Source organism: Spermophilus citellus (genome assembly GCF_964194105.1).
Source record: "Spermophilus citellus genome assembly, chromosome: 5".
Classification (NCBI taxonomy): Eukaryota; Metazoa; Chordata; class Mammalia; order Rodentia; family Sciuridae; genus Spermophilus; species Spermophilus citellus.
The window spans coordinates 124556522-124617469 of record NC_138186.1 but is presented as its reverse complement, the minus strand read 5'-3'; the positions used below and the strand labels follow the sequence as shown (position 1 = coordinate 124617469).

Sequence of the window (60948 nt, the reverse complement as noted above, 5' to 3'; positions counted from 1 at the left end):
TTTTTCAATTTATTTTTTATTTTATTTAATTTATTTTTTTTAAAGAGAGAGTGAGAGAGGAGAGAGAGTGAGAGAGAGAGAGAGAGAGAATTTTTAATATTTTTTAGTTCTCGGCGGACACAACATCTCTGCTGGTATGTGGTGCTGAGGATCGAACCTGGGCCGCACGCATGCCAGGCAAGCGCGCTACCGCTTGAGCCACATCCCCAGCCCCTCAATTTATTTTTAAACACTTTCAAATATCTGCCTATTTCTCGCCTGTGCTTTGACATCATTATATGAATTACATTAAAATACAACTTATGGAAGTGGCATTGATATGCAAAGAAGTTTACCTAAGTTATATATATTTTTTAATCTCCAATTCACTTAGAAAAGCACTTAAAAAAGTGTTTCTTTGTTTTCTTGGATAGCACACATATGGGTGCTTGTGTAGAAATGCAAGCTTTGTGATTCTAATCAAGGAAGTTAAAGTTACCTTAAACTTGATTCACCACATGCAAGAGGGCACAGAAAATACAGTACTACTCAAAACAAGTGGGCAGAGCAGCTTTCAGTTAGTCTGAATCCCAACACCATCACTTCTACTCTGCCTCCTACCTAGGCCCCAATCAATCTTAAGGCAGTGCTAGAATTTGCCACGCATTGAAATAGAACTTCAAAGGGGAAATGAGACTGGGATAGCAAGTCCTTTTCAACTAAAGGAATAGAACAGATAGAATTCCCTGTAGCTGGCTGATGAGTTCTCAGCCAGAGGGCAATGGGCAAGAGGATTACTTCGTGGTGGAGAGACGTCTCTCCCCTTTTCATCACCTCTTCCTTGGCTTAGGCCAAGTGCAAAAGGAAAGCTGTGGGTGAGGCAGACACCAGGGCCAAGTAATATGATTACAGGAATCTAATCTTTTTCTCAGACCCTCAACATCATGCTTTTCTAATGTCATACCTCATTTCCTCAAATGTCCTTTATTCAGCTACTAGAATCTTTAAATCTTCATGGTTTCACTAATATTAGCAAAGCAGGTATGGGAGTTCATAATTTATATGATTTGGTGGGTGGGCCTAGAGCATATCAGCTAGGACCACTGATCCCAAAGTTGTCTTCAATGTTTTTATTACACAGAATCAAATCTTAGATCTAGATCATCTTGCATTTCTACTTTAGGAAGGATAAAACAGCAAAATGCTGCACTTCAAGGGTCATCCCTGCCAAATCTCTGTAGCCTGGGCTGGCTCAGCAGTCTGAACGGTGTGTTCAAGGCTACCCCAAAGGCCAGTTCCAGTGAATGAGTCTCCTCACCCGCAATCTGATATTCAGGTCAGATGCAGCTTAGGAGAAGTTTCGGTAATCAGAACCTCGTGGCTGGGAAAATGCTCCCTGAGGATTGTGACTACAGACCTTGCGAATGCTAACACTGGTGGAAGCAGGTAAAGAGCCTCTTCCAGTGGGGAATACTAGGAAGAGATGCCTAGCAGAGTACACTGCTATGCTTTCTTCTTCTATGACATTTATTAGTAGGTTCTGAAAATCACACGGGGACTTAATCCATCTTATTTATGCCTTAATATGCCAGTGATCCATGCCAATGGAACATGGATTAAAAAAAATCCACAGAGAAGTCCAAAGTTAATTTTAGTAATTGCTTCAATGTCCAAATCTCAGGATAAATCTTACAGGGCTTGGTTAGGTTGGGTGTGAAGAACTTCAGAGCAGTGTAGGCTGTTAAATACTGAAATGAATTAATAAAAGCAGCAGCAATAATTCCCTCCTGGAGAAGAATAGAGAACTGCATCCGACTGACTGGTCTAATGGTAATGCCATCTTATGAAGGATTTTGAACAATGTCCAGTAATAGCTCCTTTGAGACCTGGGATCTTGTGAATGCCAGTATTTTCTTCCCTGCCTCTTTCCCCTTTCTTTATACATCTGTCGTGGAGAAGAAAAAAAGTTAAAAGTTGAACAGCAAAGTGAGAAATTATGACCGGACAATTACATTGCAGGGGTAACATGGAAGTGTCTGCACTTGGAGTCTGGGTTTGTATGTTGGTTCCACCACTTACAAGCTTTATGACTGGGTAAATTATTCTTCCTCTGAGTGCCTCAGTTTTCTCATAGTAAGGAGATCATAATAATAAATGCCACATAAAAATGTGAGGATTAAATATATTCATAAAGTCTTTAGATCATTGCCTGGCCCATGATAAATAATTAACATTAGTTATTATTATTATCAGATCTGGAAAGCATAATCATACAGGACTTTTCATCTAAGCAAAACCAACAATATTCTTTTAATGATCATATTTACTTCACAGTTTCCCCCCAAAATAAAAAAAGAAGATGGGTAACTCTGCCAAATTCATGCTTTCAGTAAGGTCCTTTAACTGCTTCCAACTCTTTGAGATTATGATCCAAGATAAATGATATTTGCCTCTCACATTACAATGAAGGTCAAGATTTGGACTAACATTTTTATGCTTCAACAATGTAAAAGGACAATTATGGTATAACATAATATCTCTCTCCTGGGCACTTTACTTGTTATTTTTATTAATTTATGGTGTGGTACTGAGGATTGAACCCAGGGGTACTCTACTACTGAGCTATATCCCCAGTCCTTTTTTATTTTTTACTTTAAGATGGGATCTCACTAAATTGCCCAGGCTGGCCTTGAACTTGCCATCCTCCCACTTTAGCTTCTCAAGTAGCTGGGTTTATAGGTGTGCACCACCATGCCTGGCTTCTCCTGGGCCCTTTAGTAAAAGAACACAAATAACTTTAGCATCAATAGGGGGGAAAAGACATGAATCAATCTATCTATCTATCTATCTATCTATCTATCTATCTATCTATCTGTCTGTCTGTCTGTCTGTCTTTTCCCCTAGCAAGAGCTTTGGTCACTTAGCTTACTTTGTTAAAATATAAAATAACCAATATTTGAAAAACACTTTCAACTGATGACACCACTGTCGTAGAGGCTAGAATTTAGACAGTAACAGCAATTCCCTTCTGGAAAATAAAATATCTATATCTGACTGAATGGTCTACTTATAGTGCTCTGTGTACAGCCTCTGCGTCTAACTTCCTGAATACTAACAGGATAAGTCCTGTGCTTCCACAGACCATGATTTCCTCACCTGTAAAACAGAGGTGGGAAAGATACCTAACTGCCAATTTCTAGATTTGCTGTGAAGTGGAAAGGGATTAACAGATTTCAGAATATAGCAAACACTTACAAAAATGTGGTGTGTGTGTGTGTATTGCTCATGATATTGCTGACATTAGATTATACTACTATAAATTATTTTATTCTAAAGAAAATTTATTTTTATGAAACAAGACAGTGAACTTGTAGTAAATAGACATCTTTAATGTTTGTTTCTTCTTCCTTATCTCCTTCACCTTTGCCCACACACAGACCCTTTCCCCTGTTCCAATACAAAAGTGACCAATCACAACCTTGGAGACTGAGAAAAATATTCGAGATGTTGTTTACTCCATAGATTTTTTTTTTCCCCTAGTGGTGGGTGATTTCTTGTTCCTTTCCATGGAGACAGTTGGAATCTTTTATTGCATCTTTCATCTGGAGGATAAAGGGAGGGACAGGATTTGTGGGAGAGAAGGCAGAGCAGGGTTCTTCTTTCATTGTAAAATGTTCCTTGTAAAAAAGATGATATATATATACGTATATATATATATAATATATCCAGTGCAATTGCAATTGTTCTGCCAAACACTGGGAAGTGCCACCTTGGTCGATGTATTTCTGGAGTTTTAAACAGTTGTCCTATAACAGCTGCATTTCAGTAAGACTTGGGCAGGTGGCTCCAGATCAGCCACTTGCCACTCACATTCAGACTGAGGCTTCCATGTTCACAGTCCAAAGGAAAAAGTGTCTTTCTGTCTGGAGTGGGTGTTGTGGGAAGGAGATGGGCAGGAAAGAAGCTGGAGACTGAGCCTTGAAGAAGGAAGAATTGGCTTCTTTTTACTTCTCTACCACAGTCTTTGTTGCAGATGTGACATTTTTAAACCTGAGGATGTTGACATCAGTAGTGTATTGATCACACTGCCTAATGAAATAATTCACAACAGCATAAAAAATATTTTTCCCATTCCATGAAAGCTTATGGTGTCATATCACCTGACTAAACAATCTCACCACAGATATTTCCAGTGATTTGGCCAAAATCATTGAAAATAATTCAGAGTCTCTGGATCTGCTCTTTTGGAAGAGATTAACTTTAGATGAGATTTCTGTAAATGTGCCTTTTAATTTTCTCAATACATGGAGAAGTTTGAAGTCTCTGCCTTCCCCCGTGTCCTCATCCACGAAGTGAGAGGCACAGATGCTGAACCTCCATGGCTGGTCAGAAAGGAAAGGGAGGGGAAACCCTGGGTCAGCAGATCAGCTCAGAAGGGATGCACCACAGAGGGAATAACGAGGAGCTGCAAACCAAGATCAGAAGCTGTTACAAATCCACTCCATTTCAGCTCTGAGTCACCAATTGCACTATGCAGAGACCTACAGGGAAGAAGTTGGGCTCTAAAACCAGTACAGATCCTTGCTTTTGTCCTGAGGCTGTAAACCTGAAAACAGAGAAGATAAAAGAGAGAAAGAGAAGGTGGGGAAGAGAGAGGGAGGAAAAGAAAGAAGGAAGGTGGGAATGGGGGGGGGAGGAAAGGAGAAGGAGGGAGAGAGAGAGAGAGGGAGGGAGGGAGAGAGAGAAAGAAAGGAAAAACAAAAAGAGAGGGAGAGAGAAGGAAGGGGGAGGGAAGGCACAAGATATTTAAGGAAAGAGAAAAACAAAACACCACTGTTTTATTGTGAAAGTCATAGACTTCATCTAAAGGGGGAAAGGGTGAATGGTGAATGAAAGTAAAATCAAAGCAAACAGAAAAGTAAATCTTCACCTGAGTGGACAAGACTACAAGCTAGTTGTTTCACTTTTAATATAACATTTTTTTTCATTTGTTCTAAAAATAAAAGAAAGAAAAAAAATCCTCATTTATACCTTTCAAATTAAGTCAGAGATTTAGCATCTCAGCATTATCGTTAAAATCACAGTCTGTAAGTTTTACATTTTAAGATTCCTATTTAATTTGGCAATTAAGCTGATCTAAGAATCACATGACTGTCACTAGGAGAGCCCCAAGCAAGTCATACAGTATTTTAAACTACACTCTCAGCAGGTACTCTAGATCAGCGCTGTCCAATAGGAATACAGTGGGAGCCACAGGCATAATCCTAAATTTTCTAGCAGCCACATTTTTAAAAAAAAAGTAAAAAAGAAACAAGTAAGAATTTTAATAGTATGTTTTATTTAACCCAATATATTTAATATGCAACGTTTTGAACATATTTGAACATGCAAAATCAATATAAAAATATTAACGAGGTGGATTTTACATTCTTATTTAGCACAATGTTTTTGAAACCCCAGTGTGTATTATGTACTGACAGCACATCTTAATTTGCCCTAGTCACACATACTAAGTGCTCAGTAGTCACATTGTGGCTAGTGGCTACAATTCTGAACAGCGCAGAGCTAGAACCTTTCCACCAGATTTTATTTAAAAAGAAAAGAAGGGAGGGAGTCTTCTGTAATATTTTATAGCCCGGTTGGGGCAGGATCCTATTTTCTAACCCGGCCCACATCGATGGCACAGGGTTCTGTATCAGCCCAAACACAATCCATGCAGATTCTGACCAGAGAGTCCCGGAGTCTCCCAAGACTAAAGGGGTCTAAGGCTTAGCCCAGGGTCGGGTACAGCGCTGGAGGGCCCCCGGAGAGGCTACACTCCCTCCTCCGCTTACCTGAGTCCACGCTGAGGCCCAGGCCCTGGGTCACGTCCCCCGCGGGGCTCACGAAGGGCCCCCCGGGCGCGGTCCACGCGCCTCCGGCTGGCTCGCCCTTTGCGGAGAGCTCGCAAGGTGGGCTGCCGGGTGCGGGTGCCGGAGCTGGTGCAAGACGGGCCGGGCGCCCAGAGGAGGCGGGCATCAGCAAAGGACCATAGCGAGGGTCGAAGTGTGGCGCGTAGACTTCATGCACAGCGGTGGGCCGCGGGTAGGCAGCGGCCTGGGCGCCAAGGGCGCCGCCCAGCGCGTACGGGTGGTGGGGATGTGCGTGGTGCGGGTGCGCGTGGTGCCATGCCTCGGCTGCGCCCTGGTGCAGGTGGCTGTGCAGCGCCGCAGGAGAGTAGGGGTCTGCGGTGGCGAAGGGCAGCTCAGAGTGAGCCGCGGCCAGAGGACTGCCCAGAGGTGCGGGTACTGGTGCCTGGTACGCGCTGTTCCAGAAGGAGGCGGGAAAGCTGCGCTGGTTCATCGGGAAGGAGCTGTCTGCTGGCGGGGGAGGTGGAAAGGAGGAAACACAGGACCAGGTCACTGCCGCTCTACAGGAACGCTGACCCACACTGCCTTTTGAACTGAACAGCCCGGCTCGGTAAGGGCGGGAAAGCTGCAGCTGGGTGTGTGTGAGAGGCGGACCGGTAGCATCTGTCTCCGAGCTGCACCTTTACAAGGACTACAAGGACGCAGCCGGTAAAAAGGAGGTCCCGGCACCCAGAAATCACCACAGCTGCTGGATTCCTCCGATTTTGCAGAAGCCTTAATGCAGAAACCGGACAGTGGAAGAGAGGAAGAACGGAGAGGTCCCTTCTGCTTGCACAAGTTTTGGGGAACAGGAAGCTTTACCCCACTTCCCGGCCCGAGCTGCCTGGGCAGCCTCAGGGCAGACGCGACTTTCCTTTCTCTGTCCTCAGGCTCTCCTCAAGCTAAGACCCGTCCTCCAGTTGGCCGCCTAGCGATCTCACTACCTCCTCTAGCCTTTCAGTCTTCCTTATTCCAGAAATTGTGCCCCTCCAAGGTCTCTGATAGACTCGCAGTTCATCAACATATTTCAAAGTCTTGCTATTATTAGTTTTCTTTTTAGAAACCTTATTTCAAATATTTTTTCACCAAGAACTCAAGCAAAAGGGTAAAATAGATATATTAAAGGAGCTGTTGTATTATTTGCAAAGAGGGACATTAAGGGACAGGTTTTTAAATCCTAAATCTCAATAAACAAATTGTCTGCATCAAAATGAGGACGTCAGGAATAATAATAACAACAACAATAATAGTAATAGTCATTTTATCTGTTAATCCCTAATGCATGGTAGCATTTTAAGGGAACAGAGATTAATTTTTTTTTTTTTTTTTGCTTTTAGTAGGAAAGGAAAGACATATATTTAATTCAAAGCCCCATCCTCTGGGGGAAGCCATCTGTACTAAATACAAGAGAATTTCAAATTACTTGAAATGTATGCTAAATGGCAAACAGTCTTCCCCTTAAAATATTCAGATAATTGGAGAATAATAATAATAATAATAATAATAAAGTCCTGTATTTAAACTATTTTTGGGGGGTCTTGTCTAAGGACAAGATTTATGCAAACTGCTAGACTCTTAGGGAAAAAAACGGTGGGTGGGTGGGGAAAGGGAGCATCCTCATCTCCTCCAAAATGACAATTATTTTTAAACAATAAAGTCCTCATTTCTCAACTTGGTACACATCAAAAACTAAGCTCAGTGAGCAAGTTTATTAAATGTTTTCTCCTACCTTTGTCTTATTGTGAATAAAGGGAAGCTGAGATTTCAGAATAGAAAAGAGATTTGGTTGACTTAAGTAATCATTGTCTCAGACTAAAGTGGTGCTTTATGGGGAGGGAAGAAAAATCTTTAAGAGGAGATGTGTTGGGAAAACCACTATATTTGCTATTGAAAAGACATTTTCTGCTTCAAGATTTCCTAAGTAATGGAAACATGGCAAAAGGCATAGGTTGGTTTTAGGGCATGTTCTCCAGCAGACGTTGCTTTCAGAAGGAGTCCAGGACTTCTGGGCATTTTTTTTTTTTGAAAAAAAAATTGAAACTGGAAAAATGCCCATTAAGTTGTTGGTAAAGTTCCTGTGCCACTGAGTTTGGGAGGGTGTTGGAAAACTCAAATTTACATACATTCTAATGTTCCAGTCTTAAAGCCTTCTCTGATGATGGTTAGGATGGCAAGTGTTATTCTAATTTTAGAGACTATTAAATAGTGACCTCAAAAAGGTTAAGAGACTTGCCCAAGGTCATAATGCTAGGAAGTGGTAGAGCCAACACATGAATCCAGACCTTTGAATTCCAAGCCTTGTGTTTATTTCCAGGTCATTGCTCTGCTCTGCCTCTTTAAGAAGAAATATTATACCCAAGCCCTTTCTCCCCATCATTGTTCTTACTACTCTCCTCAAATGCCCTCTTTGCCACTTCTTTGACATCTAGTGTTCTTTCAGCTGCAAACCTTGGGCCCCTGTAGGTGAACCTCAAGTTGAGAGAGCCTTCCATCTATTCTTCCCAGTAGGACCCCCAAACTCACCTCTCCAGGGACCAGAGCTCCTTGGTGTTTTGCTGCTGGTACAGCTCGGGGAGTAGCTGCTAGGCTGGCTCAGGGCCCTACTGAAATGTTCATCCACCACGGAGCTGATGTCCCCCTGGAAATAGGTGAAGAGGACGCAGCGGGAGTTGATGTACTCTGCCTCTGGTGGGCGCTCTTTCTCTGGGCTGCCTTCCTCCTCTTTTATGCTGGCTGGGGTTTGGCTAGAAAATGAGGAGCTGCCACTGCCACTGCTGCTGGGGCTGGCGTTGCACTCTTGGGCTTCCTGCATTTTGGAGTAATAGGCTAGCTTCTGGAGAGAGAGAGAGAGAGAGAGAGAGAGAGAGAGAGAGAGAGAATATGAATGGATGTCAGTTTCAAAACAGATGGTAAATTGGGTTCAGACTGAACTCCCTCATCCAAATCCCTAAGGTATCCATGGGAAAAGTGGCACCTGTGTGTGTGTTTGCCTTGTGCCCTTCACATAAAACCTGCAATAGGACAAGGTCAGCAGGACTTGCAACTTGCACCCTAGCAAGGTGGGCTTCTTTAGAGGAAGGCTGTCATCTTTGGTACCTCTGCCTCCTTGAGTTACTACTGGGTTGCAAGGAAATCTCTAATATGTGAGGATGATAGTTCCAGAAAGTGCTCAAAAAGTCAGGTTATGAGCTGAGTTTGACCTCAGAGCCCCAAACACACATTTTAAAAATCAGCCTCCAAGGATAAAGAGTACTTAAATCCAGGTAGGGCCTGACTGTTGCCTACTTGAGAATCCAAAATAGAAGCACAAGATACAAATTAAACTTAAACATCCTCATACTTTAAAAAAATTTTTTTTGAAAAAAAAAAAAGAACCCCAAATACAAAATACACTACCCACAACTGGGAATGTGAAAGAAGAACTGCCACAGGAAGTGAGAAAGAGTTTATGTTAGTAACAAATGGGGTAAATGTGAGATGAAATTGTGATTGGGGAAATATATGGATCATTTTAATAAATGCAAGTTGATATGTGTTTAGTTACCCATAAATTATCAATTTAAAAGTCTGTTTCCATTTTTAAACAGATCTTTTAAGTGAAGAAAAAGCAGTGCTCTATGAATATTTCCACCCTTAGTATCTCATGAAAAGGAGCAAGAATAAGAAGGTTAACATCATGATTGTGAGGTTGGGTAAATCATGAGGTCTGACAGTGAGTTTATAAAACCAAGTGCAGCTGCTGAGAACATTTTCTTAGAAATGAGCAATGGCCTGAATATAGTGTTAAAGCATTCTGCAGGCAGAGATGGCCTTGGGGCGCGGGTGTTAAGCCATAGAAAAATGAACAGAGATCTTAGTGCAATAGATTGGTTCAGGGTCCAGGAGGAGAAAGGGCCAGACAGAAAACCAACCTACCTCTCTCCACCTTACAACAGTTCTGTCCTGAGAAGGAGTGCATCTCAGAGGTTGAAGCAAAAAAACAAATTTCAGTTATTTAGCAATGTTGCTACTTCCTAAAGGCCATTTTTCCACCTGGCTTTCAGTGACGTTTGGAGGATTCCTAAAGTTAGCATTGCAACTACAAACTCCAGATTGGAAATTTTAAAGAGGGAAGGATGCAGGAAGAAAACTAGGAGCAAAACCTACCCAATCCATCATTCATTAGTCCATTTCAAAGTAGACATTCTGAACTCAAAACTGATGAAAACGGTGACTGGATCATTATAGTGTATTTCCCAAAGTGGAAGCCCAGGAACACATTTTCCAACCTGGTCTGGGCCCCAGGTGTGTGCTTTTGTTCTTTTCTCACAGTATCCTAGGTTTCTGCTAGATCAGCTGAGGAGATGAAGGAATCATTGACTAGATACAGCCCAAGGAAAAGAAAAATTGGTGGAATTAAATGAAACTTGAAGAGTTTGCAGGACCGGGGTTAAGTGGTCTTTTAAGTGAGTTTGTTGAAGCCTAGACTGCCTGATTCAGCTACCCAGACTTAAGAAATGGGAAGTATTATCTATGAAGCTCTATCAGTCAAGCGCACCCTAATGATATTCTCTAGAACCTAGCAAAGCAAAGATTAGGAAACCAACACCTTCTTTGCGGTTCTGGAATTAATTGGCCCAATTGCCTGAGAATTAAACTGGAAGAAATTATTCCTGAGATAAGTAAGCTTACATAGAAAATAATGCAAGGGGCCTTTGCATCTCAGACCTAAAGACAGAGACTGGCCTTTGCTTTTGATTTTGTTGCCATTCTCACCTTCAGGACCAAAGTTTGGTGTTCCCCGCTTAAGCTCTGCCTGAAGCCCCCCCGCACTGCACTAGGAGTTCTAAGTCCGACAGACTAAGAAAATCTAGCCCGGGATCTTCCTCTCATTATTCACAGCAAGACTCGGGTGCACATAAGCAAGGCTTAGCTGTCTTCCCAAGAGAGCGAACGGGCGAGCTAAAGGGGTTAGCTAAGTGAACAGCCAACTGGGTGGCAGCGCGGGCAATCCCCACATCCCGGCGGCGCCAGGGGCTAGCCTGAAACCCTGGACACCCGGAACACTTCGGACCTCGGGGAACCAGCAGTACTCGGAAGATCGGCGGAGGAGGGGAGTCATCAATTTTCCAAGTTTGAGTCCAGACCCTAAGGAGAAACGTACCTGGTGATAGGGGGTGTAGGCGGCTGCGAAGTAAGGCTGCGGAGGACCATAGACTTGGTACATAACATCCAGACAGCTCATGGCTCCCCGCCGCGGAGACGGTTAAATGATTTTTCATTAACTCTGGTTCGGCGGAGCTCAGGGATGCTGCATGGGCGGCGTTTGGGTCTGAGCTCCGGAGTCATCGGCGGCGGAGCGAGGGCCGGCTCGCTCAGCGACTCGGGATCCAGCTGGCTCGCTCCCCTCCCACTCCTGCAATTTTAGCCGGGGCTGCGCTCCGGGACAGAGCGCCTGGGCTCCCGCTAGTGGGCATTTAAACCCCACGTCCCGCGGACGTGCTGACGCCACACCCCGGTCTCGGAGGGGGAGGGATGGTGGGGGGCGGGGACCTGGGGCCCAATGGATAACAAGGGCAATCAGCCTAAGGGGCCACCGGCGTGTTTCTCAGAACTCCTTGCGGCAAGCGTGAGGCCAAGGGTGCCAGAGACTGTGAGATCCCGAACTTGGGGCCCGAAGCTTTGCACCGCTAGCAGGGCTTTCCTAGCCTAAAAGGAGTTGGGTGGGTGGGGAAAGGGGAGGAAAGGAGTGGGGTGAGAGGGAGACAGGGACTACCGGAGAGAGAAAGAAAGAGAAAGAATATGAATTGCGCTCCTACAGAGAAAGAGTAATTGAGACTCTTACATTCAAAGAGAACGAAAGTCCGGGAAAATTCTGGTGGGAGAGGCTGATCCTCACATTGGAGGACTAAATGTGTGGGTCGGGGAGTGGCAAGGTGCAGCAGATTCTCTGCTCTAGGCTCCGGGTGATGTGTGTTTCCCTGGAATTCCTAGGGGATCTGGGTCTTCGCAAACGGAATATTGAACAAGTCCAGGGACTCCTCCCGGACACAGAGGAGTTCCCACTTCGGGGAAGTGGTAGTGGCTGACTCCAGTTACCGCTTCATCTGCTCCACCTCCTTTGCGCCTCCTCCAACCCGCTCCTCCGAACTCCCCAGTTGCACTTTCTAGGGTTGCTCCCTTCTGTCCCTCTAAAGTTGAGTCCCCCACTTTCCCTTTGATGCCCATCACCCTAACTCGCTAGTTCTGCATAGATCACGCATGATCTCTGGCTGCACCTGGTTCGAGAAGCTTTCGAGGAGTCTCTTAGGGGGCCTTACTCAGCCTCCGAACACCTGGCTTTGCAGGCGGTGACCTCCTCAACCCGCGTCTTTTAACATCTACATAATTTTTTTTGGGGGGGGGGGACACGGACCCGTTGAATTTAAGGGGTATCCTAGAAACTGCAGACAGTCCAGAAAGGACTTCTGCTGCTTCTTCGACTGGTAATGACAAAAGCTGCGATGTTGTTTCATTTTAGAGAGGTGAAAGTATGCACTACCAATTGTTAAGCCTTCCCGGGGCGGTTGTGTCTTTGGCCAGGAGAACTCAGCAGACTCGGACCTCCTACCTGCAAATATCTCCACCTCCCCAACTATCCTCTTTGCAGCCCCCTGGGGAAGAGAATGTAAAAGTGGAATTTCTGTCTGAAGAGTTTAGGAATGAATTGAGACTTGGCTGTTTCCGTGGTAAGGTGGCGGGGAAAAGGTTACTGGAATGTGGCGCGCCAGATTTAGGGAGTGGCACAGAGTTGGGAATATTGAGAACCCAATCCCAATAGAGAAGCAGTAAGGATAGACCAAAGCGAACCGTATTATTTACTCCTCTGTCTAAATTCAACAAAAAGTCTCCCAGATTCTCAGCTGTAAACAAGCAAACAAATACATTCTTGAAGAAACTTGTGTTTAAAAAGTGAATATTTTATTTCCATTTTTAAAAATCAAATCATTTTATTGCGTGGCTTGGAGGAAAGGACTGAAAAAGCTCCGAGGAAGACAAAGAGATCTGACGTCCTCAGCAGAGTCTCGGGGTCGCTGAAAGTAGAAAGTGAATATTTTAAGTCAAATCTTTCCAGATTGAATTTTTGGTTTGCCTTATTTATAAGTGAACAATGACTCCTTGTCTATAACTGGTTTCATAGATGGTGAGCGTCCTGAGCGATTGGAGTTTAATTAACTACAATATAATTTATTTTTAATGAAAATTAAAACTTGAAGACAATGCCCTAGTGCAGTTTTACCCAAACCTCTTTTTAGTTGCTGGGTTGACCGGTGGTTGAGCTTCCCCACCCCTAGGGTTTCGGTCAGTCTAGGTGCGCAGGTGGCACAGAACTTCCCTTCCACCCCAACCCTTCACGCCAGTGCCTGGAGAAGCAAAACCATCTATCTGTGTCAAAAGCTAACCATTGACAGAAGGGCCACTGTACACCCCTCTGGATGAGAGAGGTAGGGAGTGCGAGCCCTAGTCTTGCTCCACACAGCTTTGCACTCTTGCTGCCCAGGCAGGGACCGCTCTGTCCAGTCCCGGCCCTGGTTTGGCCTCGGGTTGGGTGCCTTAAGATGGATCTAAGGACGCCTCAGAAGCCCAGGTGCCATGCAGTCACTGAGCCCACTAGCAACGACCAGTCTGGGAGACTCCCGCGAGTGCGAGTGTCGCATTGCGTTCGCTGAGTTCGGGCGGTCCATCCTTAAACACAGAAGTTCCAATTGGGAAGCGCGCTCTTTTCCGCTCTGCCTGGCCTCACCAGCGTGGACCGCGGACGCAACGTTGCGCTGGAAAAGTGAAGTGAGAAGCAATGGACCGCACATCTTAGCAATTGCTTGGAAACTGCCCCTGTCTACACTAACCTTCCCTGTATGGCTCATCATTATTCCCCCCTCCCTGACCCTTTGTCCATCCAGTCAAAGAAAACCACCACAACCTCTTAGATTTCGTCAAAGCCCTGTTAAACATTCATTATTTTCGAAAAGAGATTGAGCAAATTTTTGTACGAAGAAAATGAAGAGAATGTGATTCTCTTTGCCCAAGCCTCCTTTCTGTTCACATTTCCCAATCTTCTCTTATTTGCAACTATTTTTCAACATCTAGTTGAAGTGAAGGGATGTTATGATGTCATTCGAGTTGAAAGGGACACAGGGAATTGGGTCAGTGTGTGTGAATTTAGGCAGGAAAATATTCCTTACCCCCCAAATCCAAAGTGAAGGAAGAATAAACATCTCAGAGTTTTAAAAACAGGTCCCAAAGACTGGAGGAGCATATTCATTCTTTTTTTCCTATATGCAAAGCTGTCATTTACATGAGGGTTGTATGTCCCAACCTAAGAGCTCCTCATGTTTCTATGATGACACAGAAAGGTAACAACTAAATTTAAACACATTCCCAGACATTCAACCACCAAGTCATTAACACCGTCCAAGAAATCATATTTTGATTCAGAACCTAAGATTACAAGTGGAACATTGAGAAAAATTCTCTCTTCCCTCAATCTCTTCACTGCCTCTCTTCATTTCCATAAAAAAGCCTGCCAAGCAGTTAAAATGTCCCAGGATTTGGGTCCTAGGAACAAATGGATCAACACGGGAAGAGAAAGAAACTATTACCAATTGCATCAAATGGCCTTTTAATCTTCCTAATTGGGTAGAGGGAGCATTAAACTTATTTTAGAAACAAACTCCACTCTAAGATTCATGACAATTTGTTGAATTGTCAGGAGGGAGTCACGAAAATAAAATTAATTCCACTACTCTAGCTGTAGTCTGCAATTTTAGCAATATTTAAAATTGTGAAAATCAATAACCTTTATTAAAGTTAAGAAATAACATTAAATTAATCTTGAGTGAATATGTTTGAAGGTAGCATTATATATAGCCTTGTTTCCTCTTCAGAAAGATTTGCCTCTTGTTTTTTTTATAAACTAGCTGATTTCTTTACCTCTGAATTTTTTCTGTTACCTGTGTCATCATATTCTGAAAACTGCAAAGGAAGGACACATGAATAGAATTAATTTGGAGGACTGACTTCCAGCCAGCCCAGGCCCTCAATTGTCCATGGTTTATTTGGATCATGAAAGTTGGCATTTTGTGCTGTCTTATTCTGCCAACCAAAGGGGATGAACGCAATGGTAATCTCATAGATTTTCCTCCCTAAACCCATCCTTGCCTGTTTAACTGAGGAGAAATGTGTTTGGATTTAGGAGAGCAGCTGAAAAGATTTTTGTAGATTCAAGCTGTTAATAATATTAGTTGAAAACATTTGTGCAAAAGCTAGTGTTTTCAGGCATGGTATGTTACGTAGGAATAGTACTCTTGGCAATGGAGAATCTGAATAGGGGTTTTATTTTAAAGAAAAGAGTGGGGGTGGGGAAAACCCATGTACTCTCTGTAACCTCATTAAACAGTTTAGTTAAAAAAAAAAGGAAAAAGAGGGTTTGGTTGTTTTCATACAAAATTATCATCCAAGGTTAGTTCAAATGAATAGGTGAGACTACTTTATAATTTATTGACATTTGATTATTATTAAAAAAGTTAAATTTTGCCTTCTCCACAATTTTAACAGTTTTTATGTTATATGCAAGTCAACTTAAGCTTTGGTAAGACAGTCACAAGTTTCTGAATTGATTTTTCTTCTGAATTCATGTCAATGTCAAAGCCCATTTCTAAGACTGAGAAAAATGCTATATTTATCTTTCAGAAATGAGTCATTTTAAATGAGTTTTTAGGGGTTAGTTTATGCAAAGATATGATTACACAAATTTAACTCCTATAACTCAAAATTTTAAAAATGATAGCTTATAAGTAACATAAGGGGCAATTGAAATAGATATGTATCAAACATTTTGTCTTTTTTAAAAAAGGAAAAATTAGAAAGAAATTTACAATCTATAAAACTTAAGTCAGAGAGTATTGCAAGTATTTATTAATAGGAGATTCTTCATATCTGTTATGCATTGAAAAGTCACTCTAATTGCTTTTAATTTCTGACCCTATTACATTTTTTTTTTCTTTAAAGACACATGGTCTGGAAATAGCCTAGAAAATAACACATCTGTGAAACTCCTTTTATAAAATACAGGAATATAGAGCAATTTGTAGATTCAGAAAGTGGAAGCAGACTGAAGGATTTAAACTGTTGACTTAGATATTTGACAGTATTGGTGTTGATCCAGTCCCAAACTTCTGTTTATAAACTTCATTTCAGCAGAATGCTAAAGGGATTAAAAGGAGACCACAGCAATAACAGACAGAAGGTGAAGATATCCCTCTGAGTGTGATGACCTGTCACATGCTTCAAGAGGTCTTGAAACAGCTTCTTAGAAACTCTGGTAGGAAGCTTCTCTTGGCATGCATGAAAGAATTTTTAGCACCTACTGCTACATTGGCATTGTCTGTCTTTAATTCCTTTGGTTATTGTAACTGATTTTTAAATAAATGTTATGATGATATAAATAAATTAAGTTTAGTGATGGCTTCAATATGTCATGTAGTATGAGGTTTTGATGCATCAGTACACTTAACCTATTAGACAGCAAAGCAGACTATATTTTTAATTTTTGTTCCTGACCTCATACTATAAATATGATACATCATATTTTAAGGTAAAAGTCCAGTTGTTGACTAAAAAATTCAAACCTCACCAGTTGTTATTATTCTTTCATCTGTCTTTATTAGAGGCACGAATTGGCCAATTTTTAACTCAATTCAATCCATGACATTTTCTGAAATTTTAATAAAATTGGAATGTAAACATTTAAAAGTAATATATCATTTTATATGTTTCCTGCAGAGTATTGCCAAGTGAATCAAAATGAAAATTTGGCAGATGTTCTGATAATTTGGAATGAAAACAAGATAATCATGACCACATTAAAAAAAAATCAAAGTGAAAAATACAGTTTGCAAAGTAGGTTTTCACAAAAGAAAACTTTTTTTTCTTATTAGCAAACTAATGATTATTCTTCTAAGCATAGCTAATTATTTCTCTGAACATATATGCTCAGAATGAGGCCATGACCTTAGTAATGTCTTTTGGTATTTGTGAATATTTTAAGATAGTGATTCTGAAATGCTTCAAAATGACCACATATTTTTACCCACCCTTATCTTTCTTTTTCCCTGTTCATAACCAGTGGCAAATAGATTTGAAGCTCTAACCTGCATCAACCCCTGTATATAGCTTTCCTTCTGGGGGAGTGGCTATTGCAAGGCAGTGCCCTTTATTATGTTTGGTAAAACAGGCTTTCAATAATGTTATTTAATAACTCCAGTACTTAATAACTATGGATAGAAAAATAGACTATCTCTGTGCATTTTAAATGAAGCACTAAAAAGATGGAAAGATTGAAGAGATGTGAGTCGGTAAGATAGGAGAAATAAGTTCAATAGATTGATTGTACATCATGGTGGCTATAAATAATAATAAGCTGGATACTTGAAAATTGCCAATAGAATAGATTTAAAGTGTTCTTAGCACACACACAAACAAAAGTCACAAGTAGGTGAGCAATACGTATGTTAAATAGCTGGGTTGAGCCATTCCACTGTGTGTGTGTGTGTGTGTGTGTGTGTGTTTGTATATATATATACATGTTGTATATATAAATGTATGAAATTTTATTAGTAAATTAAAAAAAATAAAATGAAGACTAAATTGAAACAACTAAACTAACAAGTTAAAGAGAAATAAGGATCCTTTAACCTGAGCCTCAAACCTGAAAGCTATGGAGAGTTACCTCAGCAGAAAGAAAATCCCAATAGGAGGTGACAAAAACAAGACATGTCAAAGCACATGTTGTCAACTAGTTATGTAGGCAAGTAGCCGGACAACTGGAGAGAACCTCCAGGATGTGAAAGGGGAGGGTAAGGGGGGGAGTGCCTGCTGCTGATTGCCACCTTTCAAACACACCAAGCTGCAGAGCTGATCCCTGGATGCCCATCACTCTAAAGGTCACATATTTTGGGAACTTAGCCCATTGGTCTCATTTCATGGGACATTGCCTTGCCTTCTCTGGGAAAGCAAGACAGTTTCAATCTGATGAAATGATCTTAGCTACTTTCTCAAAGATGGAGGAGGCTGGGAGTAACATGGGAAGACTGATGGACTAGAGACCAAGACACAAGGCTCTGAGTCATGGTGTGAAATGGGGTCACCCTCTCAGCTTTCAGTTTATTCATCTGTTCAATGAAGAAACAGGACTAGATTATCTCTCAAGACATTTATGGCATCAGTCTCTGAAACTTTAACAAATTCACATTTGATTTGAAAGCAGTGTGTAATGTTTATAAACATTTTTAATATGAGTATAGGTACTTCCACTGTAAGATCCTTCTTGAAGAACAGCATGTTACAAACTTTACTTAAAAAGCAGTAATTCTGGGTTTCAAATTCTCCAGGGTGAGGTGTGGCTGTGAAAGCTGGAGATCTTTTAGAATTCCAAGGAAATGTAATTGCCTGTCTTAAGACTTTGTTTTCCAATCATTTGTTGAGTGAAGTTGAGGTCTCTGGTACCCAGTATTGGAAGCAGAATTACCCATTATATTTGTTTTCTGTAGGCCTAAATTAACATGAGTGACTCATATCTAGTGTCTGCTCCTTGAGAAATAAAAGTCCAACCTTTCTGAAATCTTGTTAGCCTGGGAACAGAAGGTTCTCAATCTTTTATTTGGAAAATCTGAAACTTCCAAATGAGAACTTTTCATTTTTTTATCACATGATATAATTACTGCATATTTTGATGTGCAATGATATATAACTTAGTTAATAGAGATAATGCATTTACTGGAATTGTTAATTAAAATACCCTGTTTGGGAATCAAGTGCCCTTAAATTCACCTGCTCAGAGTAGCTGAGTATTTGGATGAAGCTTCTGCTGAAAGAAAATGAGCAAAGATACATACTACCTTAGAGTTCTCAGTTAGAAATGTTGTTACTTTGTTTATCCTAAAATATATTTGAAGTCCCAGGGCTGGGAACATAGCTCAGTTGGCAGAGTGCTTGCCTCACATGTACAAGGCCCTGGGTTCAATCTCCATCATCACAAAAAGAAAAAAAGAATTTTTTTAACCAATTAAAAAATAAAAAAAAGAAAGAAATCCTTTCCTGTGGAGCTGAGAGGAGTTTACTAATAGACTTGCTCTTCTGCTTTGAAACTATAAAAGTCATAAATGCAATATAGAAAAGGAGAACAAATAAACATGACTGGATCCCAAAATAAGATAAACTTTCCAAGAAAAGAAAAGAAATTAAAAAGAACTTAAAGCAGTGATCAGAGCTGGTGCCCTGGGTTTGCTGGGCTCTGTCTGGCCTGAAAGTTGCCAATCAGCCTCTTGGCTCCTGCTGGGTAACTGGGCCAACTGAGGTTGGCCTCACTTCCTAAAACCAAGGCTTGTTCTGGGCCTCTCATGCCCACAAAGGAGGTTGAAAAGATGTTGTTGACATGTTGCTGTGGCTATATGTTTATTAAAGTTCTTGCCCTGGCTAGGCAACAGGAAAAAAAGCATAGCCTCATGACCAAGAACTATGCCACATGGCTCTCTGACAATGCGCCTGGACTTGGATTGTCCCTGCTATCAAAGTGGGGCAGGAGCTCTGAGCCACACACATAAGATTAGGTTGTGGGATAAGATATGTGCATGTGGTGGTGGGAGGGGCAGGTGGAGGCAAGTGGAAAAGTAATAGCAGGGAGGGTGAGGGAGGAAATATTTATAGACTTAAATACATTACTGTTTAGTTAGAACTCATGTGAGGTAAGTCTACCTCCCTTTTTCTTTGGGGACATTAAAACAATTTTTTATTAAGGTATAATTTACATACAAAAAAGTTTACCTTTGCAGTGTATAGTTATTAGCTTTGACAAATGCATGCAGGATTATATTCCCATCACAATCAAGATATAAAACAGTTTTATCTATTTATCTATTCAAATTTCTTTGTAGTCACCTCTTGCCCCCCTCATTCCCAATTTTTCCTTGTAGTTTTGCATTTTTCAGAATGCCTTATAAATGGAATTATACAGTATGCAGATTTTCTTGATGTAGTTTCCTTCATTTAGCAAAATAAACATTTGAGTGAGATTCATCCAAGCTGTGTGAATTAATAGTTTGTTCTTTTTTACTGCTAAGTTGGAGTTCATTGTATCAATGTACCATAATTTACTTACTATTTACCTGTTGAAGAGCAGTTGGGAGGTTTCCAGGTTTTGTATTTTCCCTTTTTATTTTATATAAAATAAAGAAGTAAGCCACAGTATATCATGAGTAAAATTACTGCACATGCTATTTCCCAGCCACAGTCTCCTTAGGTCCAAATGTGAGCTGCCTTCAAATATGGTGCTAAGCTTTTCTCCTTGTACTTTCCTTTGGTTTGCCCATTAAGTTCTAGAATTGCTGGGTTATGTTGCACTTGAAAATGCCTTTTCAAACCTTTCCACACATTTTCAATATCAGTAATCCTCCTTTTATGGAAGCATGTCTTTATCTCAGAAATCAGGTTGAAATAATATATTCCACAGTGTGGATATTTGATCAGTTTCTGTGCGTCCCATTTACATGAGAGGGGACCATGTCTCCTGTGCTTGCTGCAATAACCCTGAGATCTGGCACAATACAGAGCCCACACTAGCTCCCAATACATATCTGTGGATTGTATCAAATCCTTACACTATAACTCTATGCAGATGATTTCCCTTTGTGCATTTCTGAACCAATATCTCTTCAACATCTCAAGGTTATTTATTTATTTACTTTTCTTCTAACTGCCTATCTGTGTATATTTTTCTGAAGAAATACCTATCATCCCTCTATGACTAATTAATACTTTCTCTCATCTTATTATTACCTTTCCATCCACTCTAATTTCTTTGGTATCTTGACATACTCTCTTTTCTCTCTGTTCCTCCAATTACTGCTTGCCTTCATTCTAGAAACACTTGATGTCCCACAATCTGGAAGTCATCAGTCCATATTACTGCCCTCCCTCCCATCTCAAATAGCAAGGCATGGTCAAAGTTTAAAAGAACCTGGGCATGTTGGTGGGAGGCACAGGAGACACAGAAGGAACAGTCAATGAAGTGATCTGAGAGGCAGCGTGTGGAGGATAAAGGGGAGATGAAGACCTGGAGAGACAGACTGGCTGTGCAATCCGTCAGCTTCAAACAACTCCGAAGAAAGAAAAATCTGAGACCTCAGCTTCGTGTCATTCTCTTACGTAAAACCATGTTCGTTTTGAACATTTGTGGAGGCCAAGATGAGAGGGTAAATGGAAACCCACACCAGTTAAAAAAATCGAGATAACAAACTGATACCTAGAATAGGTTCTATCTTCCTACTTTGAAAATAAACTTTTAAACAACAAATAAAAAATGCATGTGAAGCTGTATTTATGTGATAAAATAAAGAAATGAATTTAATTATTATTGAAGATGTTTTAGGGATTTTGTTGATGAGCTGGTAATGTGTGAATGAGTAACAATATAGTAAAATATGATAAAACATGTATTTTTCTTGCCTGTATTTCAGCAAAATTCCTAGTTATATTTTATGAAGGTTTCTGCAAATGTTTTCTACTAACAATAATTTCAACTAAACATCTGTCCTTGAATCATTGTAGTTCTTTGATAATTTTTATTAATTTCAGTTTAGAGAAACTTTGGTCTGCCAAGGCAATAGGAAGTGGAATTGCCAGTAGGTTCTTAAAGGGATAATTAGATTTGGAAAGAACCATGAATTCTATGAATCATATTTATACATTGTTATGGGTTAGCATATTGAGAAATTACTATTATTACAGAAAATATTACCAAGTCTTTTAATTTCACTATATAACTTGCTAGCACTTTTATTCACCATCTTTAAAAGCAGTATCTAGCTGGGTGCGGTGGTGCACACCTATAATCCCAGCAGCTCAGGAGGTTGAGACAGGAAGATGTCGATTTCAAAGCCATCCTCAGCAACTTAGCATGGCCCTAAGCTGTTCATTGAGACATTGTCTCTAAATAAAATACCAAAAAAAAAAAAAAAAAAGGTTGGAGATATGTTTTAGTGATTAAGGCCCCTGGGTTCAATCCCAGTACCAAAAAAAAAAAAAAAAAAAAAAAAAAGCAGTATCTAGATTGTATACAGTATTTAAATTCTTTTTCTCATAAAATTTTAATTTAAATATACTCTAAAAAATTTTAAAAAGCACTATATTTGATCTACTATAGCCAGAAAATAATATAAGTGAATTGTTTCAGAATTTTTTTGTATTTGAATCCTCAACTTTATAGTCACATGAACCTCTCCTATATTTTATTTTTCTTATACTCTATTGGATGTTATTGTTGTAGCATAGTTTTTATTTCTTAATTTAAAATTGTTTTTAAATTTTAAAAATGTAAATATTTTAAAAGGCAAAACTACTGAAGTTATATCTTTTGGCAAGTTTGCTAATATTACTCATAGTAAACAACTCATACTAATAAACGTGGCTAGCAGAAGTTCAAAATTAATTTTATTTCCTGCCAATGTCTATGAATCACTCTTTGAGGATCTTCTGTGGTTTGGCTAATCTCCTCATGCATCTCATATCTCGACTAAATTAAATTTAATTGCTTTAACAACTTTAGTCAGAATTCCTGTCATGAATTTTGAGAGTTGCTTTAAAGTCACCTTTGATATGTTTCATCAAGATGATTAGCAGATCCAGAAAATGTTTTATGTAATTGTTAAATGGTTCTCCCAAGTCATTATGACCTGCAAAGTTGAGGCCATGTCTCCTAGTAACAAATTCAAAGTATGCATTGTACTTGGCAGAAAGAATGCTTTCAGATTTTCAACTAAAATTTGGCTCATATACCTTTTTCTTTGCCATCAACATTAATGTCATTATCTTAGAAGACTTTTTAAACTAATATATAAAATTGAAAGCTGTCTTTTAATTCTTCACGTAAGTAACAACCAATAAAATACCAATGTGATATTCTTGGTTTCTTCTCCAGTAGTTTAACAATACATGAAATCAATGCCAATTTTCCCACAGGGCTTTTGTCCCTGGCACAATATAATTGAGCTATATAAACTTGCTTTTTCTAATCATAGCTAAGGTAATTTTATTTTATTTTTTATTTTATGGCAGGTTTTAATATTGTATACTCATAGTTTTCACTATAGAAAAAATGTCAAAGCATAAAAAGATGAAAATGAGAGATATACACACATAATATGGTCTTTATAAATACAAGAAAATGTTCATAGTAACTTTCTATGAGGACTAAGAATGAAGATCAGCCTTTGATTTTTTTATCCTAAGCACATATAAATTTTTCACTAAAAATCATGCTTTTGGGCTGGGGTCATGGCTCAGAGGTAGAGAACTTGCCTAGCATGTGTGAGGCACTGGGTTCGATTCTCAGTACCACATATAAATAAATAAAATAAAGGTCTATCAACAACTAAAAAAATATAAAAAAATCATGCTTTTAAGTAAAGAAAACTGTAATAGAGGAAGCAGCTATTTTTTAGTGATCAAATCTTACTTCCTGCATTTACTTTTTGTTTTTGAATGGGATAAGTGTCATAAATATTTCTTTTTTCAGTTGACTTTTTATGGATGCATTATAGTTATACATAACAGTGGGAGTCATGCTATATTCGTACAGGAATTATTTTGATTAATTTCATTCCCCAGTAACTTTCCTTTCTCTCCCTGCTTTCCTTTATTACTCATTAAACAAGTAATCTTACTTTGAATTTGTTACACTAGACAGTAATCGTTTACTTTATTAATTTCATTTTTCATCTGTCTTAAATATTCAGGTATTCTAGCATTGCATGTTAAAATCTTTTATATTAAATCCAGACCTCTTCCATTGTTTTCTGTATATATTATATGAATAGTTCTTACATCTGTCTAAATAATGTTCACATAATATTATTCTATTAATAACATTACACCAATATTCCATACTGTCATTTAATTCCTTTGTCAACTCCATTGCTTAGATATTCATTGATATGGTTGCTTTATCAGTTCTAGAAATTGCATGTGTGCTGTTTAGTGAGTGCAGGTGATATCTTGTGTTTTTTCAATGAAGAACCTAAGTGTTTCCCGTCAAAAATAGCTTCAGTGAAGAAAGCTGATCTTGAAGGCTGATGTGAGACACAAAACAGCAATAGCGAGATACCTTGAACTTTGTTATTCCCCTGCATGGAATGTTCCTATTCTCCTCCTCATCACAACTTATTTCCTCACTTGATTCAAACCTCTGTCCAAATGGTTCCTCACAACAGCTGTTAATGAAGCTCAGTATCAAACAGAATCCTTTCCCTGTCATTTTCTATTCCCTTATTCTCCTTTCTTTTTCCATATAGCATACATGACTCCTTGTTCACTATGTGTCTCCCCCACTAGAACGTATGCTCCAGTAGGTCAGAGACCTCTCTGTTTTGCTCACCATTATATCTCTAGTATCTAGAACAGGTACTGGCCTCTAATAGGTTCTTAAATATTTATAGAGGGAATGTACTTTCTATTCTAAACTTTTTTGGCTTATTAATAAATTTCTTTGCTGCAATCTAAAGGTCTTTTATTACTTGTTATTTTCTTAAATACTCTACAGCAGTGATTTGACATCATCTGACCACCAGAATCAACATCATTTATTGGGAATGTAAATTCTTGGGCTTCATCCTAGATCTGTAGAATCATAAGGTGGGGCCCAGTAATCCATTCTCACAAACCCTTTAGGTGATTCTGAGGCATGATACATTTTGAGAACCATTGTCTAAGTACTATAGGAGTTGGTATTGTGAATTGCATTCTTAATTTTATAGTCTCAATGTGACTTGTATTTAATATACATTGAATGTTAGAATTCTCTTTCACTCTTTTTTGGATGATATTGATCAGACAGTACACTAGAACTCTCCCTTACGCTATTCAAAAATCAAACATGGGCCTGAGGATGTAGCTCAGAGGTAGAGTTAACATACATAGGTCCCTAGGTTTGATCCCCAGAAATCAACACAACCATACATAAAAAACAAACCACAAACAACAAACAAACACCATGATGACAATATTTGATTATACTTAAAAGAGTAAATTAGAATAATAATCTCCTATTTGCTCCCTTTTTTTGAATTTTCACACATATGTATTATTTTTATTAAAAATAAATTGCAAAAAAGCAACACATATACATTAAAGGGTAAAATTACATAAAAAGCAAAAGCATTATAGAGATAGTTGTAATACTATCCTGAAATAGTTCTATATTTTCCTTTAAAAGAAAATAAATAATGCAATTGTTTCAATTCTTTTTTTTTCAGTATATTTTGTTGCCATAGTAAATGACTACCAATTTCAAGGCTATGATTCTATATTTATCCTTGTTTTTTTTTCCTTACTCTTTCCTCTTTTTTTATTTTAGTTTCTGAAACTTGAGAAGAAAATGGATTTGAGGTTGGGAAAAAAGTCTGTTTTGGGATCACGTTATGGAAAGAGCCAAAGACTGTTAATCTGGTAGACAGAATAATTAGCACTTAGTGAAATTTCCTTTGTTATACATCCTTCATGGTCTCAGATCCTTGATCTTTCTGACCCTTATCTGAAAAAGATCAAAAATTGCTATTATTCCTTCTTAACTGGTGTGATTTGTGGGTTATTTTTGTGGTTTGTCACATATTCTAGGGTTTGTTTGCTACAGGTACTCTGAAGGCCTGTAAAAGTTTGTCCAAGTTTCATGTCTAATCCAAATCTCTTAATTGGTGTGGAAAGTCAAAAGACCAAAAAGACTGTATTCAAAATAATGAGATACTGGTTGGCCATGCTGTTTTACTATATTTAATTTAAGCTAAAAATGGAATGCTTTTTTCCTTACATTTTTTGAAGGGGCAGTAAAAAACTTTCAGAATCATAAATTCCATTTTTTCCTAAAAAGAGAAAAATGATATTCATAAAGATGCCTCCTGAGGAAGGAAAACTAAAAACATGACATTTATTGGAAGTTTTCAATAATTTGTGCATACTCTGCCATATCTAAAGATTTTTTTTTCCTGTATGAATTCTACTCTTAAATGTTAATAGTTGTTTTCTATGGACTAGTAAAATGGAGTTATATTATTTTTTAAAACTCTCTTTCTTACACACAAGCACAAATTCTATTTTGCTTATCTTCTCAACATCAATCAACTGACTTGCTTGTCTCCTTTCAGTTCTAAAGGATTTGAGATCTCAGATGAGAGGGGATGTTCTTCACAAAGGGACTGAGATTACTCAGAGACTTCAGGTCTTTGATGTGCTAAGTAGGAAGATTACAATTTTTTTGGACACAAATATACACACTGATGCATGAATTTGACTTCCTTCATGGAAGTGATACATGACAAAACCATCCCCAAACTTCCCAGGCTTCACTTTGTCCTTCCTTCTGGATCGCCGCTGACTGGATTAGTTGAATGTGGACAGGGCTGATGTAATGTGAGCCATGGGTATGGAAAGAGTCCTGGACTTGGAAACATAACATCTGGGGTCAAGTCCCACCTTGGCCTGTTTGCTCTGCTACCTGGGACTGATCATAGCTCTTTTGACTTTCCACATGTTCATCACAAAAATCAGAATGACAGCATGTTATTCTTATTTCCCCGTGTTTCAGATGAAGTTGTGTTATGTGGAAAACATTTGAAAATGCAATGCATGGTTCATAAGATTTTACTAGTATTATTTTCACTTAAAAACCATAAGAGTTTTGAGAGACATGAAAAGAGAGGTGAGGGGCAACTCTAAAAGTTACCAATATAGCCTGAACACAGAGAATTGGGGTAATGTTGAGAGTGGTTGAAGAAGCACTGAATAATTGCTTAACTGATCATATCTCACTTTGTCTAAATGACCTTTACTGGCTCTTCCCTCAGCATCCTAAATTAATTTCAAGATAATGAGGAAACATTGAATGTCTTCCTGGACTGCCAGGAAGTAACAGGGTATCCCTATTACTCTCGCAAAGACCATGTTGTGCAAGGCTGTTGAAACCTTGAACTCCCCTAGAGAAGGAATGGGGAAAGTGGCTGCACATTGAAAAATGCAAGGCATCTGGAAAGAGTGCCCAGAGGATGTAATGTGCCTCGGTGACCAACTGGCTGACTGTATCCTGTTCTCTCATTCTTTTATTCCCCCCAGACATCCTTGGTTTCTTTTCCAGCCCTAAGTAGTAATGGCTTCTTCATCTGGCACAGCCACTAAAGAGAGAGAGCGTGAGGGCCTTCCCAGGCCACATTGGTCATGGCCTGTTTCTATTGGCCAGAAGAGATGATAGACGAGCAGCAGATGCTGCTGTCAGCCCAGCTCCATTGCTCTGTCTCCAGAGATTATTGGTGCTCATTAGAGCACAGTCAGCTGCTCACCAGAGAAGCTCTAGAATCAATATGGGTTCTATATCCAGGAATATTAGAGCTCTCAGAAGATAATAGCTACTCAGTTCTGTAGAACTGTAGTATCCACAATGTTATCACCTCAAAACTTGAGGTTAAGTGTGCTCCCCAAAGACTGCACTCTCAGAAAGGTAGTTTGTCAAGTTCTCTGATCTTCTCACTCCAGAATCTCTGAACGAGTCTACTACCAACCAGTGGGATGGTAGCTTCTACATATTCACTTTCTTCTTACTACTTGCACTCCATTTCACATATTTAATGAATGCATTAATCCTAAGGCATGCCTTGGATGTACCAGTTTGTGCAACACCAGTTGTAGTGTTTTCTTGGCTCCAGGATGCCTGGGGAAACCCTTTCCATTATGCCTTTTTCTAGCCTTCACAAGAGTTTTATTCAGGAACCAAGGCAGGCCTACTAATCACTGATTTGTGCACACATTTATAATATCCCTGCAGTTCTAAGATTAAGTTTGAACTCTAGACATAGTTGGGTGTAGATGGGAACTGGGATGGGCCTGTTCTTGTATGAATGAGACACTGCTAGATTCAGTTCATGGTAAGTGCACAAGATGCCAGCACTGGATGTGAGCTCTACTGAACAGCTGAGTGGTGTCTGATGCATTGCAGTCAAAGATCTTTTTAAGCTGAAGGTGGAGCCTGGGACTCACGGAGGGTGGCAGCTGCTGCCATCCATCATTCTTTCCTTGGCCAATGAGAAGAGTGCAGGACCTGTCTGTGGGTAGCATAGGCTAACTGCTGCCTGAAAAGTGAGGAAATTGTTACTGAGGCTTGCCAGAGAAAGCCCTGCAATGTCATGATGGAATACATGAAGGTGTCAGTCTTTTGTTAGGTCAAATACTTTCAGATTTAGAAATATTATGTGTATTTACAGTGTCATCACATACTAATTTCTTAACATTTTCTGATTGTGTGGTTTAGAGTCAGTGTGTTATTTGGGCAAATTGGTATAGCTCATAGTGCTGCCTAAATATACCTTTAATGTTGAAAATTTCAAATAAGAAACAAATTATTAGAAATTAAGCTAGATGAGAAAAAAAAGAATTAATTAACCCTTTAATGACCATGAACAGGCTAAAAATATTTTTAAAAATGGCATAGCAATAAAATCTTTAATTTTTTTCTTTTTAGCAATGGCCTCTCTGAAATGTAAAGGTGAATAGGAAAAAAGAAGTGTCATGATTTTCAGAGCTTGTCTTCTTTCCCATGTCTTCCTTTCAGTTTAAAAACTTTGATCTCATGAATACATGAAATATATGAAAAACTTTTGATGAAAACTTCAATGAGAACAATATTTTTTGCTTACAAAACTGGCAAACATTTTTAAAACAGTAACACTTTGAGGTTTTAGAGTGTGATAAAATGGTGGAAGTAAATTGACAAAAGTTTCATGTAGAATAGTTCAGTAGTAAGTATAAAAATCCTTAAAAATATTTAGCACTACCCTTGTACATAGATATTGACTATTAGTGACAGTATCTATCTCCTCCCCTAACTCAGGATTAAAAACAGAAGGCTGTTCTTCAAAGAATTTAAACACTCTACACGTGAAAATTTAGGGTTGTAAGTGGGAATTAGTTCTCCAGAGTAAATCTACTTTTGTTTTGACATTCAGGATGAAAGTATGCAGACTGCCTTGCATGGACTCCTCCAGAGCACCACAAAATAAGCACTTCAGAGTTGTCCAAATTTTTGGAGTGGGAACTGTGTTCTGAGCACACCGTTATTGCTGAATCTTTGGATGCAGAATGCCACTAAAGCTGCAAGGCATGAAATGGTGAAAGGATTGCCAGAACCAAAGAGAAGTTAAATCCTTTGTAAGGCAAAATGGATGGTAGAGAATGCTATATTAGTATAATACTCACTGATAGCAATGAAGATGATAGAATATCAAAGTAATAGAGTATAGGTGGTAGCACTTAACCATCAGAAATAAGATGGGTGCAGTTATTGTAATGAACAAGTTCAGATTGGCAACTAGAGGGAGTTGACCTGCAGAAAGCTAGAGATATGGTTAATAAAACACCTTGTTCCTTAGAGCAAGATATTTGGGCAGTCACCAAAGTGCTGCTCAATTTATGCAAGAACAATAAATCAAAACTGAATTATTGGGAGGAAGAGAAAGTGCTCCAATAAAAAATCTTTGCCCCATCTTCTGGCCATGATTCAGATTTCAGGGAGGGATTCATTAGATTGAAGGAAAGGTCAGGTCTTCGGGAGAAAGACACAGCAATTGGTTTCTCAGTCTTTCCTTAAAGGGACCCATGGCCATTTACTCATGTATCTCTATACTAAAAAAATAGGCGTGTATATTTTGGACATAGATTCCAAGGTGACATTGACACTAAAGGCCTAGAAGTACCATCATGGATCCCCTATTAGAGTGGAGTTCAAATAATGATCACAGTTCCATGATATAGAATTGGGGTGCATATACAATTGTGAAATTTCTTCTTGACCTTGGAGTGAAGACTCCATCATAGAAAAACAGGCTAAGTAGAAACTTCTGGATTAGATGGAAATTAAAAACAAGCTTGGATCCAAGAGTAACATCAGAGATTATTGCCTCTTAAAAGGTCAAGGAGTGGTGGTACCCATTATATCCTCATTAATTTATCAGCCTCGTTTCTACAAAGATCAGGAAGATTATGAAAGATAACAGTCAATTACCTAAAATTTCACTAGTTAGTGGGGCCCTGATTGCAGCAGCACTTTCAACTGTGATGACTTTGCTAAATCAGATAATCATTCTCAGGAACGTGGAATGTGGTCATTGATTTGGTGAATGTGAACTTTTTCATCCCTAGGATAAAAAAGGACAACAGTATGAATTTATGGTCTAGCTCCATAGACTGTATCAAGTAACTCTCTATTCTCTGTTGTAACCCTTGACCATCTACAAATTTCTCAGAACATCATACTGGTTCACAGCATTAGTGATATCTGGTTAATTTAGGCCCTGTGATCTATCATTGGCAATATGCTGACAGCTTTAGCAAGAAACTTCTACCTCAGAGAGTGGGTGGCAATAAACACCATGAAGCCTTAGGGGTATACCATATTATTGAACAATTTAGGAGTCTAGAGTCTGGGGCATGCTGGGAATCCCTTCCAAGGTAAGGGATTATTGCATTTTATTTCTCCCACCTTTAAAAAGGAAGGACAATGTCTTGAATTTCTTTTAGGATCTCAAGATGTCAATAATGCTCCAAATCACATATTGGTAACACAAAATGTTGTCCAATTTGAATGGGGCCTAGAGAAGAAAAGCATTTTCAGCAGGTCCAGACAACAGTGTGGGAAGTTCTGCTTCTCGGGACATATGATTTGGCAGACCCTATATCATTAGATGCATATGTGGTAAGAAAAGATGCAAGTATGGTTTGAATGTGTCCTCCAAATTTCTTAGGTTGGAATCTTAATCCCTGGTGCAGCAGTGTTGGCAGGTGGAGCCTAGTGGGAGGTGTTTAGGTCCTAATAGCTCTGATTGCATGAATGGATTGATGCTGCTCTAAAAATGTCTTGTGGATGTGGGTTCTCCTTCTTTTCTCTTCTTTGCCCTGGGGGGCACAGAATGTTCCTCCGTTCTGGAGGATGTAGCATTCAAGGTGCCATCTTGGAAGCAGAAAAACCTTAATTTGTTGGCATCTTGATCTTGCATTTCCCAGCTGACAAACTGAGAGAATAAATACTAATTGTTTCTGGATTACCTAGCTTATTCTGTTATAAAGAAGCAAAATGGATCAAGCCACACATCATGTGCAATTTATGGCAAACCTCAATAGGAGAATCACAACCCAAACCCAGAGCATTCTGAACTAAGACCATGCCATCTACAGTGGAGAATCATATATCTTTTGAAAATAACTTCTGATGTGCTGCTAAGGCCTGATAAAGAGAAGAACTTGACCATGGAATATTAAATGTCTATGTGGGATTTGGTGCTTATGCTCACTGTTGGGAGTTGGGGACGTGGATGAGTGTTTCACAGGTAGAGAATGCAATATTAGTACAATACTCACTGATAGCAATGAAGATGGTAGACTATCAAAGTAATAGATGGTGGTGAAATTGTACCTTACCCAGGAGGAAATTAAGAAAGAGCCAGAGAAGCCAATTGACCTCCAGAAGATGTTTCTGCTGCAGCAGCAGCAGCAGCAGCAGGTATTTACCATCAATAAGAACTGCTGCCACCAAATGGATGAGTTCTCCCATGGAAACATACCCGCCAGAGAGCTGCAGATTTACCCTTGGATGAATGCCACTTGAGAAAATTGGTTTAGTAAAAGAAGTTTCCCCAAAGCTAGAAGAAAGAGAACACACTTCAATTTTTTAATAGTTTTTATGGATCTTAAAAGACTTGGCTATGAAATTAGCAGTGCCATGTCTGACAGAAAGGGTACTGATGATTCCACGACATTGCGGTCACAGAAATTCCAAACAGGCGAATATTTGCATATAGTGATTACCCCTTCAAATCGGGCACCATCTCCTTCTGGGTGTATGAGATTCTATTAAGTTCTATTTGCTATATCTCAAATTTATTTTTTAGCCAGTTATGTAAAATAGACTTACATACTCTTTTACCTATCCTGATCTTTGCCATTAGGCTTTTAAATTCGAAACAAATTGTAATGCATCTATTTAGAAGTTAGATATGGATGTGCTATGGGTATAAATAGTAATAGAAAGTCTGTATGTTTCAAGTCTGCATCCAGGAAAGTGCTGTTAGCATTCTCTGTAAAATTGTACTGTTAAATATGCATACAGTTAGCCTGAGTGTGAAAGTCAATGGAGGCAATAGAACAAGGTTTCATTTGATGTGATGAAGGGTATTTTAAGGCCCTAAGTTGCAGAACAAGAAAACCATGTGAGTGTATGAAATTTAGCCTAAGTCTGTGATATAGACTGGAGCATGCAGCTAGAAAAAAGGCCTGTGAGGTTGAGGCAGCAGAGGCTTTTGGAATGGCATGAGCTGAGATATTGGCCAGCCCCTGTCTGGGTACAAGCACATAAGTCAGGGAAGAAACCAATGCCATGGTAAGGGATTGTTTTTGAACCCCTTTCCACTGGAAGAAACAGAAGTTCATCTTGTTTATAATCACCTCATATTTTGTATGTGAGTTTGATTTTCCTGCCCACAGGATCTCAGTGAATACTACCCTTTATGATCCCTCATAATATCTAAGGGGCCCCAGAGACTCATTCTTCAACAGAAGAGGGACAGTAAATAGGGAAGCACTGGACCTATTATGTATTGCACCATAAGTTGCTAGCTTAGAGAGAATACCTTGTGAGGACCTGCATCATTTCCAAGAACTAGGTATGTATCTCAATAGTTGGGTATTTTATGGCGCTTTGTCTCCAGTAAGTAGAATATATGGATGATGAAAATAAGAGTGAGTTTTCTTAGCATGAGTCCTAGGGACCCAGTTGTGGAGTTTGTTTCCTGTCCCCACAATTCTGAACTCAGTGGGTTTGAGGGTCCTATTCCCAGAGGAGTTATCTTAATCTGATTGTGTAGCTGTGACCAAAATAACATGGTAATTTATTAAGAAGAGTAATTTATTTTCCATAGTTCTGGAGTCTAGAAAGCCAACATCAAGGCACTGGCAAGTTTGTTGTCTGGGAAGGATCCTGTCTCTGCTTACCAGATGGCACCTTGACCCGTGGGTTTTCCAGAGGCGGGGAATGCTGTGTCCTCACGTGACTGGACAAAAAAGGATGAACACCATCTGCTAAGTCCTTTTGTAATGGCAGGAAAATTTCTGTTGTTTAAGCTACCTACTCTGTGATGTTTCATTATGGTAGCCTTAGTAGACTAATATAATTATTGTGTATGTTACAAAGTAATTCTCTTCTTGTAAAAGTGAATTAACTTTTTTTTTAAAGAGAGAGGGAGGGAGGGAGAGAGAGAGAGAATTTTAATATTTATTTTTTAGTTTTCAGCGGACACAACATCTTTTGTTGGTATGTGGTGCTGAGGATTGAACCCGGGCCGCACGCATGCCAGGCGAGCGCGCTACCACTTGAGCCACATCCCCAGCCGATAAAAGTGAATTAACTTTTAAGCAAACAAATGAAAGTGTGAGATAAGAAGTGTTTTTGTCTCAAAATTAAGTTAAATACTTTAAAAATGCTTTATTAAATTATGTCATTTGCAACAAAATGGATGGAACTAGACACCATTATGTTAAGTGAAGTAAGTCAAACTTAGAAGGTCAAAAGTCATATGTGATCTCTCATATGCAGAAGCTAAAGGGGGAAAAGGCAAAGTAAAGTGAAGGTGAAGCCCAAGAAAATCTAAGGGACAAGTAAGGATAATCAAAGGGATAAGTAGAAGAAAGGGACCTAGGCATGGGATGTGGGAATGGAACTGGAAAATACTGGGGTGTGATATTGGTCAAATTATATTGTTATATCTTGTGCATGTATAAATATGTAACAACAAGCACCATCAATATGTACAACTATAGTGCACCAATAAAAATGTGGAAAAAAATAAAAATGCTTTGTTAAAGCCAAGTCATTACAAGTTTTGGTTAGGTTTGGGAAGGCAGTATTAAAAGATGGGAAGAAAACAAAAAACAATACAGAACAAATTTCCACATAGTTTGTGAAACTTTGTAAGTGGCTTTAACTCCTCATTCCACTTTATAGACACAAAGACTGGAAATCATAGACTAGGCCTCCTAATTGTGGTTGATGCATAATAGGTCACATGGTATTTAAGTTGGTAGCTTTGTCTCTAATATAAGGAATGATCTCAGTCACACATCAATGGCCTGTATGTCTCATATATGATAATTCTCTGTGCTAACTGGCTTTTCCAATTAGCTGACCAATAACTGGTCCAAGAGCTTCTACTCTATGGAAAGTTATAATGGTAATTATCAAAATAACAACAATAACTGTCTTCTCCGGGAGGTCAGACTGGGGAGCAGGAGGCAGAAAATGTGGAATTTGTTTTATATTTAATATGACTGTGCAATATAGACTTTTTTGGTTGTATATGCAAGAATTATATTTATAACAAACACACGAATTAATAAGTAAAATCTCCATAGCTCCTTATTTCATGTGATTCCATGTTTAATAAGTGCAGTGCGTGTTGGAGATCAGGCTCAAGAGTCAGGCTGCTTGCATTTGAATCCTGACTTTACCATTTTTTTATAATGTGAGCTTGAACAGTTTATATAACTTCTCTGTGCTAACCATTGTCTGCAAAAATGGAAATAACAATAGAACAAACCTGATAGACTGGTGAAAATTAAATGAGATACTGTTGGAATAAAGTTTTTTATCTTGGGGTTAGGCACATAATAAGAAACTGGTATATCTTAGCTGTTATTATTTTAGGAAATTTAACAAAAGTTCCTAGGTAAATTTATACAAGTTGCTTATTAAAGTATAATTTTGATAATAAAATACGGAGACAACTTGAATGTCTAGAAATAGAGAAATGTTTAAATAAATTGTTGTATTTATAAGATGGCATGTTAGTCAGCTGTTAAAAAATCTTTCTTGGTGGATCCAACATGGCCGCCGGTGAGGAAGCAGCGATTCCAATGTCTCCACATTAACGGGATCAGAAAGACCCATTGGAACAGCGGCAGTCTACCTACTGAGGAACTTCTAGCAAAATTCCGTTAAGAAGGGACCTGCCGGGAATTGGTAGGTTTATTAGAAGTGTCAGTTTGTCCCAGACAAGTAGGTCCAGTCCCGCAGCCACCAGCCGCTTCTGCAAGCGGCCGGCGGCCCAGAGCGGCGCAGCACGCCCGAACCCGCCATCCCGCCATCCCGGGAGGCCCCGCTCTCACTCAGCGAAAGGCCACCCTCGCCCGCCCGGATCTTAGCCATGGGGCCACAGCTGCCCGGCTCTACAGGCAGCCCCCGGCGGCCCGGCACAGCGAGAAGTGTCCCCGCCTGGCCCAGCAGACAGCCCGTGCCCTCCCGGCTCTACTAACAGCCCCGCCCACCCGGCGAACGGCTCCCCCCCCCCAGACAGCGTGAAGGGAATCTAACCAACCCTTTACGAAATAGCGAACTGGGAACTAAAACCAGAGATTGTGTCAGACCAGAGACAAGCCAGTTCCACCCCTCCCTTCGGACACTCCAGCAAGGACCCAGGGGCCCGCCATAGCAGAGAGGGGAAGTCACCAAAGTTCGGCCAAAGAGATTCCTTCCCAGTGGAATCTACTTTAGCAGGTGTGTGACTCCCATCCACACCAGATACAAACAACCGGGAAACTTCAAAATCTCTCCGTGGGCGTGACCGTAAGGGCCAAAGGACTCTCGACCCCCAACTCCCCCTACTGCCAGTGAGGAGGGCGTGACTGTAGGGGCAGAGGGAAGCAGAGAAGACTCCCCACCCCCAAATCCCCCAACCGCGAACTGAGAGGGTGTGACGGTAGGGGCGGAGGGAAACAGAGGACACTCCAGACCCCCAACTCCTCCTACCGCCAGCAGTGTGGTTGTGACTGTAGAGGTTGAGGGAAGTAGTGGGGATCCTCGACCCCCAACTCCTATTACCACCAGCAGCGACACCAATGGTCTTAGCTGCCAGATTCCGAAGGTGTGCCCACCAAAGGGGTCCGGAAAAATTAAACAATTGACTCCCAGACCACAGCTCCACAGCACTGGGGCTTAGATGAGTGACAGCGAGAGTGCTCAGTAGTTAGGGAAATAGAGCACTCGGTGGGGCTGAAAGTGTAACCAAATCCTTGGGGAACTGCCTCCGGTGAGCAGGACCTGGCTGGCTGGCAGGAGGAAGGGGAGGAGGGGCCGTAGAAGTGAAACGGCTCTGGACCAACAGGATTGAGAGACTCCCAGGAACCTCCTTACAGGGATTGCTGTTGACACATTGAGGGCAAAACTCAGCCCGGAGGGCACAGCTTTGCCTACGGGAAGAGAAGAAAATGGATCTCTAAGACCTAATTTTATTTCCTATTTCATTTTAATTTTTTCTCTCCCTTTTCCCTCTCTCTCTCCCCTTCCAAGTTTTACTGCTCTTTCCATTCTCCTCTATGCTATCTATCTCCCTCTCCTTCTTTCTTTTCAAGAGCACCTACCTTCCTCTTCCCCCCAACTTTCATCCCAAGCATTAAGTCCTCCATTTCGAGTAACTGTCTAAATACAAATAGGTGTGCGCCCTCCCCCCGCGCCTGCAAGGTAGCCGGACCTGCAACCCACCAGCAGGTCAGGCCCAGCAACCTGGGAGTGGCAGAGCTGCCCCATGCGCCTGCAAGGTAGGCGCACCTGCTACCAACCAGCAGAACAGGCCCAGGGGCCTGCCGATGAGGTAGGCACAGTGCCCCAATTGGAGGAGGAGCAGAGCCCCTGCCCGCGCCTGCGCGGGAGACTTTGGAACTATACAAGAGTTATACAAATATATAGGGGGGAAATTCAACAACACAACAGTCTCAGTAAGCAGAAAGAAACGCGAACAGTATGAAGAGACAAGGAAAGAAAGGACCACAAGCAATGCAGGTCAACTCAACGTTAGAAGAGGTAATATCTGCAGCAGATGGAATGTCAGATAAAGAATTCAGGAGATACATGCTTCAGATGATCTGGAGTCTCAAGGAAGACATTAGACAGCAAAATCAGACAATGAAAGATCTCTTCAACAATGAAATACATAAACAAATCCAGGAAGCAAAAGATCAACTATACGGGGAGATAGAGGTTATAAAAAACAAACAAACAGAAATCCTAGAAAGGCAGGAAGCAATAAACCAACTTAAAAACTCAATTGAGAATACTACCAGCAGAGTAGAACACTTAGAAGATAGAACATCAGACAATGAAGACAAAGTATTTCAACTTGAAAAGAACATAGACAGCTCAGCAAGACTGTTAAGAAACCATGAGCAGAACATCCAAGAAATATGGGATAACATTAAAAGACCAAACTTAAGAGTCATTGGGATACAGGAAGGCACAGAGCTCCAAACCAAAGGAATGAGCAATCTATTCAATGAAATAATTCGAGAAAACTTCCCAGACTTGAAGAACAAGACAGAATCCCAAATCCTAGAAGCCTACAGGATGCCGAATGTGCATAATCATAAGAGATCCACACCTAGACACATTATAATGAAGATGCCCAACATACAGAATAAGGAGAGAATTTTAAAAGCTACAAGAGAAAGGAAGCAGATTACATTTAGGGGTAAACCAATCAGGATAACAGCTGATCTCTCAACACAGACTCTGAAAGCTAGAAGATCCTGGAATAACATATTTCAAACACTGAAAGAAAATGGGTTCCAACCAAGAATTGTGTATCCAACAAAATTAAGCTTCAAGATGGAAGATGAAATTAAAACCTTCCACGATAAACAAAAGTTAAAAGAATTTGCAGCTAGAAAACCATCTCTCCAAAAAATCGTCAGCAAAACATTACAGGAAGAGGAAATGGAAAATAACAATGAAAACCAACAGTGGGAGGTAGGACAGTAAAGGGGGGAAAATAATCAAAGAGGAAAACAAACCATATTCAGTAACATAAATAAACAAATATGGCTGGAAGGATAACCCATATCTCAATAATAACCCTAAATGTTAATGGCTTAAACTCACCAATTAAGAGACACAGGCTAGTAGAATGGATCACAAAACATGACCCAACAATATGCTGCCTACAGGAGACACATTTGATAGGGAAAGACATACATAGACTGAAGGTGAAAGGTTGGGAAAAATCATATCACTCATATGGACTTCGGAAACAAGCAGGAGTGTCCATACTCATATCAAATAAAATAGATTTCAAGCCAAAGTTAATCAAAAGGGATAAAGAGGGACACTACATACTGCTCAAGGGAACCATACACCAACAAGACATAACAATCATAAATATATATGCCCCAAACAATGGTGCAGCTATGTTCATCAAACAAACTCTTCTCAAGTTCAAGAGTCTAATAGACCACCATACAATAATCATGGGAGACTTCAACACACCTCTCTCACCACTGGACAGATCTTCCAAACAAAAGTTGAATAAGGAAACTATAGAACTCAATAACACAATTAACAACCTAGACTTAATTGACATATATAGAATATACCACCCAACATCAAGCAGTTACACTTTTTTCTCAGCAGCACATGGATCCTTCTCAAAAATAGATAATATATTATGTCACAGGGCAACTCTTAGACAATATAACGGAGTAGAGATAATACCATGCATCTTATCTGACCATAATGGAATGAAACTGAAAATCAACGATAAAAGAAGGAAGGAAAAATCATGCATCACTTGGAGAATGAACAATAGGTTACTGAATGATCAATGGGTTATAGAAGACATTAAGGAGGAAATTAAAAAATTCTTAGAGATAAATGAAAACACAGACACAACATATCGGAATCTATGGGACACATTGAAAGCAGTTCTAAGAGGAAAATTCATTGCATGGAGTTCATTCCTTAAAAAAAGAAAAAACCAACAAATAAATGATCTCATACTTCATCTCAAAATCCTAGAAAAAGAAGAGCAAAATAACAGCAAAAGAAGTAGAAGGCAAGAAATAATTAAAATCAGAGCTGAAATTAATGAAATCGAAACAACAGAAACAATTGAAAAAATTCATAAAACTAAAAGTTGGTTCTTTGAAAAAATAAATAAGATCGACAGACCCTTAGCCATGCTAACGAAGAGAAGAAGAGAGAGAACTCAAATTACTAGCATACAGGATGAAAAAGGCAATATCACAACAGACACTTCAGAAATACAGAAGATAATCAGAAATTATTTTGAATCCTTATACTCCAATAAAATAGAAGATAGTGAAGGCATCGATAAATTTCTTAATTCATATGATCTGCCCAGATTGAGACAGGAGGATATAGACAACCTAAACAGACCAATATCAATTGAGGAAATAGAAGAAACCATCAAAAGATTACCATCTAAGAAAAGCCCAGGACCGGATGGGTATACAGCAGAGTTTTACAAAACCTTTAAAGAGGAACTAATACCAATACTCTTCAAGCTATTTCAGGAAATAGAAAAAGAGGGAGAACTTCCAAATTCATTCTACGAGGCCAACATTACCCTGATTCCTAAACCAAAAACACTTCAAAGAAAGAAAACTACAGACCTATAACTCTAATGAACCTAGACACAAAAATCCTCAATAAAATTCTGGCGAATCGTATACAAAATCATATCAAAAAAATTGTACACCATGATCAAGTAGGATTCATCCCTGGTATGCAAGGCTGGTTCAATATACGGAAATCAATAAATGTTATTCACCACATCAATAGACTTAAAAATAAGAACCATATGATCATCTCGATAGATGCAGAAAAAGCATTCGACAAAGTACAGCATCTCTTTTTGTTCAAAACTCTTGAAAAAATAGGGATAACAGGAACATACCTCAACATTGTAAAAGCAATCTACGCTAAGCCCCAGGCTAGCATCACTCTGAATGGAGAAAAGTTGAAGGCATTCCCTCTAAAATCTGGAACAAGACAGGGATGCCCTCTCTCACCACTTCTGTTCAACATAGTTCTCGAAACACTGGCCATAGCAATTAGACAGACAAAAGAAATTAAAGGCATAAAAATAGGAAAAGAAGAACTTAAATTATCACTATTTGCAGATGACATGATTCTATACCTAGCAGACCCAAAAGGGTCTACAAAGAAACTATTAGAGCTAATAACTGAATTCAGCAAAGTGGCAGGATATAAAATCAACATGCATAAATCAAAGGCATTCCTGTATATCAGCGACAAACCCTCTGAAATGGAAATGAGGACAACCACTGCATTCACAATATCCTCAAAAATAATAAAATACTTGGGAATCAACCTAACAAAAGAGGTAAAAGACTTATACAATGAAAACTACAGAACCCTATAGAGAGAAATTGAAGAAGATCTTAGAAGATGGAAAAATATACCCTGTTCATGGATAGGCAGAACTAACATCATCAAAATGGCGATATTACCAAAAGTTGTCTATAGGTTTAATGCAATGCCAATCAAAATCCCAATGGCATTTCTTGTAGAAATAGAGAAAGCAATCATGAAATTCATATGGAAAAATAAAAGACCCAGAATAGCAAAAACAATGCTAAGCAGGAAGTGTGAATCAGGTGGTATAGCGATACCAGACTTCAAACTATACTACAGAGCAATAGTAACAAAAACAGCATGGTACTGGTACCAAAACAGGCGGGTGGACCAATGGTACAGAATAGAGGACACAGAAACCAACCCACAAAACTACAACTTTCTTATATTTGATAAAGGGGCTAAAAGCATGCAATGGAGGAAGGATAGCATCTTCAACAAATGGTGCTGGGAAAACTGGAAATCCATATGCAACAAAATGAAACTGAATCCCTTTCTCTTGACATGCACAAAAGTTAACTCAAAATGGATCAAGGAGCTTGATATCAAACCAGAGACAAGGCATCTGATAGAAGAAAAAGTTGGCTACGACCTACATACTGTGGGGTCGGGCTCCAAATTCCTCAATAGGACACCCATAGCACAAGAATTAATATCTAGAATCAACAAATGGGACTTGCTCAAACTAAAAAGTTTTTTTCTCAGCAAAAGAAACAATAAGAGAGGTAAATAGGGAGCCTACAACATGGGAACAAATCTTTACTCCTCACACTTCAGATAGAGCCCTAATATCCAGAGTATATAAAGAACTCAAAAAATTAGACAATAAGATAACAAATAACCCAATCAACAAATGGGCCAAGGACCTAAACAGACACTTCTCAGAGGAGGACATACAATCAATCAACAAGTACATGAAAAAATGCTCACCATCTCTAGCAGTCAGAGAAATGCAAATCAAAACCACCCTAAGATATCATCTCACTCCAGTAAGATTGGCAGCCATTATGAAGTCAAACAACAACAAGTGCTGGTGAAGATGTGGGGAAAAGGGTACACTTGTACATTGCTGGTGGGACTGCAAATTGGTGCAACCAATTTGGAAAGCAGTATGGAGATTTCTTGGAAAGCTGGGAATGGAACCACCATTTGATCCAGCTATTCCCCTTCTGGGTCTATTCCCTAAAGATCTAAAAACAGCATGCTACAGGGACACTGCTACATCGATGTTCATAGCAGTACAATTCACAATAGCAAGAGTGTGGAAGCAACCTAGATGCCCTTCAATAGACGAATGGATTAAAAAAATGTGGCATTTATACACAATGGAGTATTACTCTGCATTAAAAAATGACAAAATTATAGAATTTGGAGGGAAATGGATGGCATTAGAGCAGATTATGCTAAGTGAAGCCAGCCAATCCCTAAAAAACAAATGCCAAATGTCTTCTTTGATATAAGGAGAATAACTAAGAACAGAGTAGGGAAGAAGAGCATGAGAAGATGAGTAACATTAAACATGGATGAGAGGTGGGAGTGACAGGGAGAGAGAAGGGAAATTGCTTGGAAATGGAAGGAGACCCTTAGGGTTATACAAAGTTACATACAAGAGGAAGTGAGGGGAAAGGGAAAAATAATACAAGGGGGAGAAATGAATTATAGTAGAGGGGGTAGAGAGAGAAGAGGGGAGGGGAGGGGAGGGGAGGGGGGATAGTAGAGGATAGGAATGGCAGTAGAATACAACAGACATGAGTATGTCAATATGTAAATCAGTGGAAGTGTAACTGATGTGACTCTGCAATCTGTATACGGGGTAAAAATGGGAGTTCATAACCCACTTGAATCAAAGTGTGAAATATGATATATCAAGAACTATGTCATGTTTTGAACAACCAATAAAAAAAAAATCTTTCTTCTTAGGAATATTCATTCACATGAGAAAATTCTGATTGTATAATCTTAAGTGAAAAAGATATACAATGATTTATCTATACCTATATCTATTTCTATATTTATATCCTCAGTTATAAATCTCTATATATTCACATATGTATGTCTACATATATAACCCCAATTATATATAGCTATTATATGTAATTTAAAATATACTTAGTTATGTATAATTTTTGGAAATACAGAGATATAAAAATCCAAACTTTATAAAAGAAAAAAATCTAGTTATATGTAAAAGAATAAAAGGAAATTACCAAAATGTTAATGTTGGTTGAGGTTATAGATAATTTTTACTGTCCTTTTCCATGGGATTTTTCCTCAGTGAAATTAGGGCTTGTTTGAAGAAAATAGCCCTAAAATGGAACCTTATCCACTGCAGCCATGGTCACATCTCAAGCCCTGCTGGAGTCCTGCTGCTGCCCACTGTATCTGAGTAACTGGAGGAAACATCTGAGAGATGAAGGGAGTGTGGTGGGGGAGCAGGGGAGGATCAAGGTAGGGATGATGACTGATGCTCTTCAGGGTAGCAATACATCAGCAGGAATAATTACAACACAAGGAGATGTGGAATCCAATATGCAAGAATACTATCTCTGCAGAGAGTTTATAGGGTTTGGTGAGAAATAAGGAGTGGGAGGAGGTGAATAGAAAGCATGCACCTAGATGCATGGTTTAGGGGATCAGATATATCCCACAATCTCTAGTGTTCCTTTCAAAAAATCAACTAGGTATCCTTTGCCTCTGCTTCATCCTTCAGATTCTTCTGTGTGGCCCAACTCTGTTTCCCTTACAGGACACACACACATCTTTCAATACTGCCTGCCTCGTCCAGCCCACGCTTGCCAGCCCTCCTTTAATCCCTGCCTTCCAGCACCCTGCACACTCAGCGCTCCACACATTCCATGGGGTCAGTACCCAGCTTCCAGGGCTCTTTCATCATTGGAAGACCAGACCGTTGTTGCTAAGCAGAGTATACAGGGCACAACTGTGGCCAACTGTCTAACCCAAGCTCATTCACGGTATTTCTCAGTTTGCATGGATTATGAGTGGGGGAAGCAATGATTTTTTCCAGCTTACTACAGAAGCTGATGTGTCTGGATGACCTCTTATGAAAATGATAGTTATGTTTTACGACCTTAATTTTACACAAACCTCAGGAAGCAAACATTTATCGAGTGTATTATTTACAGAAGAATGATTAACTCTGCAGGATAGGAGGAAGTCACAAGGGCATAGATAGCACTGAACTTGTTTAGTGCACATGTTTGGATTGGGACAGGTTTTTCATTATGTGCCAGTTTTTGTTCTACTAAATCAAGTGACCTGATGTAAAATCTGATTTTGATACGTGGAAGTCACTTGAAATGAAATAGAAGAAAAATTAAATCTGGCTTCACTTTATAAGTGCTGTGATATGTGGTCAATTGCTTTGTTTCTCTGAGTTTCAATGTCTCCATTTGTAAAATGGAAGTAATGGCAGTTATTGTGACTGTAAATGAGAATATGTTTGTGAAAAGGCTTCTCCGTGTGTACTACAAGATAAATGTGTGTGCCTCCGCCACCAATAAATTTCTATTACATGACATGAATGTATAGTAGAACTTCTTTTTAATCTTGAAAAATGACTAATTGTTCAGTATTCATTTCTTAAAAAAGAATATCACAAGGATCAGTACAATGAGAATGGAACTTTCTATTCTAAATTAATTTCTGACATTCTTAAACTGATAGTAACTGAATGTCATTGAGTATGAAAAGCTAGCCCAAGACATCATTAAATGATTCAATAGATCATTTTCTAAGTTTTTATGTGTATGACCAAATACAATATATTCCATCAGAATCAATTTCCAAGACCATAATGGTTAAATGAATAGGAAAGATCAGTTTTAAAATACCAAGCGTGATGTCTTTGTCATAATAGACATTCAATACATTTTTGTTAAATTATGAATGCACAGTGATTTACAGAAGGAAGGCTGGGACTCCGTTTCCCTGTGTGCAGCCCAGGGATGTTCATGGTGGAAGGATTCTCAACTTCTCTGTGGCAGGTAACAGAAGAGCCTTTAGAAATCTTTCTCTTGTGGCTGATGGGCTGTTGACATTTATTGGATGCTGCCTGGGTGCTAATCACCTCACTCATTTGCATGCTTATCTTTCATTTCTCTCAACTATGCCTCCCCATGGGCTATTCCTGAACTGAATGAGGGCGATATCTCCACAGCTTAGGAAACACACATACTTTCCAAGGACTTTTAGGCAAATTTACAACACTGAAGTTGAGAGAGGGAGGGTAGACAGTGTAGCTTGGGGTAAAATAATGAAAAACTAAACCAAATCAAATCAGCTTGAACACTGTGAGATTGAGACCTTGACTGGGGTGATAGGAAAAGAGTATTTATAGAATACCAACCATTCACATAGGATTTAAAAAGAGTTTATGGCAGTGGTATCTCCCCTTTTAGAATGTGGGTGCCTTTATCTTAGTCTTTTTTCATTTTCATTGAGGTATAATTGACAAAAACTGTGTGTGTGTGTGTATTTTTCTTTTAAATCTTTTTTCCCACATTTTAGTTGGTCCATTATTTTTGTACATGCTAATGGGATTTGTTGTTAGATATTTGTACATGCACACAATACATAATATAGCAATATCTTTTGGCCAGTATCACTCTCTAGAACTTTCCCCCTCCCTCTCTGCCTTCCACATCTTCATCTCTTTCCTCTACTGATCTCCCTTTGATTTTCATGAGATCCTTCTCCATCTTTCTTTTCCTTTTCTTCTCTAGGTTCCATGTGAGAGAAAACATTGACCCATAACTTTCTGAGTTTGACTTATTTCGCTTAACACAATGGTCTCTAGTTCCATCCATTTTCCTGCAAATGCTATAATTTCATTTTTCTTTCTGGCTGAATAAAACTCCAATGTGTATATATACAAAAGTTTCTTTATTCATTCATCTGTTGATGGACACCTGGACTGATTTCATAGTTTGGCTAGTGTGAATTGTGCTGCTATAAACATGCTCTGCATTTATCACTATAGTATGATGACTTTAATTCTTCAGGATAAATACCAAGGAGTAGTATAGCTGGGTTATATTGTGGTTCTGTGCCTTTTGAGGAAACTCCACACTGATTTTCATAGTGGTTGTGCTAATTAAAATCCCACCAACTGTGTAAAAGTGTTCCTTTTTGTCCACATCCTTCCCAGCATTTATTACTGTTTCTATTCTTAATGACTGTCATTATGACTGGCATGAGATGAGATCTCACTGTAGCTAAAACTGTATATATTTAAGGAGTACCACTTGACAAGATCACCAAAATCAAGTTAATTAACATATTCATCACCCCACAGAGGTACCATTTTCTCTGTCTTGGTGTGTGGTGAGAACACTTAAGGGTCCACCTTCTTAGCATATTTGCAGTATTCAATATAGTCTTGTTAATACTGTCACCATCCTGTACATTAATTAGATCCCTGAACTTGTTCATCTTATAAATACAAACAAAATAAATATAGATAAGCCTGAAAACTTTGGAGGGTGTAGGATAGAAAGGAGAACATGCTGCACAAATTTGATACTACTTTTTCACCCTAAAGCTTTTCACAGATCTGTCACCACATTCTGAGGTATCCTCCTTGAGCTGAGAAGTGGCATGCAGTGGGTGAGCTCAGGGCTTTCGGCTGGCTCTGGTCTACCTACTATGTGACCCTGGGTAACCAGATTCCAAGGCTTGCAGCTGCCTCCGTTGCAACATGAGGAGACTGTCCCCCTAGAGGTTTGGGGATTAGAAGCAAGGTTTTTAAAGTTCCCACCATACAGTTGTACACAACATACTGTGGTATTTCTTGAATTTACTATTTCCCATAAGTCCAGTCCTTTAAAATCACTTTTTTAGTCTATTGGCTTGTATCTGTGCTAGTCATTCTATCTGATTAATAGACACCAGAGAGAATTTTCTATAAAACAAAATTAGTATCCTATCTCCACTTCAAAATATTTTCTATGTAAAGAATATCATGAACTCTTTCTTAAGACATTCAAAGAACTTTAAAATCTGTCCTTAGACTGACTACATTAAAGACTCCTTCCTACCTGGCATTCCCCATTCCCAAATCTAACTTGATGTAGAAGCAGCTTGCACAGTAAGTTATTACAAAGTAAAAATGTATACATGGATGCTGCATTAAATTAGATGCAGGAATTACTAAAATTCTTTAGAGTTTGGAATTTCTGGCTTTGAAAACTGTTGCAATATTGCAAAGTAAATATCCACAGAACCACTGCTCTGAAGGATCCCTATGTTTGGTTTAATGCTCTGCTATGGATTTCTTGAAATTCTTCTTTTTTTTTTTCCTTCTTGAAGTTCTCAATGACTTGATCTTTGGACTTGTTTTTATAAACAATATCACAGGAAATAATTGAGTGTGGCATGAGTGGTGGAGGCACTCAAGGCAGCAAACTATATATGTGTGATCTCAGATCTATGGCAATGGACACCTGGGTTGGTGGCCTGGTCTCCTGGCACACATGTCTGGAACCTTCTGGGAGCTGTGGGAGCAATGAGATGACTAAGGCTGGAACCCAGACCCAGATTGGCGGTGGCAATTGTAGTGATACAAACAGAACAGCAGCACTGACCGTAGTGACCACAGCCTTGGGAGGAGAAGAGCTTTGCATGAGGTTACTGCTGAGGACTGTGGTAGAAAGTGGGTTTACTGACCAATCCTTAGAACCAATTATTGTGCATCTGAACAAATATGAACTCTCAAGCTTGAGTGCAGGGTCAGGAAGTATGGAGATCAGGCATTAGACATTCCCAGTAAATTATTGCAAAGAGAAAATGTACACATGTATATCAAATTTCAGGAAATTATTAGAATTCTTTGAAAACTTTTGAATTTCTATTTTTGAAAACTACTGCAATATTGCAAAGTAAATATGTACAATTTAGAAATAAAATTAAATTTAAAAATCATCACATTTGACAGAATAGGATGCCATTTTAATCTGAAACTGTGCATGAACCATAAATTAGGAAGACAATTTTAAAAGTAATTTTTCCACAGAGATGGAATCCACAAACAGATACTCTGAATCATATACAAAGCATTAAGCTGATTTCAGTTTCTTGTAAACCTCTGTGAGTTTTAAAAAAAGTCTGAAGAAACATAAAAGTGTCATTGTATAAATTTATAATTAAAATTAATATCAGATTTGTGTGAAATTGAATTGTATGAAAGATCAAGTCTTTAAAAGTTATTCTGCAAGAATCATCAGCTCTAGATGTACTAAAATTTGTTGTTCAATAATTTATCACAAACGTATCCCAATCTTGTATGACCTGCAAAATACCGTTAATAATTCTATCAGGTTTGCATCATAGGAAAGATCATTCTGAGAATTTAAAATTATCAAAAATTATTTGTTATTTTGCATTTGCCATGAGAAGTTGATGTTGTTTTTAATTATGTTGTTGGAAAATGAAGTCCCTAAATTTGTCATTTTTTTACCTGATAAATTAATTTATTAAAAAGTTGGAGAGGGAGGGGGCATGTACTGGGGAATGATATTGACCAAATTATGTTGTTTTTTTATATGCAGGTACATATATGTAACAATAAATCCCACCAAAATGTACAGCTATAATGCACCAATAAAAATGAGGAAAAAAAAGAAAAGCCAGAAAAATTACATAATCAATGAAGAATCATATTAACAAAATAAATTTTATGTATTACATAAAATTATACCACCAAAAATGTATTTTTTGCAAGTTACCAGTTTATGTTGTTTGTCATACTATTACTCCATTTATTGTTTTTAAAAAGAAAAAAAAACTTATAGATCAGTTCCTTTAACTGAAGTTTCCTCCTACTCTTTGAAGTATGGGCTCTACATTTTAATTTTGTACATGGTCCTATAAATTTCACAGCTGCCCCATCCAGCAACTCCGCCATCTCTCATCTCTTCTACGTAGGCATAAGATACACACTTCTTTCTTCCATTTCAACATTCCTTTACTTATGTTGTATCTTCTGCTTAGAATGCCCTTTCTTGTCTCCTCACCTAGAAGAATCCTACCCACCCTTTCATACTCAACTTCACCCATAAAAATACTAGGACATCCTTATAGCACTTAGGCCACACATTCATCATGGTTCATTTTGTGCTATCATTAACTACTTGTATGTCTCTCTTTTTTGCCAGAATCTGATCTCATTGAGCATAAGGACCTCTAATTTTTTTTCTCCCCCAGGGGGATATTCTTTTTTTAAAAAATTTATTTATTTATTCTAATTTGTTATATATGACAGCAGAATGCATTTCAGTTCATGCTACATATATAGGGCACAATTTTTCATGTCTTTGGTTGTACACAAAGGACTCTGCTTCTTTAACAGCTGCCATTCCTCAATACCTAAGACCACAATTTACATATTTTATGGAAGTTTCATGAATGTATATTGAGAATAAATGCAAAGTATTGAGAAAATCAGTTAACAAAATTAATACTGAGGAAATGTGTTTACTTTGGCTGAGGCATCGATCAGTGTGTCTTTGTTAGTCTGGTTGACTCTGCAAGTGTTCCTGACCTCTTATTGCTTTAATTCTGGAGAATGACACAGAATCGAAGACCAGAGGGAAAGTAGAAGTTAGCCTGATGAAATGGAACAGGGGAGAAAAGCACAGTATCAAAAGCAGGAGGGATGCCAAGAGCGAAGGCTCAGAAGCAAGAGGGAACATAGTGACTGAAGGGGCTTTCCTCATTCAGGTGCTTTGTTGTTCAAAGAGGAGAAGGAATGTGGAATTTGCTGCTCTTTCCTCCCAGGGCCATCAAATAAGCTTTTAGGGTCCATCTCTACATCAATAAGAATGTCGTAAAATATTTCGGTCAAATACTTAACACAATGCTTAGAACTTTACTAAAGTTTACATCATTTGATAAGTCCTTGGTTTGACATTATTGGTCCACTGAATTAATTAGTCTGTACAGCCAATGTTCTTTTTGGGTATGTCGTGGATGAGCATGAGTTAGGTCCAGATTCAGAGACCGTGTCCCTACCCTTGTTGTCTAGGTCATAGCAGGAAACTGATAAGAAGGAAAGATCATGCCAAACCCATTTCTACCACCACTGAGGTCTTAAAATCAAAGCCTTTTACATACAAAGAGGAACCCAGGTATGGTTGTCTACATCTGGAGTGAAGATCATTATCCCCTGGGTGAAACAGAATTAACATTTTCTGAGAGTTCCCTTGGGATAAAATATTTTATTAGAATTCAGAACTTTAATAACATCTTAAAATATTAAACCAATCTTATGATACATGTTTATTCTTTGATTTGAGCAACCCTAGGTAACAAATATCTAAGAATTTTACCCTGTTTGAGGTTGCAGGCCCATTCTGTCTTTTCTGATCTTTGAAACAGTTTCATTCTTATATGTTTCTTTCTTAAGTTTCCTGAGGAGTCAGTTACAGAGAACAAACAAATTTGTAAATATGCTATTTTTATTTTGTCTCTATAGACTCTTTACATATAGAAAGTGTAGATGAGATAGGATATGAAGATCTCATAAAATTGAGGAGACATGAACATATAGCAAAATTTAGATTTCTACAAAATACCCGATGTGTTTATAAGCTGACAGATAATTTTCTCAGCAAATATACTTCTATTACTAATTATAACCAGGAGAAGAAGAGACAATAGTGAGTGGGATACACACACACATACAGACACACACACACACACACACACACACACACACACACACACCTTCTTGAATGGGAAGGTGAGGAAAGAATGGAAGAAGAATAAGGAATTCATTTCTACAGTAAAAAAAAAAAGAAGTACCGTGTATTATATGCTAAGTACATCAAAGAACTTTAAAGATGTATCCTATGAAATTTTAGAAGTTATTAATGAAATAGTATAGCAAGACGAACACATTAAAATATTTTTTGAACCATTCCAGACATCATGGTCCAAGTTGGCATGTCAAGTCTCGTAGGTCATGCACTGCACTTTTAACTGTAGCTCAGATTGCTGGGAGACACATCCTCCTTGTTAGTTTCAGGTGACAGCTCACTGTACAGAAGAGATCCACTTCTAGAGAAAGAGAGAAGAAGGAGAGGAAGATTTAGCACTGCATTTTCGCAGGACAAGAAATTCCACCCTAGCTCCAATGTGTGTTGGCCTGTGGCCTGGGATCTTGTTAAACACATGACCGTCACTCTCCTACCTATTTCTGGCCTGGATTTGGAGCTTGGTGGCTAAGCAAACCCCAGTTGGAGCTAAAATTAGGCAGTCAAATTATGACAAGACGTATTTGTCTTCAACAAAGAAGAAGAGTCTATTTAAGAGAGACTGGATCTATCCACAGGTCAATGTAAGTCACATGTATCTTCACATGTACCTTAGCAAACTGTTTCTATTATGCAGAAACTGGATTAAAATAGACCAACTAACTAGACTGCACTCTGCCTTCTAGACACCTGGTATTGCCATATCAGAAATTCAAATTTTGCTGTGAATGGCCATGTATAGATGTAGGAAAGTATAAGGAGTAGAAGCAATTTAACAAACTTTTGATATGGACTATGAAAAGTAGAGCAAACAGATAAAACCATATCTTTTAGGGGAATTCAATTTTACATTGTAAAGATATTAAAGTTTGGATATTTTGTGTATCATAGAGGGAATGAGTTTGATGTGGGAGAGTCAAGACACACCCTTTATTGACAAACATCTCATAATAGAGGACTGTCATCAAAACTACAGCAGAACAGAAACGATTTCTTACGTTGTGTAATATACCTTTAAAAATACTTTTATGTGTAATTTTTCAAGCATCTTACTAACTCTCTGGCAGCTCACAATGGGCACAGTATTACAGGGGAATCAGAAATCAAATTCTTCTCTCCCATTAAGGAGTATAGGATCTATTGGAAGAGGCAATTAATAAATGGCAAAAATTAAAGAACAACAAAAAATTCAACTACAGTTTGAAATAATTGTACAAGAGATATTTGGCCTTCTGTAGAGCAATTTAGAAGAAAGTTATAGCTTCCAATTTCAGTGATTATGGAAGAGAGTTCCCCAAGTGTGGAGAGGGAGATTGATGCACAGTGATGTAAAGAAAACAAGGAGTCTAACAGTTTAAGAGGGCTGAAGGAGATGGAGGGTTTTTTTTTTTATGGAAACTTATATAGGAAAGTAGTTGTAGTCACATAGAACATGTCTATGGCAGGCATATAGCTGTTTCCTTGAGAAATGAAGCTGTTCCAAGTCTAGAAAAAGCCTGAAGACACAGAGCTCATTAGTACCCATGCAGGGACTCAAGCCTGGGCAACTAGACTCTGGTGTTCACTCTTTTCATCACCTAATACTTAAAAACAGGACCAAAGCACAAACTAAAACAAAAGCAACCAAATAATGATTTCCCTCTACTTCAAATATAATCACTTCAAATAAAGAGACCCCACTGTCTCGTAAAGATAGTTGATTTCTTCCCACTCAGCCAATGCTGGGACCCTCCCCTTCTCTCCTGATAACTCCAGACCTCAGGCACTAGGTTCTAGCACTAGCACTAGGTTTCAGAATGGGCACCTTCCATAGGTGCCAACATTTCTGTTCCACTGGATTTTTTGGCTGGAGATATTTCTGTCTGCAAGAATTATTTCAATACTTGAGTATTTAGAGGATTTAATTCATGCTTGGTAGTGAGCACCAAGGACAGAAGACATTTAAATATGGTGGGCTTACAACATCAAGTTTCAAAATTTTGGTGTTTCTATTTACATACATGAGGAAATGTAAGGCAGGAAATTGAACAAGGTTTTCCTGAGCATCTCTCATTATTCAACATTTCATAGTTTGATTATGTATCTATACTGAAGAAAAAGATGTTTATTTTATTCAATGGCTTTACTAAGGTTGCAGTGACCTTGCTGTTGAAAATGACCTGGACATTTCTATCCTGACTTTTTATTTGATCTTTCAGCAGTGCTCAACTGATGACAAGCCTTGCTTTTTGAAATGTTCTCTTCCATTGGCTGCTATTATCCTCCTACTTTGACTCCTTTCTCTTCGTTTCTATGAGGTCAGGGACCATGTCATCTTGAACACTGTGGCATATCAGTGCTAAGCACAATTCCCAACTCACAATGAATGAACATTTGTTCTACTAACTCCAAGTGAGACTCAACTAGTTATGCTGTAAAAAAATTATTTTATATGAGCTCTGAGAGAAACTTGTAATGGCATATGTGCTATTTTAAGCAAATCTAATAAAACCATTCAAGTAAGGTCTAATTCTCTCTGCTGATCTTGCACATTTGCTGTCACAGTATCAACACTCATTCAGACTATGAGTGAGCACCTGTGTACACTAAGCTTTATTCTAGATATTGGGGATACAGAAGTAGAACTGGAAGACTCTTCAGGTAGGTTTTATCTCTGATTTCATGGGATTTCCATGGGACAAGAGCAAGGCCCCTTCTCAAAGGAGTAGCTACTATTTTTTTAAAATCTCCATATCATAGATGAAGAAACAAGATTTAGAAAACATTAAGTAGTTTGTTCAATATCATGTATTTATCAAATGTCAAAGTCAGGCATTGACTGGAGAGCCTTTCATTTCACCACCAGCTGTGTGCTGCCACCATTCGTGTTTGGCATCTTCTATGCCCTTGGGACCAGGGCCCTTGGATGACCTTGGCTCTCTATGCCACTGAGGTGTATTGTGCCCCCAAATTGCCTTTCACTCCCTACAACGTCCTCCTCTGACCTCAGAGTTTCCATTCCTTTACTGTGTTGGTTCTCAACTAGGAATTTTAGAGAAAAACTAATCTGATTAATTGAATTCTTACAAAGTAGTGACAGTTGTTGCCTTGGAAAGGTATTTTTATTATTTTTAAAAAATAAATCTTATTTAGGATGCATTCAGCATTTCAGAGTTTTCCTGAAGTGTTTTTGATATTTATAGTCATTTAAACCTCACTATCTGTAAGACATTTTGAATATCATTTTTATAACTCAGGAAACTGATGCTCAAAGAAGCTCATGTTGGTAATCCACAGAAACTTATTGGCAGAATGAAAAGCAAATCGTCCCAGTGTTCAGGAGTAGATTTCAGGAGTTTGGTGTGCTCTACGTGTATGGACCGCAATCCTACTGGGTCCAATTCCCTTTTACCATAGATTGCCTTCCCCTCCCTCAGGCCCATTTCTTCACTAGCTGCACATTTTCTCCATTGACTGTTTCTGCTGCCATGGAAAGCTCTCCCACCCCCCATCTCCACCATCTTTGTTATCCTTTTAAAACTAGGGTTTTTTTTTTTTCAAGACCTTGCTCAAGCCCCGGAAGGGCTCTTCCAACCACTGTTGATAAACCAGAGTCCATCAGACCTGTCAGTGCCCTTGACAAACAGATCAGTAAATTATTCTGAATATCACTTCCAATTATTTTTGCTATCTCTTCCCCACCCTCCTCTTTTATTACACTCTTCACTTTGACTGCATACCATACTGACCAACACCTGGTTACATGGAATGAAGTTTTTTTCATGCGTCATTGATTTTGGTTTTCAGTTTTGGTATGCATTTACTTTATTAAATACTATTGAGAACACCAAAGAACTTTTATTTATCTATTTATTTTATTATTATTATTACTTAATATCTTTATTTTTTTTTCATTTATTTTTATGTGGTGCTGAGGATCGAATCCAGGGCCTGGCATGTGCTAGGTGAATGCTTTACTTCTGAGCCACAACCCCAGCCCCAAGAATTTTTATTTGTGTTGTTATATCTATTGATATTTATCATACTAGACATAAATATTGAAAAAGTTGGAATATTCACTATTTTCTTAAAAATAATAAATCCCATGTACTTTTGTCAAATATAACTTGATTTTCCAGATGGAAATTATTTCAGTGAGAAGAATGGCATTGCTTTACATTTTTCTAACTCTCTTTAAAATTTGGCTTAACAAAGGACAGTAAGATCATTATACCTGTTTCTGTATTTAATCTATGCCACTATCACATATCATTACTTCCTAGAAAGCTCCACTGTTCAATCATATTAGAGTAAGAATGAAAAGGACAATTATCTTAGTAAAATTAAGAAAATAGGTTTTACTTCACGGAGTTCCCTGAAGTGGTTTCAGAGAACCCTAGGATTCCCAGAAGCACATTTTGAGAACCTTGTTCATATTATACTCTTCTTACTTCTCCCCTAGTACTGGGCTCCAGATAAATGTTCAATTTAAACTTATTTACTCATAGAAATTGAAATGGTTAATTCTTCTGCTTGTGATTTTGTTTCATTATTCTTGTACATAAAAACATACAGAAACCCATCAATTTCCGTCCACTTCAGAAGTACAGTGGTTTACTCTGTGAAGCAGTTAATGTGTGTGTGCGTGTTTGTGTGTGTGTGTTGGGGGGGGCAGGGATGAGAAGAATACTTACATTACACTGTGCCATGGCGGGAGAAAGCTGGGATTGCAGAGCCTAAGAGAATGCAGAGGAGGATGGATTTGGGGCAGTGTTTGCTGGATTAATATAAAATATGTTCAGTCAATATGATACTAAGGCTCAGGATCATGGACTAAGTTGGTAAGATCTTATGAGTCATGACTTACTTGCAAGGTAGAGTTATTTTCCCTTCAATCACTTTTAAATCTCAAGTTGATTTGCTATTAGGGTACCTTCATATTTTGTATGGCTGGATGTAGTGTCTAAAAAGACAGGATATCAGGTAACAGGTATTCCTGAACTCCCTTACAAATGGCTTTTGCAGAAGGACTATGAATCGGATCATTTGGTAAGAGAATCCTGTTATGATTATGTAATTCCAGGTTTCAATGGGAAAGCTCTTCCCTCTAGGAAGTCCTTCAATATGGACTTCTAACAAGCCAGATGAGAGGCTTGCTAACCGGATATGTGGATTTGGAGAGGTTCTCTAAATTCCTATAAATAGGAATGAAAAGCTCTGTAGTATTTTATGGAGTATGTGACAACTTTAAGTCATGGATTTGTGTTAGTTACACCATTTGTAGGGAAGGCATGCAAATGTAAAGACCCTTCTTAGCATTTCAAAAAGTTTGTGAAAGTGCCAATTGACTTCCCAAAGCTCCAGGACTGTTAATTTAGAAAAACATAAGAGAAGTCTATACAGGAAAACTGAGGCTCCAGCAATGTTTGCATGAAATCTATGGTCAGTCCTTCTTCAGAGTCAAAGGAGTGACTATAACTCGTTGGCTAAAAATCAGACTTAAGCAATGGGAAGGGAGGAGTGTCAAACACTGATGGAACTCCTAAGGATTTATGTGTCAAAGAATTTTCCTGGTAAGGAGGCATGTTTAGCCTTTTATAAAGGAACTAGAAAGCAGGTGAGTTTCTCTTCTGAGTCATAGCCTTGTGTTGCTCAATTTGGGCATGACCTTGCCATTTGAGAAGGTGAACCACTCGACCTCTTTTCTGAAGTCAGCTGTTAACACTAGAGGTGTCCTGAGAAAGGGGAAATGAGACTTAAAGCTGGCTAAGAAGATGAAGAAAGACATCTTGCAACTTTGTTTATGTCATCTTTTCTTGGTTGGGAAGCTCAACTGGAAAAAAAAAAAACCCAAAAGGATAATTTAATTCACACCAAGACCCTTGAAAAATACAAAATTTATGAATCACTCAATCATGCTAGTGTACATTTTGCTATATTGACCCTTGTACACCTTACTATATTAACCTACTTGTGTCTTGGTATTAGCTGGATAGACCCTAAGGATTTTAAGTATCTTCAGCTGATTTTTTTTTCCAGCAGACTTTCTTAAAGGATTTAAGTTCAATATTCCATGAAAATATTTTCTTCATATTGTACAAAAATAGAAATTTCACTATTCTTTAAAGAAGCCAAAGGGAAGACCTCATTCTGGTTTGAGATGTCTCAAGGAATTTCTGAAATGTGTTCTATGAGTCATTAACCAATTGGAACAAATAGAAAATATGTGTAGAAAATGAAACAACCCTTCCCCCAAATCAAACAATGAAGGACAGCTGCTGACAGGGAGCTCGGATTAACAAAGGAGCAAGTGTATGAAATGCAGTGGTATTTGCCCAGACCCTGAGTTTCTCTTCAGTTTTTCGGGCTGGCGGTGGTGACAGAGCCATCTGTCCTATCATTTTGCCCTCTGTAGTTATCCATCAATTTTCCACAAGGGTTCTCAGTGACAGCTCCCTCACACTGACCGTACTTGGACACGGGGTGTATGACATGCTTTCAAAGAGGAGCTTCCAGGATTCAAGGCTTATGACACGGAGTCTATGGAGAAAGAGAGGGAGAGAGGTTTCTAGAGAAGGCAATGGGAGAAGAACAACAGAAAGACACTGGCTCGCTTGGGGAAACTGCTATTTTTACTTGTGTCACATTTTGCCTTGAAATCTTACCCTGCACGGCTGTAACTCTTGATCCAAATAGTAAACAATAGAACAGTTTTCTGAGTAAATAGAGAGGAGATGTTACCAGCTTATTCCTGAAAGCCAAAGAAAGAACAAAAGCATAAATTGTCCCAAATCTTAGTTGAGATGATTTTTTTACTCACTGCCCAGTGGGTCTTCTCTTTCTTTCTCCTCTGCAGCTGTTCTACCCTCACTAGAAATAATATGCATAAAAAGAGTATTCTACAAATATGCCTCAAAAATTGTCATGCTGTTTTCCTCCTGTGTCCACGGATAGTAGCCAGGGCTCAAGCTTGACTTTTAGAGCTCTAGCTTTCATGAGGTAAAATTTCAAGGATACACTTAAATATAATCTCCTCGAAATCTTCTTCTGATAAAAGAGCATGAGGTCATTGTGAATATTCCTGGAAAACCAACATTCCGTTTTAGGGCATATTCCATAGCCTGCTTGACATGGTTTTGGGTTGTTCTGGAATGTTATCATTTCCCGACTGCTTGTATTCAGTGAGCTACTTTTTCTGTCAAAGAAATTTTTTTTTTTTTTGGTAGAAAATGTAGAAACATGGCTAAGGAATTGTATTTTTCCCTGTGTGTGCTGTAGAAGGTAAAACTTTGTATATCTAACATCATTTGCAAATGTCTTCTTATGTCTCAGGTCAGAAATTAGGCCAAATAATAATCTGGGGAAGGAGTTTATTAGTCAACATTCTTGATTCTAGCTTAAAGAAAAGGTAGTTTCGGACAACATTTTAGTATAATATAAGTCAACTTCAGAGGTCATAGAGGAGAAAATGGATAGATGTATGAATATTAGAAAGTCATATAAACAAAAGGCAGATAAGAAGAAAATACAACACAATAAAAATAAAAAAGAATTACCAGAACAGAAGAAAATACTAGAATTGGAAAAAAATATATATATGATCAGACAAGTCACAAAAGAATACTAAAAGTCAAATATGTATATGAAAACATATTTAACCTCAAATTAGAGAAATTCCAATAAAAGGACAAATTTTTCATGTTGTTTGACAGGTATTAAATATATATCCATTATTGCAGAGGGTCTGGAAAAACAACAAAATTGTGTTATAAGGACCTTCTCTGATCTAAATGTACAAAAACATACCAATGTACAAGAAAATGTTTAAGATAATTAGAGAAATTTTAAATATGGACTGCATATTGGATGGGATTAGGAGATTCTTAATTTTGTTAGATGTATAGGTTGTGGGGATGAGAAGAGACTTTCATATCAGTTAGAGTTGCCAAATAAAGTGGTTAAAGATGGAAATGGTAGATGATCTAGAATTTCCTTTAAAATGTTCCAGAATAAAAACATGTGATAGATGAAACAGGATTGATAAAATGGTGATAATAGTTGAAAATGAATAATGAGGGTATGTAAGTTTATATATTATTCTTTCTACATTTGGAATAAAATGGTAATCTTTTCTCTAGCAATTTAAAAAAATATTTTTAGATATTGATGGACATTTATTTTATTCATTTATTTATGCACAGTATGGAGAATCAAACCCAGTGCCTCACACCTGCTAGGCAAGTGTTCTACCACTGAGACACAACTCCAGCCCCTTCTCTAGGAATTTTTAAAAAGTGCATTTGATTGAGCTCTTGAGGAGGAAAAATAATAGAAAGAAAAAACAAAAGGGAAAATCTATACCTAGCTACCTGTTATCTATATCCTATCTATCATCTCTCTAGCTATCATATCATATTCTATCATTTATCTTTCTCCTCTTCCTTCTTCCTCTTCTTCATCTAATAACTCTGTAATTATATAAAAAAACCATAATATTAGCTATTACCTCTCTATAGTGTAGAAGGATAAGGGAAGGTAAACCACTTACTTTATTTCATCTCTTTACCATATTTCTGCCCTTTGATTTTCCCCTCTCTCCCCCCTCCCTCTTTCTCTCCTTTTTCTGATCGGTGCCCCTTTCCTAATTCTTTTCTCTCTTTCTCTCTTCCTCTTTCTCTGTTGAGTTGGTAATTTTCTCTACTTCATTCTCTTTTTAGTTCTTTAGATCTTATTAGTTCTGACTTTGTATTTTATTTTTCCTCTTCTTGTTATAGCTCCTAATATTTTGGCATACATTTAGAAATTCATATCTAACATCAATTCATTTCTATATATTCTTTATAAGCAAGGAAATTGTATAATGCATCTCCATTCCTGACTTACATTTTGCAGTCTTCTAGAATTTTAAAAATGTATCCTAATAATTTTATTAAACATTGTTCATCAACCATTAGTTAGACTCACATGATTGATTTGTATCTTTGCTCACTGCATTTTGTTTTTAAAACCACATCATTCTCTATTTTCTCCCAGGAAAAGTTTTTCTGATATAATGAATTCTTTAATTCTTACATCTGGAATGATTTTTGCCCTTGGTACTTAATTCTACTTTTGCTGGGTATAGGATTATAGGTTAAATAACAGTTTTCCCCTCAGGTCTTCAAAATATCATTCTATTGTCTTCTAGCATATATTGTAACTCTTTAAAAGTCTCATACAAATTGGAAAACTTTTTCTTTTTAAATAACATTTTCCCTTTTTCTGGAAACCTGTATAATTTTCTCTTTATATATTTTCTTTATAAATTTTCTCTTTAAATATCTCTTGATATTTTGAAATTTAACAATGATGTGCCCAGGTATAAATTATTTTATTCATTATGACTGGCATTGATGGAGCCATTCAAATTGCATACGTATGCTTTTCTACAGTTTTGAAGTTTTCTTTGATTAAAATCTATATTTTCTCTTTTTCTTTGTGAAATGCTTGTCAACATATGTACAGGTAATGAAACTTCTGAATGTATCTTTGAAGGTTTTTTTTTTCTTTTCATTTTACATCTCTTTGTCTTTTGCACAATATTCTGGGGAAATTACCTTGTTTGATGGACCAGCTTGCTGATTTGCTTTTCATTTTTAGTTACTCTGCAGTCAACTCACATGCTGAATTGTTCTTTCTTCTTGAGCTGAGACATTCATCTTCTCCGTCCATCTTCTTGAGCTCCCTTGGACAGTGGATCTCCTAGTTCTTGGGTTTTCAAACTCTGAATTACACTTCCAACTTTCCTGGTTCTACACCTGAGTTGTAGACAACAATCAGATTTTAAATTTCCAAGCTTTCTAGTAATTTCTTTTTCAAGGATGCCTTATTCTTTTTTAAAAATAATTTTATTGTTGTTTATTTTGTGTGTGTGTGTGTGTGTGTGTGTGTGTGTGTAGTTATGGGGATTGAACCCAGGGCTTCATGCATGCTAGGCAAGAGTTTTACTACTGGGTTACCTCCCCAGCTCAAGAATGCCTTATTCTTTAAGAGTACTCTGAGAATGTCAATTCCATTTATTTTAAATTACTTTTATTCTGTTTCATTTAAAACCTACTACAATACCTTTCCCCTTGATTATTAGTCCTTTCTGTTTTCTTCAGAAACTTGGTTTTTCTTGGTTGTGTGCTCAACTTTTATTTGAAAAAGTCTTATTCATGAATAAATTCTTATTTAGGGAGTCTAGTTATATGCAAAAAAAGAGACTTATGGGTACAACTAGATGTTGTTCTAGGAGTACATGTAGTCCTTAAGTGAGGAATTTTCTCATTTTAACTATTAGTTAGAGCTTACCATACTTGTCTGGGCTAAGTTTACAAACTTACCCTTTTTTTAAAAAAATTTGTTCTTTGTAGTTATACATGACAGTAGACTGTATTTTGGCAAATTATACATATATAGAATATAACTTATTCTATTTATGATCCCACACTTTTGTGGTTGTACATGATACAGATTTACTGGGGTGGTATGTTCAAATACAAGGGTAGGAAAGTTATGTCCAATTAATTCTACTGTCTTCCCTATTCCCTCCCCCTCTCATCCCTTTATCTAATCCAATGGATTTCTATTATTCCCCTCCCAACCTCTCTTGATTTGAGTTAACATACACAAATCAGAAAGAACATTCAGACTTTGGTTTTTGGGAATATATTTAACTTACTTTGATATTTCCCAGTTTTATCCAGTTACTGACAAGTACCATTATTTCATTCTTCTTTATGGCTGAGTAATATTCCATTGTGTATTCTTTATCCATTCATCTGTGGAAGGACAGCTAGGTTGACAAACTTACTCTTATTTGAAATTTCAAAGATGAACCTTTAATACTTTATAGATCATTATAAGAAGGTTAATTTTATGTGTCAACTTGACTGAGCTACGGAATCCCCAGATAGCTGATAAAGTATTTCTGGGCATGTCTCAGAAATAAGAGTGTTTCTGGAAGAGTTTAGCATTTAAATCAGTAGACTGA

At 38.4% G+C, this 60948-nt stretch overlaps 1 protein-coding gene and 1 pseudogene across 9 annotated transcripts; one reads left to right on the top strand and one right to left on the bottom strand.

Annotated features, from left to right (window-relative positions):
* Positions 1-237: 237 nt before the first annotated feature.
* On the bottom strand, positions 238-11309 carry VGLL2 (vestigial like family member 2). Of its 8 annotated transcripts, none has more exons than XM_081294710.1 (4): positions 11011-11307; positions 8391-8700; positions 5814-6338; positions 238-1924 (listed from the first exon to the last, which is right to left on the bottom strand). In XM_081294710.1, exons 1-4 carry the CDS (start codon positions 11089-11091, stop codon positions 1917-1919), a joined length of 924 nt encoding a protein of 307 aa, XP_081150836.1. In that variant the 5' UTR covers positions 11092-11307; the 3' UTR covers positions 238-1916. The 8 variants fall into 8 exon arrangements, with proteins under 8 accessions (XP_081150836.1, XP_081150834.1, XP_081150835.1 ...); XM_081294708.1 differs by lacking the exon at positions 238-1924 and adding an exon at positions 3348-4444; XM_081294709.1 differs by lacking the exon at positions 238-1924 and adding an exon at positions 3348-4444 and having other exon boundaries at positions 5814-6335.
* Positions 11310-31365: 20056 nt separating this feature from the next.
* On the top strand, positions 31366-31824 carry LOC308650596 (histone deacetylase complex subunit SAP18-like; annotated as a pseudogene). The gene has a single exon. The product of its transcript is annotated as a histone deacetylase complex subunit SAP18-like (transcript).
* The last annotated feature ends 29124 nt before the right edge of the window (positions 31825-60948 follow it).

What these genes read in the sequence shown, in the direction of transcription:
- VGLL2 (XM_081294704.1), bottom strand. Translation starts at nt 11,091, where the DNA reads ATGAGCTGTCTGGATGTTATGTACCAAGTCTATGGTCCTCCGCAGCCT. An exon ending in CCTACACCCCCTATCACCAG is followed by an intron (nt 8,701 to 11,010) that starts GTACGTTTCTCC and finishes CTCTCTCTCCAG; the next exon opens with AAGCTAGCCTATTACTCCAA. An exon ending in GAGCTCTGGTCCCTGGAGAG is followed by an intron (nt 6,339 to 8,390) that starts GTGAGTTTGGGG and finishes CTCCCCCGCCAG; the next exon opens with CAGACAGCTCCTTCCCGATG.